This window comes from Equus quagga, chromosome 10 (genome assembly GCF_021613505.1).
Source record: "Equus quagga isolate Etosha38 chromosome 10, UCLA_HA_Equagga_1.0, whole genome shotgun sequence".
In the NCBI taxonomy this organism is placed as follows: Eukaryota; Metazoa; Chordata; class Mammalia; order Perissodactyla; family Equidae; genus Equus; species Equus quagga.
The window spans coordinates 89239682-89300787 of record NC_060276.1 but is presented as its reverse complement, the minus strand read 5'-3'; the positions used below and the strand labels follow the sequence as shown (position 1 = coordinate 89300787).

The window sequence follows — 61106 nt, the reverse complement described above, 5'->3', positions numbered from 1 at the left end:
AAAAAAAAAAAAAGAATGATTAATAATCGAAATCAGCCTCATTCATGGAGTCACAGGGAAGAAGACCAGCAGCCACCTCTCTAGGTGAGAAGTCCCCTGAAGATTTTGCAGTGGTCATCGATTCAGCTTCCTGCTCAAAGGAATAGCAGAGAGGGCTCTATAACCCCCTAGGGAGGGGGCGAGGCAGGGTGGGGGCGGGGTGTGATGGGCACACCCTGATCAAGCCAGGAACTTGTCAGCTGCTGAAAAGGAAGGCAGGGTGGAGACACTCAGCTAGCTGGAAGAACAAAGTTCAGTCCAGGCCTCACGCCCCTTCTGGCCAGCTGCCAAGCCCTAACCCTCCACATTTGAAACTTGAATATTTTGTAAATTGGCCCCAAATTGAAGAGAGAAGGTCACTTCCATTGGAGGGTGGAAAATGGCATTCCCTGAGCCGGGCTGGGGTTAGGGACAGTAGAAGGAGCAGCTCATCTCTGTCCTACCTGGTAGTAGGAAGGCGACAGGGACGGCCTCACTGAGGGGCTCCTTGCTACCTCTCTGCAGGCTTTGGGTACAGTGTGGACAAACCAGCTCTTTCCTGGTTGACATTTGACTTTAGCCATGATGGAACCTCCTACAAAAGTGCTGCCGCTTCCTGACGTTTGTAGAACAGCAGGAAAGCTCATCACACTTTTGCCAAAGTTCTGGATGATTTCTTGCTTCTTGAATTCTTTGTGATCTGATCAGGTTCCCACAGCGAGTACCATCTTTAGATCTGGGCAAGAGGGGCCCCTGCCCTGTGGCCCGCACTTCCGAGCGTCCCCACAAAGTCACAAGAACACATTTCTTAACAAACACATGGGCACCTCTTGGCTTAGGATCAGCTAGTCGGCCTTGGCACAGCCTGGTCCTTGACCTTGAACATCCACTCCCAACACTGCCCGGTGTTCAGGCATCCTGCGTCCTTCAAACGAGAGGGGACGATGGCTACACGCTGTGGAGATCTGCGGGCTGTGCTGCTGCAGATGCCAGAGGTGGAGAGCGTTTCAGGGTGTGAGGAGGAGGGTCTGAGGGAATGAAGTCATCATCACCGAATTCCTCAACTCCTTCCTCTCAGGAACACACAAATGTAAACGGTTCCCCTAGTGGTTGCGAGTGTCCATTTTCTTGCTTCCCTTAGAATCCTAATTCATGGTTGTAGAGGTACTCATAAATTAAAGTTATTTTTCATAACATGGCAGCTGAGGAACATGGGCAAAATAGTGCATAATATTTAAAAACATATAAGCAATATTTAAAGACATATTACAATATACAACATTTATATTACTCTTTCTTTTTCTTTTGAGGAAGATTAGCCCTGAGCTAACATCTGACGCCAATCCTCCTCTTTTTGCTGAGGAAGACTGGCCCTGAGCTAACATCCGTGCCCATCTTCCTCTACTTTATATGTGGGATGCCTACCACAGCATGGCGTGCCACGCGGTGCCATGCTCGCACCCAGGATCCGAACCGGTGAACCTTGGGCCGCTGAAGTGGAACGTGAGAACTTAACCGGAACGCCTCCGGTCCGGCCCTATATTACTCTTAATTTGGTATATATGTGGGTCTCTACCTCATGTGTGAAATGTGATACCAGATTTTTTATATTATTTTACTGTTACAAAATATTTAATAAGAATTAATTAAATTTTCAAAAATAAATGTAAAATGTCATCTTTAAATAATTTAGATAAAAATTGGTATCTGTTGATTGTATTTGCCATGTAATTAAAAAATGTTCTTATTGTGGTAAAATACGCATAACATAAATTTGCCATCTTAACTATTTTCGAGTGTACAGTTCCACTGTGTTCAGTACATTTATATTGTTGTGCAACCATCGCCTTGTTCCCTCTCCAGACTCTTTTCATCTTGCAAAACTGAAACTCTGTGTTCATTAAGTCCTAACTCCCTTTCCCCCTCCCTCTGCCCTTGGCAACCACTGCCATTTAATTTTAATACATGATTTTGAATATTTTAGAAGAAAAATATTTTTGAAACATATGAACATGTTTAAATATGTTTGTTTTTGGTACCTGCTTGAATTTAAAAATTTGACATAAATATATTAAAAATGTGTGCAATTTTAATGCAATTACATCTTGTGAGATAACAGAAAATATGCAGGTTGGTCTCTGCCCTCGGTTCCTGGCATAGAGCTCCCCAAACCCTTGTAATTTCCTAAGTGGTAAGAACACGGGAGCATCTTTTGTTCTAATATTTGGTCTGTGACCCTGGGTCCTGACACAGAGCTCCTAAATCCCTTGGAATTTCCTGGGTGACAGCAGTGTCTAATGAGGTGACTCCTGGATGGGGGCTGGTCACCAGAAAGATCAAGCCATGATTAGAAGCGTGGAATTTTCAACTCCACCCCCATTCTCCAGAGAGGGGAGAGGGGCTGGAAATGGAGTTAATGATGACTCATGCCTTCATTATGAAGCCGCCATAAAAATCCCTAAACTACAGGGTTTGGAGAGCTTCTGGGTTGGTGAACACGTGGAGGTGCTGGGAGAGCGGCGCCCGGAGAGGGCGTGGAAGCTCCACGTCCCTTCCCACGTACTTTGCCCTGTGCCTCTCTTCCACCTGGCTGTTCATCTGTACCTTTATCTTATCCTTTTATAGTAAACTGGTCAACAGTAAGTAAACTGTTTTGCTGAGTTCTGTGATCCACTCTAGCAAATTAACTGAACCCAAGGAGGGGGTCATAGGAACCTCCAGTTTATAGCCGGTTGGTCAGAAGCACAGGTGACAACCTGGACTTGTGATTGGCATCTGAAGTCGGGTAAGAAGGGACGGTCTTTTGGGATGGAGTCCCTAACCTGTGGGATCTGGCACCATCTCCTAGTGTCAGAATTGAGTTGAACTGTAGGACACCCAGCTGGTGTGGCAGAGAATTGCTGCGTGGGGAAAAGCCCCACACGTCGCATGTCAGAAACGTTGTGAGTGTGGTAGTGGTGTGAGAGCACGGGCGCTACATAGGAAGAGGACTGAGTTTTTCTAACACACATCTTATGTTCAAATCCTTTAGATAATTGCTATCAATAGAACATAAATTGGGTGAAATTTTTCATTATGGTAGCATAATTTGTGATTTTGTAAAACAAAGGCGATAAAATAAAATGTATGCAATATATATGCTAATCCATGAATGATGTCTGTCTTTATTACTCATCCAGACTCACAGAGTATACAAACACACCCAAACACAGCTGATTTCAGTAGTCTTTAACATTTTATTGACTCTCAGTCATATAAAAAATCATAGCTTTATGTATAGATTTATCAATTTTGTCATTGTGAGGGTGTGTTTGTCAAGATAGGAGAGTAGAACATATTTTATTGAACAGTTTGCTAATTTGGTGTCTAACTTCAAGTCTTGAGATATATGGTGTTGGGCCCTCCTTTTGTACTCGTCCCGGACAGTTTAGGGTGGCCAGATTTAGCAAATAAAAATAAAAAAGCCAAGTTAAATTTGAATTTCAAATAAACAATGAATAATTTTTTAGGAAAAGCATGTTCTATGAAATATTTGAAATATACTAACAAACTATGCATTGTTTATGGGAAATTTAAATTTACCTGGCAGTTGTCCTTTACTTTTAGCTGGCAGCCCTCCCTGAATTCCTCAAATGCAGGGCGGAGACTTGCCTACAACTCACTAATCTGCTATGAATTTTTACAGCAATGCAACTTTGTGTAACCTGCTGGGGATTTTACAAAAAACCTTCTCCACTGTCAAGTAAAAAACAGAAAAGTGCCTGAAACTTACACGTGTGATTTAACAAATGTTTAGAAAGCAAACACCCACGTCAACAACACCCAGATCCCAAAGTAGGACATCGCCCTCACCCTTGAAGTCCCCAGGTGTCCCTTCCCATCATAATTCTCTTCTGTCCTCAAGAAATAATCCCTCTCCTGACTTTTATAGTAATTATTTCCTTGCTTTCCCTTATATTTTGGCCACTCCTGTGTGCATTCTAAAACAGTATGGTTTAGCTTTGCGTGTGTTTGAACCTGGGAGAAATCAGTTATACTGTATGTATTTTGCGGGAGAGCTAGACACTCTATGTTGTAGCACCTACTCTGGTTTGTTCCCTCTCACTGCTGTGTAGTATTCCACGGTGTGCATATTACATGCATGATTTACTCGTTCTTTCTGCTGTTGACGGACAGTTGGTGTGTTTCCAGTTAGGAGCTCTCACAAGCAATGCTGCCGCGGCTATTTTCGCACGTGTATCCATACACGTACACGGGGATTTTGCTAGGAATACTCCGGGTTTTAGATTACCTAAATCCGGAGATTAAATAAACATCCAAATAAGATTCATTGTACATATTGTCTCTTCATTCTGTGCTGAAGAGACACAGGAATGAAAACAGAAGAATCCTAAGTTTCATCTTACCTAATTCAAGGAGCAAACTATTGTTAAAGTTTATACCAGAAAACTGTGTCATCTCTATGTATATGTGAGAATATACAGTTCCGCCCCCTCCTGCTTCTTTTACTTAAATTTAGATAACATAGGCTTTTAGTTTGTGCATTTCTGAAGTTCTCAGTCCTTGGAAAAGGGGAATAAAAGTAGCCATCCTCAATTTTCTTCATCTTTTCCTTTTATCTTGCCAGTTTTGTGGCATTTATTTGGTTGTTCCATCAGCTCAGCTGAGTCCACCTCTAATTATGGTGTCTGTACGCTGGAAACAAGACTTGGAAAGGAGGCAGAAACAGCTCCTGCTGACCCAGATTAATTTTTTCCAAGTGAAATGCCTGTAATTAGGCCAGGAATGATATTTTCCTGGAGAAAGAATTGATGAATTTAGGAAACAAGTTTCAAAGCCCAACATGCACATGTCTGGGGTGGAGGAGTTGAAACGCGAGATAATATAAGAGTTTGGCTCAGTCTCTATCCACTCGCTTTCTGTAAAGAACATGTTTTTAGTAACCCCAGCCCTATCCTTTGAAGAGAGAGCTCCTCCAGGAGTAAAGGAAATGGGCAATCAAAAAAAACTTATTTTGGTTGGAAAAAGCCTTTTAAAACAGATCTCCAACCCAGAATCCACAAAGCCAAAAACTGGTAGTTTTGATAATATAAAATTAAGAATGTCTATGTGAATAAAAATACCATAACTAGAGACAAAAGGTAAATAGGGACCAAAAAAAATGTTTGAGATACAAATGGCAGACTATAGGTTAATTTCCTGAGTATTCAAAGAGCTCTGACTGATTGATGAGAAAAAAGAACAGAAACCCAACAGAAAATGGGCAAAGGTCAAGAACAGGTAGTTTACAGAGAAAGAAGTGGCTAAGAAGCATGCGATAAGTGGCTCAACGTAATTCCTAAATAAAGAAAAGAAAATTAAAACAACAGTATTCGCCTATCTGATGGTCAAAGATTTAAAAGTTAGATATAAGCAGTATATAATAGAAACAGAAATTCTCATTCTCTCTTGGTATGTGTGCAAACTGGCAACTCCTTCAGGAGACAATTTAACAAAACCTAGCAAGTTGGCAACATTTAGCATGGTTTAAACTCTTCAAAGGGCACAAACTCTTTGACTTAGGAATTCTACTTCCCGGGATTTATCCTACAGATATACTGAAACAAGTAGGTAAAGATAAATGTAAAAGAACATTCATTGTCGCATAGCTTGTATCATCCAAAGCTAGACATTGGTTAAGTAACACGCAGTGCGTCGTTACTGTGGTAGAATGAGAGAGCCCTATGGCTGCTGGTGTGGAAAGATCTCCGTGGTAGTCATTAAAGATGTTCCCAAACGTTCTGCCTCTCTTCTCTCTCCCCACACAGGGTAGGATTTCGCTTTCCCACCCTCTTTGAAGATAGATGTGGCCACGTGGCTTGTGGCCAATGATATCTGAGCAGAAGTGACATATGTCCTTTCTGGGTGAACACCCTAAGTGCTGGTGTGTGACATCCCCTTCTCCCTGCCCCAGTGATTGTGGACCAAATGTGGAGATGGGGCCTGGTCTCAGTGATTGCCACGAGCATGTCCCTCTTATCTACCCAGGTTAGACATCTCGTAGGAGTGGCAAATAAACATTTAAACCACTGAGATTGTGAACGCTTTTCATTACCTCAGCATATTCTAGCCTATCGTGACTAATACACTCTCCAAGACAATTATTAAATGGAAAAAAAAAGTAAGTGCAAAAAAGAGTGATCTCATTGGTATGCATGTGTGTTTATATGCTTAAGAAATTTCTGGAAGGATTTATGAGAAACTAAATAGGGCTTACAACAAAGGTGTTGAAAGGAGGCAGAGATGGGGAAGGCAATTTCTGCTTTTCACATTATAACCCGTACTGTTGGATTCAAAAAACAACAACAAACCGTGACCATGGTAAGTTTAAATTTAAAACTAGCTAATGTTTCCACAAAAAGATTTCTGCAAGAATGTTCATGGCAGCCTTATTCATAGTAGCCTCAAACTGGAAACAGCCCAGATGTCCGTGGAGGATGGATAAACAAAATGTGGTATAGCTATAGAATGGGATACTTACTATCCCGCAATGAGAATGAATGAACTTCACTAAATGTAGCAACATGGATACTCACACAGATGTGACACTGAGCAAAAGAAGCCACACACAAAGGAATATGTACGCTTTATTCCGTTTATGTAAAGTACAGAAACTGGCAAACTGATTTATGGTGTTAGAAGTCAGGATAGTGGTCATCTAATGGGGGGATGGGTTTCGACTAGGAATGGGCTAACATGGGCGGGCTTCTGGGGCCACACGGATGTACTCAGTTTGTGGAAAGCCATGGAGCTGTGTCTTATCATATGTGCACTTCTCCATATGCAGGTTACACTTCAATAAAAAGTTCAGAACCAAATCTGGTTGATATAGAGAATCAACAAATAGAAAGAAGGCGGCACTTGGCTGGGGGGTGCTGGCTGTGCCGGGCAGAGCCGGGGTCGGCTGTTCTGGTCGGAGGGGCCCTGTTGGCAGCGGCTTCTCCAGCATGCGCAGGCCGGGGCATATTCATGCACTGAAGCCCGGGGAGCCCAATGCCCTGGTGTGAGCCCCGGAATAAAACCCCAGCAGGCTACACTCCCCTCCCATGCATGACCTCAGTGTCAGCCTCTTCACATCGCGTTAAAAAACCCTGCACTGACATCCACTGGCGCCCTGAGCCTTTCCAATGGGGCCAGGGTGCCCTTAGCAACCAGGGCAGGAGCTTCAGTCTATTATGGGAGAGATGCAGAAACACAAGCTCCAACAGGAGCTGCTGGCTTCCCGGCAGCAACGCCTAATTAGCTTCCTGCAGGAGACTTCGTTTTGTCTTTAACATAAAAAAAATTATCTACTTTAAGCAATCTTATTGAACAAAGGCTCCAATGAAAATCAATCTTATTGTTGAATCCATATATAGCGTAGTTCAGGAGTCCCACGAGGTTAAAACGACTTTCACAGTAATAGTAAGACAGTGTTGAGTTTTGTACTGTCATTCTCACGGAGTGTACAGTGGAGTTTTTCAAGGCTTATATATGTTTGCTAACACAAAAGATGGAAGAGAGAAGCATCTGGAGAATCCAGCTGTCTTCTAGTAAGCCGTACATGAGAGATTTGCAAAAATGTAAAACAATGCCACTCTTCTGGTTAATTTTTTCTTGTTTTAGAAAATATAGTTATTTTTCACAAAAGTATATGATTTATGTTAATATGTAATGGGTTTCTTATTTTATTTTTATTTTTTACTTTTTTTTGGTGAGGAAGATTGGCCCTCAGCTAGCATCTGTGCCAATCTTCCTCTATTTTGTACATGGGACACTGCCTCAGCATGGCTTGATGAGTGGTGTGCAGGTCTGTACCCAGGATCTGAACCTGTGAACCCCAGGCTGCTGAAGTGGATTGTGCGAACTTAACCACTACACCACCGCGCCAGCCCCAGTTTCTTATTTTAAATGATTAATGAATACATCTTTTTTTATTTCTCAGTTTTCATTTTGAACACAGTAAATATTGATAGATGTAACCCACATAAACAAAAGCTTTTTGGAGTCCTCAGTAATTTTTAAGAATGTGAAGGGGTCCTGAGACCAAAACATTTACGAACCGCTGCTAGCTCTATAGTTTTTTCCAAAAAATCCTCTTTCTTTTGGAGTAACTTTAGATTTACAGAAAAGTTATAAAGCTCGTACAGAGTTCCCATGCCCCCCTCACTGAGATTCCCGTAATGTTACTGTAGGGGAGGAAGACTTTTCCTCTGCCTAATGTGGGTTCGTCTGGCCGGGGAACGAATTAAATTCACATGAGACAGAATAGCAAGAGAAAATTAAACAAAGCTTTATGAGGAACCATGGCCCGGGGCCTCTCTTCCCGAAGGAAGAAAGGGCACTGAAGAAGTGGGGTGCACAGAGTGGTTATACACCCCCAGAGAGGGTGTTTCACATGTGATTGAAATGTCCCTCCCACAATAGTCACAAGATTGCCCTGTCAGCACAGCACTTGATGGACACAGCAGGTAGTGGTCTGCGGTCTCGGAGGGCGTAGCAGGAGGCTAGTCGATTGTCTGGAGCTGGGTGGTCACAGGTGAGTGCAGCAATCAGTTCCTAGCCTAAGGAAAGATGCTTGCTCCTTAAAGAAATGCCCACGTTGGGAGGGGGAGGGAAGTCAGTTACAGGAGGTTACCAGACAAGCACAATAAACAAATGCAGATTGAAGTCCTTGCCTTCCCCGTTGATTAAGAGTTTCTAGAGATATCTTTATAGATGGAAAGTTCCTTTACAATGTAAATGTCTCTTACAAAGGGTAAGTTCTACTTGTCAGTTTCTTTCCTGTCTGCAAAGAAACCAGCCTCAAATAGTCCTCATGCCAAATAGACATATCTTGGGATGGCCATTCCAGTCCCCACATTAGCATCTTGCACAACGTACATGGTACATTAGCCAGAATGAAGGCCTCGATATGGGCACATTACTATTAATTAAACTACAGACTTTGTTCACATTTCCCTGGTTTTTCCACTAATGTCATTTTTTGTTCTGGATCCAATCTAACACAGTAAATTTAGTGCATATAGTTTTTTTCTAATTTTTCAAATTTCAGCAATTGTCTTTTTATGCTTTTTAAATTTATGGAAAACACGACCGGAAGTCCCCTCACGCCCTATTTCAGATGCTACCTCCCCAAAGGTGACCATCAGCCTGACTTCCGACAGCACAGAAGACTCTTGCCTGGTCTCGTACTTTACGTAAATGAAATCATACAATGTATGCTCTTTTGTGTCCGGCTTTTTTTGCTCAACAATCTGTGCGATTCATTCGTTTGCTACGTGTACTTTAGTTCATCCATTCTCATTGCTATACAGCACGGGTCAGCAAACTTTTTCTGCACAGGGCCAGAGAGGAAATATTTGAGGCTTGTGAGCTGTATGGTTTCTGTCGCAACTACGCAACTGTGCGGTTGCAGCGTGAAAGCGGTAATAGGCAATAGTAAGCAGACGGGCGTGGCTGTGTCCTGATAAAACTTTATTTACAAAAACAGGCAGCAGGCTGGATTTGGGCCCCAGGCTATCCCAGGCTATAGATTGCAGATCCCTCCATATAGAATTCCATTGTGTGAATATCCATAATTGATCGATCTATTCTACTGCTGATGTGTATTCCAGAAGCTTTCAGTTTGGGGCTGTTGGGAATGGTGCTGCTCTGAACATTCGAGTACATGAATTTCTCTTGGGTGTATACCCAGGAGTGGAATAGATACTGCCAAACAGTTTTCTAATACTATTGTACCAATCTACACTCCCAGCAACAGTGTATGAGAGTTCCAGTTATTCTATATGCTCACCAACACTTGGTATTGTCTTTTCTTTCGAGCCATTCTGGTGGGTGTGAAGTGGTAACACATTATGGTTTTAGTTTGTAATTCCCTGCTAATTAATGAACTTGAGCAACTTTACATGGGCTTTTGTGCAGTGTGTATTCAAGTCTTTCATTCCTATACACTTATCATCCATGCATGCCTATTTGTCTTGCTTTTTTCACTTTATATTATCTTATATGAACATTTTCATGTTTTTACATGATCCACATATATCATTAAAATTTTTGCTTAGTTGTCACCCATATTGCTGTATAGCATGTTTTCGTAATTCACCATTATCAATAGCCTGACTGCTTTTTTTCAACATAGAGTTTTTTGTGTGTGGGGGTTATACTTCCCAGAATAAAATCACTGTGCCAAAGAGTATGAATACTTTTATAGTTCTTGTTATATATGATAATTATATATATATATATTTTTTTTTTTTTTTGAGGAAGATTAGCCTTGAGCTAACATCTGCCGCCGATCCTCCTCTTTTTGCCGAGGAAGAATGGCCCTGAGCTAACGTCTGTGCCCATCTTCCTCTACTTTATATGTAGAGGGCCTACCACAAGCATGGCTTGCCAATTGGTGCCATGTCCACACCCGGGATCTGAACCGGTGAACCCCGGGCTGCTAAAGCAGAACGTGCGAACTTAACCACTGCACCACCGGGCCAGCCCAATAATTATATATTATATATTTTGTATTATGTTTTCATTGGTTAAAAAATATTCTCTTAGGGGCTGGCCCCATGGCTGAGTGGTTAAGTTGCACGCTCCACTGCGGCGGCCCAGGGTTTTGCTGGTTCGGATCCCGGGCGCAGACATGGCACCGCTCATCAGGCCACGCTGAGGCGGCATCCCACATGCCACAACTAGTTGGACCCACAACTGAAAATATACAACTAGGTACTGGGGGGCTTTCAGGAGAAAAAGGAAAAATAAAATCTTTAAAAAAATATATTGTCTTACAAAGTCGCACTAGTTGACTATTTTGATTACAGGGTACAGAAATCGAACGCAAACAATTTAAGCCTCAAAGGGAATTTCTCGGGGGGAGGGGCAGGGGAGTTGCTGTTTAATGGACAGAGTTCAGTTTGGGATGACGGCCAAGTTCTGGAGAAGGATGGTGGCACAACAATGTGAGTGTACTTAATACCGCCGAACTGTACTCTTAAAAGGGGATAAAATAGTAAATTTATGTTCTATATGTTTTACCTAATTTAAAAAAAAGAGGGGGAGAATTTCTTGGCTCTAGCAACTTTGGGTGTGGCTGGTTCCAGGGGTCCGAGCAACATCGTTAGGATGCTGGCCTTCTCACTCCCATATCTTAGGTCTTTTCTTTGTGTGGGTTTCAATCTCAGGCAGACTCTCTCCACATGACAATTGAGATGGTCACTAGCATCACCACGTTTACGCTCTCCTTAGCCCTCAGAATCCTGGAGAATTTACCATGACTCTCTCTCCCCCACTGTCCATGTCAGTCTTTGAAAAGGGCTCTGATTGGCCTGCTTGGACCCCATGCCCATTCTAGGACAATCATTGTCTTCAGGAGAACAAGTCACTCTGGCCGTCTGAGTCACCTCCTTATCACAGAACCAGGGGATTGACAGTTCCACCAAAGTCAAACAGAGTGGGGGAGGGGAAGTTCTCCAAAGAAAGATGACCTCTCTTACCAGAAGGGAGAAGAAATAGGATGGGGCAAAAACAACAGATGTCCACCAAATATGTTTTGGATTCCCTGTGTAACCCAAGAACTTCCAAAGAGAGCATTTAAACGCATCAAAACATTCTTATGCGATTGACATTTTGTTTTGTTATTCTAAAAAATTTTAATGTTGGGCCAGCCCGTGGCTGAGTGGTTAAGTTCGCATGCTCTGCTTCTGCGGCCCAGGGTTTCGCAGGTTCAGATCCTGGGTGCGGACATGGCGCCGTTCATCAAGCCGTGCTGAGGCAGCAGCCCACATGCCACAGCTAGAAGGACCCACGACTAAAACATACAACTATGTACTGGGGGGATTTGGGAAGAAGAAGGAAAAAAAAATTTCAATGCCTTGTGGTTTGACCGTTTGGTGGGTGATATTTCTGTCTTTCTGTGAATACCAAACCTAATAAATTGAATAAACTCATTAATCTGTGCTAAATTAAGAGTGACTCTTTGTGGTCCAATATAGGATCATAGTTTTTTGTGTTTGTTTGTGGATGATATGATCGATGTACACTTGAAAAGAGACTATATGAACTTTCCCATCTTTAGTTTCTCCACATGTCTCTTAAACTTACATTGTTTATGGAATTATCTTTTAGCATGTAGCACAGGCCCTGGAACCTAGTGAGCCGTCCAAAATTTTTATTGAATGAGCTATTCAATCATAGAGCATTTTCCAATTTATTCTTTGTCTATTTCCCAAAATGAATTGTTGAGGGTTCCAAACAAGACAGCATTCGTTTTTGTCTTCTTGCCTTTCTGTCCGTTCTTTTCTGGACTTGTTGAAGTGGTTTTGTAACACATACATTCAGCATTTTTCCATTTTCATAATTTAATTTTCATAATTTGGCCTTTATGGAATGACCTTATGTATTTATTGTACTGCCTTTTGCTCTTGCATCTGCTTTATCTGCTACCAAAATAGTAATCCCAGCTTTTCTTCTCTTCACATGGGAATATCCTCTTACGCTGCTGCTCTGTTGATTTTTTTGGTTTGTGTGTCTCTTGTAAGCCACAAATTGTTAGATTTTGTTCTTTCGACAGTGAGCTGCCTTCTTTTTATAGGAGAGTTCAGCCTGTTTACATTTAACCCTTTAATTGACGAAATTTTACCATATCCTATTTTCTTTTAAATTTATTTTAATTCTTTTTTGTTCTCTCTTTCCACTTATTGACTTTATGTAGGATACTTCAAACTTTTTGTTTTCTTTTGAATGATATCAACAGACAGCCTCAACTCATCTATTCTCCCAATGTTTTCAATTGATTAGGCTTTTACACAATTGTTTAGTTCTAGGATTTATTTCTCCTATTAACTGGGAGACTTTGAATTCTCACGTAGGATGTTAAAAGTCGAGTTCTAAAAACTTTATTCTCTGTTCTCTGCCAACTCATCCTCAATCATCTATGGTTGCCAGACAATTATTTCTCAAAATATTTACTGATTTATTTTACTTTTTCTCATCCAGTTGGTCCCTTGGTGATGTTAGAATGTACTAATCTCTCATTTGCATCTTGCTGTTTGCAGATTTCTGTCGTCTCCAAATGGTACTTTTGGGCGTTTGCGGCATCACCTTACGGCATTACGCCCTCTGCCTGTGTCGAAGACTATAAGAAGCCCTATGCAACTCTTCACTGTGTTTGTTGTAGAGACGGTTTTGAAAGCATTTTTGTTTTTTTAGATGTTGCAATGCCTGTACGTACGTATGTATGCGTGTGGCTTGAGGGAGTGTCATTCTCACTCATTTCTTTGTTTGTTTTGGAAAACGGCTATTTTTCATAAAAATGTACTATTTATGTTAACATGTAATGGGCTTATTATTGTTTAAATGAATTAATAAGTACAGATTTTTACAATTTCTCAGCTTTAATTTTTAATACCATAACTATTGATAGCTATAACTCACATAAACAAAGGCTTTTGGGGATCCTTAATGATTTTTAAGGGCATAAAGGAGCCCTGAAATCAAAAAAGTTTGAGAGCTGCTGATATAAGGCATCACTACATGGATTTTTCTGTTAATTGCTGCAAAAATTGTTAATTTCTGAAAAGCATTCCTGAGTGATACAGAACAGAATTCTTCCTGGAGAACTGTCTTTGTGTAGAAAAGCGAATTGATGCGCCATTGTGATTGCAGAAAGAGCAGGGCTGGGGCCACCTGGGAATGAGACAAAGAGCGAGCCAGACTGCTCAGCATAAGAAAAGAATGGGTACTTGGGGTGAGTGTGCTAGGGAGAGGAACAAAGGACCGGGAGATGGCTGCAAAGTGGCTGGAGGTGGAGCTGAATGGGAGAGACGGCCAGGGGAAGGGTCCCGGGTGGGAAAGGAGGGTGGGGTGAGAGAAAGAAGTATGGCTGAGCGCTCTCGACTATTCTCTTTTCGCTCTCCTTTCTGCTCCTCTGTGAGGCAGCCCCCCATTGCTGCTTCCAATTCCTCAGCAAAAGTGTGCTACACATTCACAGCAGCCTGGGCGAGTGGTGTTTCAGAGAGATCGAGAAAGGGGCTTTACTACATGGCGTGGAGAGAAAACAAGAGGTGAAATGGGGACGACAGAGAATTCTGTCCGGAAATCAGAACCGGAAGTCACTAGGCAAAATGTACCGTTCTGCTGCTCCACCCCGCTCTCCGGCGACTCCCTGTAGACACTGGAAAAAGGACAGAGGGTTTCCCACCGCAAGGGGATTTGAGCGCATCGTATTAGAATTTCAAAGAGCTGCGTTACCGTAGCCGGTGTCTGCTTATCAGTTCGCTGCTCAGCTGTTTCCCAGAGGGTTTGGCATTTGATGGCTGCAAGTTGCCTGTCATCCCTTTCCAGGTGGCAGGAGACAGCAATCTTGCAGCTCCTCGCCTCCTGGGGAGGACTTAAAAGGCGGGTACAGGACTCTGGGGGTCTTTTTGAAGCAGTCAAGTTGATTTTCCAAACATGCAATCTCCGTATTTTATTACTGCTGCTCTCTGGGTTTTTGGCCAGTTTACCTAAAAGATGGCCACTTTTACTGTTCATTTACTCTGTTTACAAAGAAAAGGGTTTTTCTTTTGAGGATTCTTTCATTCAGGTAGGGGGAGTCTGTACTTATTTAATATGTTTTAAAAATCTAATGAGGAGTTAGCATTTGGAATCTTTGCACCTTTCAGGATGAAAGCAGCAACGATCTGTGGTTATGACGTCATCGCCGTTAATTACCCCTTTGCAAAACTCTGCCTGAATGGAGAAGAGGTGGGTGTGCCTATGTGGGTATTTAACGTGATGATTAAAATATATTAATGATGGTTTTCACTTCTCAAGCGCGGTACATCTTAGAATCTTCTTTAAAAGTGTTTCCGCAGGCTTTAATTAGCCCTTGTAACTACCAGGAAGAAGCAAACCAGCCCCATTTTACAAAAGAGGAAAGTGAAACACAAGAAGAAGCATCCTGTTTGGGAGAAAGATTTTGGTAGAATAAAGCTGCCTTCTCACAGCTCAACAATGAGCTTAACCTTTCTCCTTTTCTTCCACCAAGAATTGACATTCACAGGCTTTAAATGAGGAGCACAAATTTGTTTATTCCTTGACAAGCTGGACACCTGAGCCCAAACAGCACATTTTGGGGTCTGTAAGAAATTAGTGTTTATTATAAGCCACCTCCTGAGGTTATCTAAACGAACAAAAACCAAACAAATAAGCAAACCAGGACAATAAATCAAATGGGCCATAAACCCCCAAAGTTCTGATTCTCGGTTTCCTCTTTAGTTTAACCATTTTGCATTCTGGATTATGTATAGAATTGTTCTAGATTTAAAAAAGGAACAGACGATTGCTAATTATTTCACTTTTTATAGGTTATTTTCATTCTCAAAGGAAGGAATTATAGGAAAGTTGATAGGACTGCACGGAAGGAAATGCAGAGAAAAACAGAAAATTGTCTTTACACCGAATATATTTAGCTATATATCTGAAAGGGGCCGAATGAGGGACACACTTTTTAAAAGCTATTGTGAAAAGTTTTCAATCACACACAAAAGTCGAGACTCCATGTATTCATCACCCAGTTCCCACAGTTATCAACTTTCTGCTATTTTCGTTTCAATTATCCCCTGCCATTTGTTTTGTGGGAGTATTTGAAAGCAAATCCATGGCATCACAGAAGGTGAAGGATCAGTTCCAGGAAAACACATTCCAAGGACTTTAAGAATTTGAAGTTAAAAGTGAGCAAAGCAAGCCAGCCAGGAGTAAAACCTAGAATCTTCTGATCCATAGTCAGACGCGTTGTCCATTGCACCACTGGCCCACCCCTGCAATGTGACTGTCAATATTAGTATTTTTATTACTATATGCAGTTTATACCAGACGAAGAAATGGTTGATTTTTTATTTAGACAGGGATGAGAACCAAAATCTGTACTGATTCTGGGAAAGCATGATTTATTTCATAATTGGTTTGCATCATATACATTTACATAAAATATTTTCATTAAAAAAAACACAAATCCCAGACATCATATCATTTGACCATAAATATTTCTATATTTTTTCCTAATGAATAAGAACCTTAAAAATAGAACCATAAGGGGCTGGCCCGGTGGCATAGTGGTTAAGTTCACACGCTCTGCTTCAGCAGCCTGGGGTTCTCGGGTTCAGATCCCAGGTGTGGACCTAGCGCTGCTCATCAAGCCACGCTGTGGCAGTGTCCCACATGAAACAGAGGAAGATTGGCACAGATGTTAGCTCAGTGACAATCTTCCTCACACACACACACACACACACAAAACAAAAAATAGAACCATAATATCATTATCACACCCAATAGAAAACCAATTCTATATATTGTCTAATAATCAATCTGTATTTCATTTCTACTGAATGTTTCAAAATTGTCCAAAAATTGTGTTTCTTGATAACCCTTAAGTCTTTTACTTAACAGATCTCCCTTCTTCCTCCTCCTCCTCCATTCCATTAATTTGTTGGGGAAACTGGATCATTTGCCCTGCAGAACTTTCAACAGTCTATATTTAGCTGATTGTATCTTTTAACATATTTCTCCATCCTTCATATTTCTTTAAATAGTAGCTAGATCTGGAAGCTTGATTAGCTTCAGGTTCTTTTTCTTTTTTGGCCCGGAATACTTCAGGGGCAGTGCTGTCTACTTTCTATTATGTCACATCAGGAGGCACCTAATGTCTGGTTGTGCCATTTTGGGGGCATGTTAAGAATGATCAGTAGGATCCATGATTTCATTGCAACATAGTGATTTTTCTCATTCTATCACTTCCGCATTTATCAGCTGTGATTTTTTTTCAAAGATTTTATTTTATTTTGCCTTTTTCTCCCCAAAGACCCCCGGTACATAGTTGTGTATTTGTAGTTGTGGGTCCTTCTAGTTGTGGTACGTGGGACGCCTACCTCAGCGTCGCTGGATGAGCGGTGCCATGTCCGCCCCTAGGATCCGAACCACCGAAACCCAGGGACCCGGAAACGGAGTGTGCAAACTTAACTACTCGGTCACGGGGCCAGCCCCCTCTGTCATTCTTTTATAAAGAAAAACTTTCCCTCATCAACGACTGTATTTGGTTACCCAGAAATACAGTCCATAAAGGAAAGGCAAGATAAATGCTGGTTTCTTTCCCTTTAGTTATCACCTGTCAGAATAATGCCCTAGTAACCTGCAAAGAGGACTCATGACTCTTAAATATCATTACAAATTCATGGATTTAACTAATATATTTATTTTATTTGATTCGTTTCAATTCATTACGGTCACTATTCTTACTGATGCTTTTCCCCCCTTTGGTTAGTGGAACCATTCAACTTCCCCTCGACCCAACTTTCTCTGATGGCTTGTCTTCTGAAATAAGATGATGTGCCAGGATCATGTTGTACTTTGCCTGCCCCAGACCTGGAAGCAGCCTTTTCTTCAAGGAGCTCTGGTTCCTTTGACTGGGAAATGAAGAGAGATCTACTTCTGATGCAATGTAAAGAGAGATGATTTCAAAAGAGGCTCCAAGGAGGTGTATCTTTGGGCAGCAGGCAGGGTTTGTTGAGTGAAATGACAGGAAGGAACCAACAAACAGGGCATCAGCCACTATCAGAGCTACCTAGCCTGGTCAGGAGGACACAGCACTGGGAGACCGTCCCCAGGGTGGGACCTTTGGCAAGGCAAGCCCTCGCCCTGGCATCCCTTCGAGCCGGACTTTCTGCACCTCCAGGTACGTGACTAACGTTTCCGGCACAGCCACGCCCTGGGACTTTCCCTGGCTCGCCCCGCCCTGCCCTGCCCCGCCCCGCCCGGCCGAGCTGGTGAGAGCGGCGCGCGGGGGCGGGGAGCAGGCGCGGGCCGGGGCCTGGGAGCCGGGGCCTGGGAGCCACCCCGCCCGCGCTCCGGAGCCTCGGCGCCCCCTGGCGGCCACGCCGGGGCGGGGCGGGGGCGGGGCTCAGCGCCCGCTGGCCCGCCTCTTCGCCCCGGCGGTGGGGGCTGGGCCGGTGGGTCCCGGCGGAAGCCGCAGAGGTGTGGCAAGGATGTGACCTTAAGTGGAAAGCCGCTGTGTCACGCGTGGTTGCCAGCCGGGGCTGGCGAGCTGAACTAGTTCTCCGGCGCCCGGGGCCGGAGAGGGGGATGGCGGGAGGGAGGGGCTGCGCCGAAACATCCAGACCTGTGACTCGCCGCCTCCTGCCCCTGCATTAGCGAGGCGGGGCGCCCTGCGCCCCGGGGGACGGAAGGGGGCGCGAGCCCGCATCCCGACTAGGTCCCAGCTTGCACTTGGGGCGACGTCACTCAACCGGGCGGGGGTCAGAGGAAGGAAGTTACTGTTTTCTCTGCCCCTCCCCTCCTAATTCCAATAAGGAGGCCCCTGAGCCCAAGCTGATGGAACCAGCCCCCACGGAGCTGAGTTTCGACTGGAAGGCAGGAAGTGGGACGACAGGGGAAGGAGGAGGGTTCGCTAGCAGAGAACAAAGGAGCTAGGGGCTTTAGCCACAGAATGGGTTCAGCCAAGGTAGTTGAGGGGTGTCTGGCCAGAAGTGGAGCGGCTCCCTCCCCGTCCCCCTTCTCACGTGGGCAGGGGGAATGGCCACAGGGATGGGGATCCTTTGTCTCCTTGTCTTGCTGGGGTCCCAGAAAAACCCCAGGGCTGGGAGGCAGGAGGACTGGGTCCTAGCTCCGCCTCCACCTGTCATACTGGGGAGCAGGTCACTCAAACTTTCTGGGCCTCCGTTTCCTCCCTTGAAGAAGGATGGGTGGGACTAGATTATGGAGTGTGTTTCAAGTACTGTAAGGCATGGGAATTGAGCTTACCTGTCCTGAGACCACCCAGTAAGTCAGAGAGAAAAAGGTGAGTCCAGGGGCCAAGGTTGTCACTCACCCCAGTTCTCTTTCTATAGCCCTCCCCCATTCTCACATGGGCTCTGTTGGGGCCTGGGGCTGGCCACCCCGAAATATCCCACAATAGCATATGCATTATTTTGAATTAAAGTTACTTGTGTTGACAAAAATAATCCATAACCAATCTATAAAAGAAAATTTGGGTGAGTTTATTCTGAGCTAAAATGGGAGGACCATGACCCGGGGCCTTTCTTCCCAAAGCAAGAAAGGGCACCAAAGAAGTGGGGTGTACAGAGTGGTTATATACCCCCAAAGAGGATGTTTCACACATGACTGAAATGCCCTTTTTACAATAGTCGGGAGACTGCTCTGTCAGCACAGCGATCGATGGACAGAGCAGGTAGGTCTGCTGGCTCGGTGGACACAGCAGGGTGGCAGGTCTGTTGTCTCGAGCTGGGTGGTCACAGGTGAGCACGGCAATCAGTTCCTAGACTAAGGAAAGATGCTTATCCTTAAGGAAATGCCAATGTGGGGGGAAGTTGCACCTTTATCTTAAGGGCCTTTGTTCTTGCCATAGGAGATGTTTAAAGCAGATACACAAGGCATGGTCAATGGCTATGTCATGCCCTTTTGGAAAAAACAAAGTCAGGCCGAATTAGGTTTACACCAAATGGCTTCCCTATATATTCCAATATGTCCTATTGCTTGCCATTTCTATTTGTCACTTGAGAAGCAAAAAGGGGATTCTGGCCCTGCTGTCGCTGTTCCCCTGGCAGCAGGAGATAGATCTCCCGTGAAAGGTGCTTTCCCTGCATCCTTGTCACCAGAGCTGGGGATTCAGGGCTGAGAAGCGTAGACTACCTGGCTCGTTTACTACCTCAAGTCCAAACTCTGCTTAAATTCCTCACTAATTACATACCCCAAACCTAAGCTGCTTTGTCCTGTCATTCCTCACAAATTGATTGTTTCTTTGTGTAAAAGATATATATACTGCCTGCGTTTACATTCTCTGAGCATCATTTCTGTATGATTTCCAATATGTATGTATTAAACTGGGTTTTTCTCCTGTTAATCTGGTCTTGTGTCAATTTTCTTATTAGTCCAGCCATAAGAATGCAAGAAGGGCAGAAAGGGCTCCCCCCTGCCCCGACAGCTTCAATTCTCTTTAGCAAACATTTGTGCACCTCTGCCTGTGTGCCAAACACAGCCTCCCCTAACATTTGTGGGACCTGGGGCAAGAGTCCACATGCAGACCACATACCATATGCCTAAATATTTAAAAGTTATAAATCAAACTAACACACTGTTAAATAAAACATGTTCTATCCTCTATCTATGACAGATAGACCACCATAGCAATCTGGAAGGCCGAGTTCAAGTTTGGAATTCTTGTATTCCTCAACATTCTGAGCTGGACCGTGGTGGCACAGAGAGTGGCTCCAGCTCAATGCCCATGGCGTTGGCTTTCCTCTCTTCCCAGCCCGGGTCCCTCCCACACCACAAGGGCCCTTTGCCACACACGTCCTCACGGTCAAAGAGCTGCCCCTTAAGGGGCCACTTCTCAAGTGTGCATGGTGGTGGCACAAGCTTCCCTCAGGAGGATGGACTAAAAAAAGCGGGTTCAGAATCCGTTGGGCAGGGAGTTTTGAGGTCAGGGTACCCAGAATGTGGGTCTGGGGGTGATACAGGCCAGGCATTGTGAGGGGTACAGACTTGGAGCAAGCACAGTCCTGGACCGTCGCGACACTATGAGAGGCAAGGCTGATGCATCCGCCTGTGGGTGAGGAGGGCGGGTGCCAGGAAGGGGCTCATTTCTTAGAGAAGGTAGCCCTTGCGCTAAGCCTGTCCGGAAGGTTGGAGTTTCAGCAGGTGAAGAAGTGGGGAAAGAAAGGAGCCTGGGGACCGGCCATCCAGGCTCGGAGTGTCTGTGAATTGTGGGCACGGTGCAGAAAGGCTGGAGCGAATCTGTGTCCTCTGAATAACGAGCCACGCCTCCAGTCTTGCTGCACCACGGAGGGGGGCCACCAGCTGTGGAGCCCCTGAGGGGCAGCCTCACCCATCAAAGCGGAAAGAGACCGCGTCCCAGGGCAGCTCTGCATTGGGCAAGAGTCCCCACCCCCTCCCAGCGCCATGCCGCCTGGGTAACGGGCGCTTCCTTACCAAATGCGGGAGGCTTGGCTCCTCCCGGCCTTCATAAGGAGTTCTGCCCCCTGGTTTGCTGCAGAGTTGACCCTGGAAAGAAGTTTTCTTTAGGAATGTAGCCGTTGGCCCGAGGTTCCCCATCTATAAATAAAGGCCTTGAATGAAGCGGTCGCCAGCCTCCTTCCCGAGCTCTGCTGCATCGGCATCGTATCAAATGAAACCGGGCCCCTTGCTTTGTTTCACTTGGTGTCAGGCTCAACGTGCCCGCGCCTCAACCCCCGCGGAATGGCCCTGTCTCCTTGTGGTGTGTGTACGTGTGAGCAAGCACAAGGAATCGGGAGCAGAGAAACAGGAGGAATCTGGTTTAGCGTCCAAGCCCCCTCTGCGGGTGCCCACAGGAGGCGGCTGACGTCTGAACTGGGAACCCGAAGGAGGAATTTTGTCTTTTCCTTTCATTAGAGGCCCCTTGCTGAGTCCCCGCTGGCTGCCCCCAAACCAGTGCAGCAGGAATTACAAAGAAAACAGTAGGGCCTTGCCCACCCCCGCCCCATGGCCACCTGCATAGGCGAAGTGTTGCCTCCCGGGCCCCCTCTACTTCACGTGCTCACTTAGCATACCCCTCCTCCTTTTTCCTGCCCCTTCTTAGCAGCCACCAGCTGCAACAGGACGGAGAGCCAGCGTGACGCCCCGGGGGTCCCTGAAAGGCTGGGGCCCGAGCTGTCTTGGTCTTTGGATAACAGGGTCCAGTCTGAAGTATCTCCTTGGGGGCGTGCCAGTCAATCGCACTTCCTGTGGCAACCCCTCCCCCTTTACTTTTTTTCCCTTGGGAGCAAGGTTTCGATTACTCGGCTGCTTGTCCCCCTGTTGGAGTCAGTGGTACTAGCTGGCCCGGTGGATGGGCCCCTTCCTCTCCCTGCTGAGAATCTCTGCTTGCTCCTTACTTTCCACTCGGCAGAAATGTCTGATTTCACAGGCAGGGAAGGTCTTGCTCAGGGGGATCCTCGGCCCAGAGCAACAGACCCACTAGCCTGGAGACGACCGAAGAAGGTTTGCTATCGACCCAGTAAGCCGCGGACAAGGGTTGGAGGTGCAGACAGGCTCCTCTCCCAGCCACGTCTTAGCCTCTGGCCTGCTGCTGGGGGAGCGGAGGCTTCACCGGGCCAAGGTTCCGAGTGAAGGCTGCAGGGACGCCTCCAACACTGATGGTCACAAGGGGAGTGCTGCCCACCACACCGTCTGGGCAGGGTGAGCCCATTCCTGGGGACAGGGACTAATGGGGAGCTTCCTCCACTCACATCTCTACCCCCTCCCCAGTATGGTTTCCTTCCCAGCAGAGGTTATGACAAGTTCAGCCATATTTTGGCTTTCAAGGCCCAAATGGAAGAAAACAAAGATTCCCCAGGACACAGTACACTCAGATGCTTAGATTCACACCCAGAGCCCTTGTTGTGAGAAGGGAACTCCAGGCTTCTGGCACCAAGAACAGCACAGCAGGACGGCAGGGACGTGGCAGGCTGCCATGGATACCTGGGAGTTGAGATCCCAGCAGAACAGAAGCCAAACCCTACAGCCAGGCCAGGTGGATCTGCTGGGGCCAGGAGAATGTGGGGGCACCTTAACTGCTGCCACCACCTTGAGCAGACCCCCTCCACCACTTCCCTAAACCAGGGCTTTACCAGGCATAGGAATCTTGTTAAAATGCAGATGCTGATTCCAGAGGTCTGGGGTGGGGATGCTGAGATGCCACATTCCTAACCAGTTCCCCCATGCTATGAGCTGCTGCTGGTCGTGGGCTACACTCTGAGCAGGGAGCCCTAACTGAGTCCTGATGGATTTGAGAAACCTCAGCCAGGTTCTGAAAATGGCCCACGGACCTGCTGCCCTCTGCAGTGGCTAGCACAGCCTCAGCCCCAAAGCAGGGACTCCGGCCTTGCTGCTGGGAAAGGACCCTCTCCACAGTCTGTTTTCAGATCATCGCCATCACCCACTCCAAAGAAGGAACGCCAGCAGCCTGCATTTCGGGAAAGCATCATTATTTTAAGCTGTCCTGTCCCTTCCTCACCTCCCCAAGTTATATAACGTGTCCTTGTTGAAAATGCTGATAATGCTATTTGGATGGCAGGAAGCCAACTTCTGGCCGCTTATTGCTTGGGGCTGGGGCTGGGGCTGGGGTCAGGGCAGGAGGTGGGTTCTGGGGAGGGTTTAAGGAGAGAAAGGGGCCAGGCAGATGGAGAGGCCAAGGCCTGGGAATAAAGCTGATTGGTGTGTCAGCAAAATCTGTCCGTGGCTCTGATGATTCGAAAGGCAGACACATTCTTTCATCTCTGTTAATCCTCATCTGATACAGGATTTTCCTGCCATTAAATCTGGAGAAAGAAAAACAAGCGCTCCAACCTGGACAAGCAACTATTCCTTCTCACCCCGGCTCACCATCCCTCTACTTCTCTGTCGGACCATTTTTAGCGTCGGTGGCTCCCTGACTTGGGAGATGGGTGGGCTAGGAGAGCCGAGGGCCACCTCAGAAGAGCAGGAGGACCCGGCAGAGCCCCGGGACGGTAAGCGACATTTGGGGACTATTCACTAATGCCCTTCCGCAGAGGTTTCTTCTCTGTCCATTTTCTTCCTGGGTTGTCAGTGATTTCATCTGAGTTGTTTTCAGAGTTTTAGCCTGATGAAGGGTTTCCAAATAGATCCAAGCTGTCAATTTGGTGGGAGCTTCTGATTGGCTGTTGTTACTGGTTTCACTTAACCCATCACCAAGGTCTTTGGGGAGAAATGAGTGTGAAGAAGGAGAAAAGGCAGGGTGTTCAGGAGGAAGTGTGGAGGAGTGGGGAGGGGCCTGAGTGTCTGGCTTCTCAAGGGACCCCTCCTGGGCGCCCAGTGACCTGTGTTCTCTCCCCTCAGGTAGGGATCCCACAGCTGGGCGGTTCTAAGCCGCCAGGCACGTGAAAGGCCGCGGGATGCTGGTCCTGCTGCTGCACGGTGAGTTCCGAGGCTGGCTCCTTTCCAGCCCCTGCCAGTGAGTGCAGGGGTTGGGAAGCCCGTAGAAGATGACAGAAGAGGCATGGAAACCACAGGGCTTCTGCAAGTGGCTTCCATGAAAGTTGTACCTGGACACCAGTTCTGATTAGGTTTCCCTGAACCTGTGATCATGGGGGAGGGGATGGAGAAGGAGAGAAAACAGCAGGTGGTGGGTTTTTTTTTCACCTAAAAACAAAACTCCTGAGCCAAATATATGAACTATTCCTCTTGGTGACTTTCTTATTCTAATTTCACTTAGGAATTCATTGGTGCCATTGCCGAAAACTACAGTGGTTTTCTAATCACATTAAGCTCATTTAGTTAAAAAAGAAAATCCCTTAGCGAAGCCCATCTTCCTAAAGGAAGAAAAAAAAAAAAAAAGAAAACTATCATGTGGGAATTGTGTGATTATGGGTGTTTAAAAATTTTGTCTCAAGTTTTTTGTCCTATTGTTAAATGGGTTTTGATATAACAAGAAGACATCACAGAATTTTTCCCACACCTCCACAGCTCCAGCGGCTCAAATCTGAGATAGCCCAAGGAAAATTTCCTTGTTAAGTTCTTCAGGAAATTATTCTACACAAAGAGTCTGTTTTTCTGACCCTCAGGTGAATGTAATTATTTGAAGTTATAACTACCCAGGTAATAAACCTCTATGTCGTGCTGGTCTATAGCACTCTACGTAGTGCCGGTCAAGAACATTTTACCAGATAATTCTAAAACGGTAGTAATAGAATTTTCTTACTCTTTCTTCCACCTTTTCAAACAGTAGAGCTTGCTCTATTCAGTGAATCAACAGGTACACACTGTACCTTCAATACACTCAAGGGACATCCTGCGGGTTATAATTGCATAGGCTTTGTCCTTGAGAAAGTTACATTCTTTTATGAGAGACCCAATAAATAAATGAGAAAAAAAATTGGAACAAGGCGCAGGGAACACTCTGATAAATAGGACATGACTTCCTACCTCGAGGAGCCTCCAAAGGACAGAGGTTGACATTTATATAATTACAAACAGCCAGCTCCATGCCGTTTCTCCTACCTGGAAAGGATATGACATTTGATTGACTCATTGGGACAGAATGTTTGCTTCTAAGAGCCAATAGTAATTTAAATGTGCCCCCAAAGCCCTCCTGTTCCCCACAGAATGCAGACAGTATTCATAGTCTGCGCACTGCAAAACAGACACCATCCCTGCTGCAGAAACCCGAAAGACATCCAGACTTCTTGTGACAAGTTGGAGAGCTTAGCGGTGACATCATTTGCTAACAATAGATGCACTTAAAATTAATGACCGTCTCCACATCCCCTGGCGCTTTAATTTAAAACACACTCAGTAGCACAGGCAATATTACTCTGACTACAAGTCATAGGGATTATAGACGACATGTTCCCGAGAAGCAGGCAGGGCCAGGGCTCTGCCTCCTGAGCTAGAAAAAAATGACTAAATGAGCCTGACAAAACAAGGCCACGGTGGGATCAGAAGTGGCGCACAGCAGGGTGAATCTGGGGCAAGACCAGAACAGAAATTCTCCTCCAGACACAAGGGTCTCCGGAAGTGCCTCTCCTCTCGCCCCTACCCCCATGCCAACCCCTTCAGGGTCTTCCTGCTGTCCACAGCATCATATCCCAATTCCTCAACTTACTTTACAGGCTCCTTCACCATCAGCTTGTGTTAAACCATGAGTCCAGGTTTAAAGAGGGCCAGGGTGTGTAGGGGACGAGGAACTATTCCTGTACCCTCTAGGTCCTTCTGGCTGGCTTAAGAATTAAATTGACATGAGACAGAGTAACAGGAGAAAGTCAAACAAAGTTTAATAACATGTATACATGGGAGAAACCCAGGAAAACTGAGTAACTCGCCCGAATGGCCAAAGCCACCACCTTAAATACCATCTTCAGCTAAAGACAGCTAAAGATGTTGGGGGCAGTGGTTTGGGACTTCAAAGAGGAGGAAGGCAATTCACATGGAGATGGAAAAGCAAATGTTTGGTAAACAAATGTTTGCTGGGCCACCTACAGACAGTGTGACCAGAGAGAGAACTTTGATAAAATGGGCTTAGCAAGGATCTTTCCAGTCTACCGTACCCAGAGTTATCCATGGTGATGGCCTGTCCTAGGACATGCCTTTTATCTTAAGTTCTTTTAGGCAGTCAGGGGGAAGGTCAAAGTTTCTTTCAGAGTCTTTTGTCCATAAAAATAATCAAGCCATGGGGCCTGCCGGGTGGTGTAGCAGTTAAGTTCCTGCACTTGGCGAACCCGGGGTTCACAGGTTCAGATCCTGGGCGAGGACCTACACACCGCTTATCAAGCCGTGCTGTGGCAGGTGTCTCACATATAAAATAGAGGAAGATTGGCGTGGATGTTAGCTTAGGGCCAATCTTCCTCAAAATAATAATAATAATCAAGCCAAAGAGACACATTTTGCCATGGCAAATTCTGATCCCCCACAGTTTGCATCTTATTCACCTCACTGTCTCTAGAGTATAAGGCATAGTAGGTGCTTAATAAGGGTTTGTTTGTTGAATGGGTGAACTCGTCCAGATTAGAACTGTTACAATATCTGATAAAGGTCTCGCATCCAAAAGATATATCTATATATACATATATATTTATACAAAACTCTTCAAACTCAATACTGTAATAAGAAGACAACTGAATTTAAAAACTGGGCAAAAAATTTGAATAGCTATTTCATCAAAGAAGATACACAAATGGCTAAGAAGCACATGAAAAGATGCTCAACATCATTAGTCATTAGGGAAATGCAAACCAAAACCACAATGAGATGTTACTTCACACCCACCAGGATTGCTAGAATCAAATCAATCAGCAGCAAGTGTCAGCAAGGATGTGGAGAACTGAAACTCTCATGCACTGCTGGCGGGATTGCAAAAGGGCGTGGCCACGTGGGGAACTGTTTGGCAGTTTCTTCTATAGTTCAGCAGATACTTACCATACGACCCAGCAATCCCACTCCTGGAGAAATGAGAAATTAAAACACACATCCACAAAAAGACTTGCACACAGGTCCTTACATCAGCTTTAGTCACAATAAGTGAAAACTGGAAGCAACGCAAATGTCCATCACCGGGTGACTGAATACACAAGTGAGGTACATCCATACAGTGGAATACTGCTCAGCAATGTACGCGAATGATCACTGGTACACGGAACAGCATAGATGAATCTCACAAACACGATGTTGACTGAAGGAACCATTTTATCCCATTTATATGAAGTTCTAGAAGAGGCAAAACTAAACAGTAGTTCAGAAAGCAGATCAGTGGGGGTCAGCCCGGTGGCTGAGTGGTTAAGTTCTTGTGCTCTGCTTCAGTGGCCTGGGGTTTCTCTGGTTCAGACCCCAGGTGCGGACATGGCACTGCTTGTCAGACCATGCTGAGGTGGCGTCCCACATAGCACAACCAGAAGGACCTACAACTAGAATATACAACTATGTACTGGGGGGCTCTGGGGAGAAGAAGAAAAAGAAAAAAGAGAGGATTGGCAACAGATGTTAGCTCAGGTGCCAATCTTAAAAAAAAAAAAACAAAACGCAGATCAGTGGTTGCCTGGAGCCAAGGATGGCGAGGGGACTGCTGTCAAAGGTGCCTGAGGAAAATTTCTGGGTAGTAGAAATGTTCTAAATCGTGATGGAGTGGTGGTTACATGGGTATATATGTATGCTATACTGACTGAACTGTACACTTAAAATGGGTACATTTTATTGTAAGTAAATTATACCTCAACCAACTTGAGTTAGGAGAAAAGAGCAAGGCTGTAGGGAGACAGCAGCTGCGCTCCAAGGAGAACAAACCCCTCGTTATTGAGGGTCAGGCGCTGTGGCGTGTCGGGCAGTATGTGTGTGAGATGTGTCAATGTTAGTGCATAGATAAGTAGCTCCTTCCTTTTGACTGCCGAGTGGTGTTCCCTCGTTTGTTGTACTGGTTTGTTTATCCATTCCCCTATTGTTGAGCATCTAAGTTGTTTCCAGTTTGGGGTGATTATCAATATTTAGGTCCGGAGGCCTTTCTGGGGCTTTGTGTTCTATTCCTCAGACAGGACAGCTGTCCACTTTGAAATCTACGGGGACTGCGAGGCCATCAGCAGACCACCCTCCAGGGACAGACTAATTTCTCCTTCCCCATGGCTCGAATTAGCCAGCAAAGCTGCAGTGTGAATCCATGATCCTTTCTTTCTTGTCACAAAAACTACCTATGTGGTGTGAGAAGTTCTGGGGTCACCATGAGGTCAGAGGCCATAGGATGGTCCGTCCCACTGCATTTCTGTTTCCCCCAGCCCATTTTGTTTTGGAAATTCAGCACTGGGTATTGGCCTGAGGAGCAACTGGGAGAGCGTTTGCCAGGAGTGGGAAGGGAATGATTTCTATAGCGAAAGTGGCGGAATAGATTTTGCCGAAACCAGAAAATTGACCATATTTTCCCTTGCTATTTTGGTTTCATGAGGCACAAGTTCTTTGAAAACAGTGAGAATGAAGAAACGCTTCAAATTCAGTCTGTGGTTGGAAACTCCATGAGTAACTGTTCTCCTGGCAAACCTCAAAGGGGAAAGGCACATATTCAAGAAGCTGAGGCCTCACGAAGGCGAAATTCCTCAGCTGGTCTGCATTAAGACGACATTCTGCGGTGCATCTGAGCCTGACCTGCGCTGCCTCCCTGCAGCTCGGGGGCTGGCCGCCGCACTAGACCAGAACACAAAAGCAGGGACCCAATTCTGGCAGTTGCCCAGATTCAGGGACATCTTGTAACTTTTTTTATTGAAGTAAAAGTCATATAACATAAATTAACCATTAACCATTTTAAAGTGTATAATTTGGCAGCATTTAGTATATTCACAATCTTGCATAACCATCACTCTGTCTAGTTCCAAGACATTTTCATCACCCCGAAAGGAAACCCTGTACACATGAAGCAGTGACTCCCGACTCTTCCCTCCGCTTCGCCCCAGCAACCACTGATCTACTTTCTTTCTCTATGGGCTTGCCTATTCTGGACATTTCATATAAATGGAATCGTACACTATGTGACCTTGTGCGTCTGGCTGCTTTCACCCAGCATGATGTTTCTGAGGTTCATCCACATCATAGCACGTGTCAGTACTTCCTTCTTTTTGATGGCAGAATAATATTCTACTGTGTGGATATACCATGTTTTGTTTATTTATTCATCTGTCGGTGGACATTTGTTGTTTCCATCTTTGGGCAATTGTGACTAGCGCTGCTAAGAACGTTTGTGTACAAGTATTTGTTAGAACACCTGCTTTCAGCTCCTTTGGGTCTATACCTAGGAGTGGAATTGCTGGGGCAGATGGCATCTCTATGTTACACCGTGTAACATACCACACAGATGAATCGCATTTTCATAAAGTTAGTCCACCTAGACCCTTGGTTTTTGACGTGGGCTATATATTGGAATCACCTGGTGAGCTTTCACAGCACCAATGCCTGGTTCCTCCCCCGAAGATTCTGATGTAATTGGTCTGGGGTACAGCCTGGGCATTGTGAGTTGTGAGTGGGTCAAAAGCTCCTCACTGATTTTAATGTGCAGCCCAGGTAGAGAACCATTCTAGACTCTTCCTTACAGTCTACTTGTAGTGATAACTTCAATATTCTGACACTTGGTGTCTTGCTTTCCACTCATGGTCCTTGAAGTACTGATGTCCTCATGAGATTGAATCCTGTGCAACAGTGGGTCAGGGGGCCTGCTATGAGCTTTGTCCAATGCTTTCACAGCTGTTTCAAGCATTACAACTCATCTGGGTCCTCATAATTGTCCACCTGCTACAGATGAAGAACCTGAGATGCAGAAAGGTCGTCTGAGGTTAAAAACCAAAACCAAAAGTAAAATAAGCAGTATGAGGGAGCAGGGGTGAAAGGCAGTGTCATCAAAATGTCTGAAAGAACTAGAGTGCGAGGCCACGCCCTCAGGCTGAGTGTTTGCAGACTGACTGCTCTGGAAAGCTCCACATGTGAATCCTGAAGCTACAGAGGCTGGCTGAGCAGGGGCCAGTCCTGCCGAATTTCTCATCGTCCCCTCCCTCCCTCAGACTGGAAGTGAAAGCACTGAAGCCTTTTCAGATTTCCACATGGATCCTTCCCAAAAATACTGATGTGAGAAGAGACATTGCTAAGCAACTGCCAATGAGTTTGACCTTCTCTTCTCACACTGCGATCTTTATTTTAATTTGGTAAATGTTTTTCTGGCCAAGGTATTCCCCTGGAATTCAGCTCTGCACAGCCAAGGAAATTTGTTTTTGCAATGATCACTGGTGATTCCAGAAGAGGCCACTTTTCATTTGCATTTGGAAAAATCAGGGATGGCCTAAACAGTTTTTGATTCAATTTTCCATGTTTCTTGGCAGTGAATAGCAAGGAGCTTCCTTTTGGTTGAGGGGCACTGCCTGGTCCCGAATTTGAGTCATTTTCTCTTTTAGGGTGAAGAGTTCACGAGGTTCTTCGGGGAAAGGGGTGGGGGTGGGGGCCGAAGGAGGAGATGGTACTCTAGAGATTAAGGGAAGCTGTCTTAGTCAGAACCCTCGTTGCACACCCACTCTAGGTCGTTGAAGCTGAGAAGGGGTTCATTCGGGGATGTTAGGTGTTCCGAGCCTTCCTGGTTGGAGGTCCAAGTAGTGGGGCAGCTCCAGGAAAGGCCCCATCGCCCCCACCACTGGTGGGCACACCTGGCAGCTCACGGGAATCACGCTGGGTGCTGGGTGCCAGAAATTCCACCATGGGAGCCTGAAAACCAGATGCTTCTGTTACCATCCTAGCCAGAAAATGCCTCCTGCCTGGTTCCTAGTTCTGAATCCAAGTCTCGCGGGGTGTGTCTGATGGATAAAACTAGGTCATGTGCCTGGGTCCCAAGTGCAAGGGAAGTTGAGAAAGGGAGTTTCTGGCTTCTATCTTGAGGAGGCAGAACTTGTAATGTAGGAAATTCCCTAAATGTAGCAAGAGTGCTTCAAAGGTGCTGGGTAGCCAGAAAGGGTGTCAAATGGCCACTCCTATCAGAGATGGCTTGGTTGCAAGGAACAGAAATCGACTCGTCCACGCAGATGGTTTGAGTGGGTTTCTGAAAAGGAAAGGGAAATGTCACAGAAACAGCTATGGCAGGGCCTTATGGGAACTAGAGAGCTGGTGAGCAGCTTCCCACTCTCCCTGATCTCCATCCCTGTGATTCTCACGTTGGCTCTAGTCCTCTCTCTGCACACCAGCTTCCTCACCTTGCCCTTGGCTCCTGCTGCCCCAGAACTTTGACCTGCACTGGGCTTTGGTACGAACCCCAGCCCCGATGCTATACAGGCTGGTGCTCACATGATCTTGCTGCCTGTTCCAGGTTCACAAGGAAGGAATGAATCTGATTGGCTCTGCTTAGGTCAAATGTTCACCCCCGGTCCAAATGGCTGTGGCTGAGAGGAGGCAGCAGAGACCTGTAGGCTCTGAGTGGGGTATTTTTTCTTAGAGGCAGTGGTTGGCACCAGCTGCTGTCCAACCACGGGAAATGAGACCAGAAGGGCCCCCAGAGGTCAGGAAGTGCAGGCCCTTCAGTTTACAGTTACAGAAACGGAAGCTCAGAAAGGCTGACTGTGTGGAGCGGGGGATAGTACAACACACAGAGTGGAAAGACAAAACGAAGGTTGGTGTCGATTAAACCACCTTGAACCTCAGTCTCCTCTTTTGTGAGAAGAAGAGAATAATACTTACCTTGCAGGGTTGTCGTATGAAATGAAATAATGTATGTAGCAAGCTTAGCCCTGAGCAAACACCAATTAAAAGTTGGTTGTTATAAGAGCAAAAGAAACCCATAAGATTTGATTAGTTATTTGCTGTCTTTTGGGACAGAGTCCACCTGCAGGCCTTGTTCTGTTGGCCTCCCAGAGCCACTGCCAGCGGCTCTGTTCTACAAGTGATACGCATGTCATCGTATAGAATGTACTCTTTTATGTCACTGTTTCTTTTGTTCAACACGTTTTCGTTCTTTGTATCAGTGGCTTGTTCCTTTATAGTGGGGAGTACTACTCTGCTATATGAATATATTGTAATTTATTTCTCCACTCTCTGGTTGGGTAATTTCCAGTTTTTATCTCTTATGAATAAGCCGCTATGAACCTTCTTGTACGGTCTTTAATGTGGACATTTTTTGTTTTCATTTCTCTGGGGTAAATAGCTAGGAGTGGAATTGTGGAGTCATAGGGCGGGCATATGCTTAGCTTAATAGATACTGCCACAGTTTTCCAAAGTTAGTGAACAATTTCCCACTCCCACCACCAATGGAAGAGAATCCGGTGGTTTGACATCCTCCCCAACATTTGGGGTTATCAGTCTTTTGAATTTTAGCCGTTCTAGTGGGTGTGTAGGGAAATCTCACTGTAGTTTTAATTTGTGTTTCCCTAATGGCTAATGATGTTGAACACCTTCCTAAGTGCTTAATGGCTACTTAATATATTCTTTTGTAAAGTATTCAAGTCTTTTACCCATTTTTATTTAGTTGTCTTTTCATTATTCATTTGTAGGAGTTGTTTTTATAGTCTGTATACAAGTCTGCATATATATATACTGTGAGTATTCCTTTCCTTAATGGTATCTTTTTTAAAAACAAAACAACAGCTTTATTGAGGTATAATTGACACATAACAACATATTTAAAGTGTACCCTCGTGAAACCATCAGCACAATCAAGAAAATGAACATATCCACCACCCCCGAGATTCACGGCCTTTTATATTCCCTCCCTGCCTCCCCACCCATCTCCAGGCAACCACTGATCTTTCTGTTACTAGAGACTAATCTGCAGTCTCTAGAATTTTACTTAAGTGGAATCATACAGTATGTACTCTTTTTTTGTCTGGCTTTTTTAACTCAGCAGAATCATCTTGAGATTCACCCATGTTGCATTTATCAACAGTCCATTCTTTTTTATCACTGAATAGTATTCCATTGTATGGATATATCATAGTTTTTTCTTTTTTTTTTTTGAGGAAGATTAGCCCTGAGCTAACTACTGCCAGTCCTCCTCTTTTTGCTGAGGAAGCCTGGCCCTGAGCTAACCTCGGGCCCATCTTCCTCTACTTTAAATGTGGGACACCTACCACAGCATGGCATGCCAAGCGGTGCCATGTCCGCACCCGGGATCCTGAACCGGCAAACCCCAGGCTGCCAAGAAGCGGAACATGCGAACTTAACTGCTGTGCCACCAGGCCGACCCCCCATCATAGTTTGTTTACCCCCTCAACTCTTGATGGGTGTTTGTGTTATTTCCACTCTTGGGTTATTATGAATAAAGCTGCTGTGAACATTTATGCCCAAGTCTTCTGTATGGCCATATGCTTTTATTTCCCTATGAGTAGAATGCATGGATCAAAAGGCAAGTGTATGTTTAACTGTTAAAGAAACTGCAACATTGTTTCCAATGTGGTTGTACTCTTTTACATTCTCACCAGCAGTATACAGAGTCCCAGTTGTTCCACATGCTCTCCAACACTTGGTATGGTCAGTCTTTCTAATTTTAGTCATTCCAATAGGTGGCTATTTTCATTTGCATTTCCCTAACAACTAATGATGTTGACCATCTTTTGACGTGTTTATTTGCCTTTTGTATATCTTTTTTGGTACAGTATTTCTTCACACATTTTGCCCATTTATTAATTGGGTTGTCTGTTTTCTTATTATTGAGTTTTCAGAGTTCTTTATATATTTTGGATACACGTCCTTTATGAGAGTCCTTTTTCTATGTATATATCCCACATATATATCTCATATATACAGAGAAAATATACAGATATTTTCTCCCAGTCTGTGGCCTGTCTTTTCATTCTCTTAACAGTGTCGTTGTCTCTCAAAGAGCAGAAGTTTTAAATTTTGAAGTTCAATTTATTACTTTTTCTTTTATGGTTAGTGGTTTTTTTTTTTTTTTTGGTCCTAAGAAATCTTTATCTACCACTAGGTCACAAAGATATTGTCCTATGTTATCTTCAAAAAAGCTATTTTATAGTTTTAGTTTTTACATTTAAGTCTATGGTCCATCTAAAATGAGTTTTTGTGTATAGTGTGAGGTAGGGGTTGAGGTTCTTTCTTATTTTCTTGGGATTGCAATATGCATCTTTAATTTATCTTGGTCTCCCTTGACTTAATCTTTTATTATTTATTTTTTTTATTGAGTTATTGATAGGTTACAATCTTGTGAAATTTCAATTGTACATTAACGTTTGTCAGTCATGTTGTAGGTGCACCACTTCACCCTTTGTGCCCACCCCCCACCCCACCTTTCCCCTGGTATCCACTAAACTGTTCTTGGTCCATAGTTTTAAATTCCTCATATGAGTGGAGTCATACACAGATTATCTTTCTCTCGCTGGCTTATTTCACTTAACATAATTCTCTCAAGGTCCATCCATGTTATTGCAAATGGAATGATTTTGTTCTGTTTTGCAGCTGAGTAGTATTCCATTGTATATATATACCACATCTTCTTTATCCATTCGTCTGTTGCTGGACACTTAGGTTGCTTCCACGTCTTGGCTATTGTAAACAGTGCTGCAATAAACATTGGGGTGCATAGGACTTTTGGGATTGCTGACTTCAAGCTCTTTGGATAAATACCCAGTAGTGGGATGGCTGGATCATATGGTAGTTCTATTTTTAATTTTTTGAGGAATCTCCATACTGTTTTCCATAGTGGCTGCGCCAGTTTGCATTCCCACCAGCAGTGTATGAGGGTTCCTTTTTCTCCGTAACCTCTCCAACATTTGTTGCTATTAGTTTTAGATATTTTTGTCATTCTAACGGGTGTAAGGTGATATCTTAGTGTAGTTTTGATTTGCATTTCCATGATGATCAGCAATGATGAGCATCTTTTCATGTGCCTATTGGCCATCAGTATATCTTCTTTGGAGAAATGTCTGTTCATGTCTCCAGCCCATTTTTTGATTGGGTTGTTTGATGTTTTGTTGTTGAGTTGCGAGCTTGACTTAATCTTATACTGCTTCATGTATAATGTAAGATCCTTATCAAAGAGTACAGTTCAGTTTCCTCCCTTCTCGTCCTTGTGCTGCTGTTGCCATGTTTTTCATTTACATTAGAGACTGCACGGTACATTGCTATTTCTGCTTTAAACAGTCGCTTGTCTGGTAAGCATTTAAGGTGAGAAAAGAATAGTCTGTGCTATTTAGTGACACATCTGTCACTTCCACTGCTCTTCATTCCTTCCTGTAGATTTGATTTTCATCTAGTATCATTTTCCTTCAGGCTAAAGAATGTCTTCATTTCTTGTCGTGCAGAAGATCTGCTCGAGATGAATTTCCTCAAATTTTGTTAGCCTGAAAGTATCTCTACTTTACTTCATTGCTGGAGATATTTTCATTGGATATAGAATGTGAAGTTACCAGATTTTGCTTTTCTTTCAGCACTTTTAAAAGACATAATTCTATTGTCTTATGGCCTCTATTATTTCTGATAAGAAGTCAGTCATCATGTTTCATTGTTGTTTACTCTATGTAACGTGTCTTTTTTCTTTGGGTGCTTTAAATAATTTTCTGTCTTTGCTGGTCAGCAGTTTGACTATGACGTGCCTAAGGGGTGTATGTGTGATGTTAGTTGGGGTTGGCTGAGCTTCTTGTTTTTGATCAAATTTTGGAAATTGTCTTCAATTGTTTTTCTGACATATTCTCTCTCTTCTTTCCTCTGGGACTCCAAATACATACATATTAGTCTAATTTCTTGATATTGTCCCACAGGTCATTGAAGCTCTCATCATATTTTTTCCAATATTTTTTCTCTCTGTGCTTCATTTTGGGTAATTTCTATTGACCTCTCTCCAGATTCATGAATCTTTTCCTCTGCTGTATCTAATCTGCTTTTCTTATTCAATGATTATTTAAAAATTTTCAGATGCTGTACTGTCTCAATACTAAGATTTCCATTGGGTTCATTTTTAGTTTCCATGCCTCTTCTAAAATTAAATTCCCCATGTCTTCACCCATTGTATCCATTTTTTCCCCATAAATTCCTTAACATATTTTTAATAAATCCTTGTTTGGTAATTCCAACATCTGGGCTGTCTCTGAGTCTGCTTCTGTTTTTTTCTTTTGATAAGTGTCATGTTTTTCTGCTTCTTCACATATCTAGGGTTATTTCACTGTATACCAGATATTGTAGATGGTAGCTGTGGAGACTCTAGATTTTCTTATCTTCCTTTGAAGAGTGTTGAATTTTGTTCTGGCATTCAGTTAAATTACCGGCACATCACCTTGATCCTGGGGAGGCTTGGTTTTAGGCTCTGTTAGAGGAGGCCTAGTTCAGTTTAGCTCTTGTTCTGGGAAATGGTCTTTACCCCTAAGGTGTGGCCCTCTGGAGTTATGAAAAGCTCAACATATTTCACACGCCCTTCTAACTTGCTGGGCCTTGAGCTCTTTTTTTTTTTTTTTTTGAGGTAACACTGGTTTTATAACAGTATATAGATTTCAGGTGTACATCATTATAATTTGAGTTCTGTATACACTACATCGTCTTCACTACCAAAAGTCTCTCAATCTGTCTCCCATTACTGGGAAATTGCTAAAATCTCTGTTTAGCTCTTCGGGCCTTCAATTCTTGGCTCCTTGGCATCACTCCACACACATGCACTTTAGGACTCAAAACAAGCATCCAAGGGGAGTCTGTAGGCCAGCATGGTGGCTCCTCTTTTGTGGCTCCCTCTTTACATGTTTTCCCTCCTCAATTTCTAGCCACTGTGGCAGCAATACACTCTGACCTCTAACTTGTCAGCCTAATAAACCTCTTGCTTTCTCCTCGAGCTCTACTCCCTGTGCTCAGTGTGGACTTGAAAACGCCCTGAGAGGAAAAGCCAGTTACACGTGGCTCTCACCTAGTTTGCTTTTCTTCTTTTGAAGGTTATTTCCACAGTGATTGCCTGTTTAGGTTGCTCTCCAGTGCCATCAAACAATTTTTAAAAAATATTTTTTCCAGAATTTACGCTAGCTATCAGCAGGAATGTTAGTCTGATACAAGCTGCTCTGCCATTATTGTAAGCAGAACTCACCCAAATATGGTATTTTTTCAAATTTTGTTTTGGTGCCCTGCATTTCTGAATCACTAGGCATATATACTTGGTCTTCATATTGGGTAAACCAATGCTGGCGTTCGGTTGTCTGTTCTGAGGATTTACTTCATTTAATTTAAATTTCACTAAATAATCCAGTAAATTAGTTATTCTTAATGGTTATCCAAGTTTCAGAGGCTGAAAATAGGTCTCTAATAGTGACAACATCTTGAGTGTTGTTAAAATTTAAAATAAACTTTCATCTATTTCCTGAAATAGATAATACCTTCACATGGTTCAAAATTTAAAAGGTAAAAACGATACACAATAAAAAGTTTCACTCCCACCCCTCCTGCAAGTGTTTTTTAAAAATTGGCAGCTACATTTTTGATCTCATGCGTTATACAAGCAAATTGGTTGTATCCTGTCTGTCATAATCCCATGAATTCCTTGACAAAGAGTTTTTTTTTAAAAAATAAATGACATCCTCCAGCAGAAATCATTACAAAAGAAGGCATCAATTCCATTTAATTCTGGAAACATTTACTGAGCCGTACAGTGTGCCTAGAACAATGTTAGCTATTGTGGAGGAGAAACATGAGTCATATGGTTGAAAGTACACTTCTCTTAATTAGAAAGGAGAAGAGAGTAGAATGAAGGACTATTTGTAAGGAAATCTGATGCCTTCTACTTGACCCAGTTGGAGAGTTGATAGAAAAAGGTTCCGCCTCTGTCGAGCTGACACCTGGAGTTAAGGTTATATTCTTGGCCCTGTCTCTCTCATAGGGTCTCTCTCCAGCCCAGCAGCCGCCCTGCTTACAGCCAAGCTCAGCACAAGGTCTAAGAACCTTGCTGGAAGCTTTGTGTCTAGTTTATGGTTCTTAGGGAGAAGGAAAAGCTAAGTCAAGCCTCTGCAACGTCAGGATGTTGAACTAGCTACAGTTTACAAGTAAAGCACTGCTCAAAGGGCTGCGTGTTCTCCGGCCAAGTCCGAAACGGCTGAATCCCCTTCCCAGCAGCTGACAAAACATGGAGCGTCCACAACAGCCATAATGAAAAGACTGGAAGCTGAGCAAACTTACAGAGGCGGCAGCAAGCGTATGCTACACGCTCCCCTTGTGGCCACACCTTCAGGTTCCCACAAGGTCTTAGACAAGCAAGGCGGGGTAAGGTGTACTCTGTGGGAGGGACTGAATAGCAGGCCAGGGGGGTTTGCTAGGAATTTGGGAATACGAGGAGCGGCAGACATTATATCAGTGGTCAGGTCTACATCCGGGTACCTTTGTTCCTCTGCAGGGATTTCAGATCGAGCACACTCCGCCTGCGAGCTGCTCCTAGCCAGAAAATAAAACTTGTACCTTTTCCCATCGGAACTCAAGATGGGTTTGGGGACCTCTGGCTACCACAGGGAAGCAGGCCGTGCCATCTTGCCTTGCTGCAGGTGGCAAGCCTACTGGAGGACCGTTGAAGTCTTTATCTGATCCTCCATTCAGATGCTCAGAATAAAGTTAACTTATAGGCATCATTCTTTCCCGTGATGATGTAAAAAAGTCTCTAGAGAGCAAGGGCTGGTGAACAGAAATTAACCGCACAGTGTCTACAATGATTCTTTTGAGATGTGTAAGAAGGTCATTGATAGTTTATTTAGTATGCTGTCTTTATGGCTTAATTTTAGTGACTGTTAAGGAAGAAAATTGACAGGCTTTTCTTTCATCCCCAATCTCCTGTCCCTTAATTCTCCTCCTTCATGAGGCGTAATTTACTCAATGGGGGTCTTCAGGAATTGAATTCTTATGGTGGGAGGGACTCGAGCAGCATCGATAGAAATACAATGTCAGCCACATATGTTTAGATTCTCTAAGTAGCCCCATTAAAAAAGGTAAAAAGAAACAAGTGACATTAACTTTAATATTTTAGTTAACCCAATATATATAAAACATCATTTCAACGTGTAGTCAATATGAAAAGTATTGATGAGACAATTTACCCTTTTTTTGGTACTAAGTCTTTGAGCTCTGGTGTGTATTTTACACTTACAGCACATCTCAATTCAGGCTAGCCACATTTCAAACGCTCAGTAGCTGCATGTGGCCAGTGGCTACGGTACTGAACAGGGCAGGATCAGCGCACAGGCCACAGGGATGCCCTCCAGGTCCCCCCACACATGCAGGCGGTGCACCCTCTAGGCTGCATGCTAGGACAGCGGAAGTGATGATCCAGGCAGGAGCAACGGGTTTAGAATGGGGTCAGATGCCCGGATTCCAGATGGGTTTTGCCGATGAAGAGAACTGGAAAGCAGAGGGGAGGGCGCCGTGGGTGGGAAAGCTGGGTAAGGTCTGGGAGGCAGGAAGAGGCCATCTGGAGGACGAGGCTATGCAGGACGTCTGAGAACTTGGTGGAGGGCCGCATCCTGCCACACGGACAGGTGGGATTCTACCCAGGACAACCCTTTGGCTGACAGTGGCTCCTTTTTTTTCTTTCCTGCCCCCCCCGCGCCCCCCCCCCCCCCCCCCCCCCCCCACCAGCGGTGGTCCTCGGCCTGCGCAGCGCCTGGGCGGAGGAGGCCTGCACGGGCACCTGCCCCACCGCCTGCGCCTGCAGCAGCGCCGAGCGCGGCTGCTCGGTGCGCTGCGACCGCGCGGGCCTCCTGCGGGTGCCGGCCGAGTTCCCGTGCGAGGCGGCCTCCATCGACCTGGACCGCAACGGCCTGCGCTTCCTGGGCGAGCGGGCCTTCGGCACGCTGCCGTCGCTGCGCCGCCTGTCGCTGCGCCACAACAACCTGTCCTTCATCACGCCCGGCGCCTTCAAGGGCCTGCCGCGCCTGGCCGAGCTGCGCCTGGCGCACAACGGCGACCTGCGCTACCTGCATGCGCGCACCTTCGTGGCGCTCGGCCGCCTGCGCCGCCTCGACCTGGCCGCCTGCCGCCTCTTCAGCGTGCCGGAGCGCCTCCTGGCCGAGCTGCCCGGCCTGCGCGAGCTCGCCGCCTTCGACAACCTCTTCCGCCGCGTCCCCGGCGCGCTGCGCGGCCTGGCCAACCTGACGCATGCGCACCTGGAGCGCGGCCGCATCGAGGCCGTGGCCTCCAGCTCCCTGCAGGGCCTGCGGCGCCTGCGCTCGCTCAGCCTGCAGGCCAACCGCGTGCGCGCCGTGCACGGCGGCGCCTTCCGCGACTGCGGCGCCCTGGAGCACCTGCTGCTCAACGACAACCGGCTGGCCGCGCTGCCGGCTGACGCCTTCCGCGGCCTGCGGCGCCTGCGCGTTCTCAACCTGGGCGGCAACGCGCTGGGCCAGGTGGCGCGCGCCTGGTTCGCCGACCTCGCGGAGCTCGAGCTGCTCTACTTGGACCGCAACAGCATCGCCTTCGTGGAGGAGGGCGCCTTCCAGAACCTCTCGGGCCTCCTCGCCCTGCACCTCAACGGCAACCGCCTCAGCGCGCTCGCCTGGGCCGCCTTCCAGCCCGGCTTCTTCCTGGGCCGTCTCTTTCTCTTCCGCAACCCGTGGCGCTGTGACTGCCACCTACAGTGGCTGCGCGACTGGATGGAGAGCTCCGGGCACGTGGCCGACGTGCCGTGCGCCGCCCCGGGCTCCGTGGCTGGCCTGGACCTCAGCCAGGTGGCCTTTGGGCGCTCCTCCGATGGCCTCTGTGTGGACCCCGAGGAGCTGAACCTCACCACGTCCAGCCTAGGCCCGTCCCCAGAGCCAGCGGCCACCACCGTGAGCAGGTTCAGCAGCCTCCTCTCCAAGCTGCTGGCCCCGAGGGCCCCGGGGGCCGAGGCGGCCAACGCCACTCAGGGGCCAGGCAACGCCTCGCTGGCCGGCAGCCTTCCCTCCCGCGCGCTGGGAGGCTGGGCCTGCCAGACCCGGCTTCTCCTCGGCTCCAGTCTCCTCCTCAGCGTGGCCCGGCACGCGCTGTTTGCCCTCCAGGTGGACTGACCCTGCCCCAGTGAGGTGGCCCAAACGCCTTGGCCAGCGGGGCAGAGTTAACTGGGCTCGAGGGTGTTTGTGGTCGAGGAGAGGGGAACAGGATGGGGGCAGGTGGTGAAAATTCCAGCGGAGGGTGGAAGGGACAGTCTGCCTCCAGAGGTGGCCCTAGGAAGAGAAGAACCCTGGGTAATGCCACGAGAGGGAGGGGGAGATTATGGATTTCTGCTCATGTCACAGGGACGTCAGTTGGGGAAAAGAAGCAAGAAGGAACAGGGGCCCTCTGGTGAGAAGGCTAGGCATCGGAAGCTTCTAGGACTACGGGGCTCTACCCCTCACCCCCCAAGTCTTCCAGGAAACAGGGCCTGCAGTGCCTGAATGAGAGTCCATCGGTTGGCTAAGTCCTAAGAACTGTACCCGTTCTCCTGGGGGGCAACCCATGAATCCCAATCCCTTTGTTTTCTACCACAATCCTCCTCCCCCTCCCCCGGGGGTCTGGGGACCCTTGGGTCCAGAAAAGATGGACAGGAAAGAAGGGGTATGGGAGAAGGACTTAGACCCAAGGGGGTGGCTGTGGTTCCTAGGGTCAGGGGAGATGTGTTAGAAGGCATTTAAAACAAAGATCCATTTCATTTATTACACACTTATTCCCAGGGGTCGCCTTAGCTGCAAAGGACCTTTAGGGCAGGGTAGGGAAAAAAGGGGGGGAGGGGGTGTCTGTGGACAAGTAAATTTGTAAAATCTTAAGATTATGAACAAAAAAAGAGGTTAAACAGCTTTCTCTACTGAGTCTTTCATATGCAAACAGGCATTGTGAGTCTTCCGGGGAGGCCACAAAATCCTCTTTTCTTAGCGTTTTGTGGGAAGAGTGTCCAGAAGACAGAGATGCCTGTGTTAGCAGGGCAGGGAGCCTCCAGCTTGGATGATCCCATTAGGTGGGGAAGTTATTATGGGCTGCACACTTTGGGGCTAACAGCCAAGAGGAAATGAGGCAGCCAGTAGCTGGTAGGGGGGCTGAGAGATTTCCCAGGGTGGGAGCTGGCCGACTGTAGGCCCCCAGGCCTGAGTGCCAGAGCGATGGCTGTATGTCTGCTGAATTACTTGCTCGAGCTGTTTTCCACACATACGTAATGATGATTGCGTTTGTTAGCTTTCTGGAAATCCCTAATCTTAATGTCCTGAGTTCCTATCTCTGTATTTGAAGAGGTGGATTTTCAAAGCCCACGCAGATTCAGGGTGCACCGAGCTCTCAGTTCTTCATGGTGACAGTGCTGCTTCTGTGTCTCTAGGTGATACTAAGTATTAGAAATGTTGCAGAAATCGCCACCAAGGGCAGGAGTGTTCACATGGGTTTTGACCATTAGTGGTCACCAACTCAATTTAACAAGTCATGCCTGGCATTTTAGAAAACAAGATAGAACAGAAAAGTCACAGAGCATCACGTGTAATATTATAAGACTAAGTGTTGTTTTGTGAAACTTTAAAAAAAATTTGTATGCATTGTTCAGATTGTATATGTATGTGTGTACCGGGTTGCTGTGTACAATTTATATTTTATTGTGGGTTATGTGAAAAAAGTTTGAAAACCAATAATCTGGAGCATGGATGATTTTTTTTCTAACTTTTTATTTTGAAAAATCTCAAAGCTCCAGAAAAGTTTCAAGAATAGTAGAGTGAACACTTTGGCCGTTCCCCTAGGTTTCCCAGTTGTTAACATTTTACTATATTTGCTTTCTCTCTCTCTCCGTATTATTATTTCTTACTAACAGTTTGAGTTAGTTGCAAACATCATGACCCTTAACCCTGAAATACCTTAGCGTGTAGTTCGTAACAAGGACATTCTCTGACATTCTTACAGTACCATTATCAAAATCAGCAACTTTTGATAGAATACTATTATTTAAAATATACTCTATATGGAAATTTCAACTGTTGTCAAAATGATTTCTTAAGCAGTCATTCTGTTTTCTATGGGTGGAAAATGAGGTTCTTAGGTCGTGACTTGTGTTCATTTGATGACGATACTCGAAATCTCTCGATTGATTTTAATGTTTCAAAGTGAATTTGTTCTCCAAATGTCTCACTTTTCAAATGTGAGAACCAGATGAGGTCAGAAATGTTTGTTCAAACGTGTGTTGTGGCCATGGTAACTGGGCGAGGATCACGAGAATCCTGGAGACCAGATCTCCGCGTTTGGGTAACCATGGAAGTCCACGGCAGACACGCAGCCTGCGTTACTGAGGAACAAGATGCCGCCTTGGGAGGAATGTCCTTCCTTTCATTTGGAGCAGGTTCCTGAGAGTCAGCCTCAAAACGCTGCTCCAGTTCTGCCTGGGTGGTTAGATGGCCAGCTTTTTAATGAACGTTTGTTTGGCTGAATGTTTTTGAACAAGTATCAACACTGAAATAGCCTCCGGGGAGGCAGATTTTTATAGAGCTCCCCAGCCCAGTAGAATTCTGGGAACGTGGGGAGTTACTGCCAAACAGATCCAGAATCGCCTGGAACGAGTTCCCAGTGAATTGTGGCCATTATGAGCTCTCATGAGAGAACAGGGTGTGGAGAGTTCCCAAGTTCTGAGTTCATTAAGTTTCTCACCCCCTCACTGGCTAATTAGTACCTTGGGAATCATTAAGGTGCTATGGATTCTGCTAAGTTCAAAACTATATGTTCCCGTCAGGATGGGCCATGTTATGCTGTGGTAACAAACAACCCCCAAACTTCAGTGGCTTACTGAGGGTTATTTTTTGCTTATGCTACCCGTCCAACGTGGGCTTATTAGGGAGGCTCTGCTCCTTGTTGCGGCTCAGGGACCCAGGCTGATGAAGGATCTGCCATTTTAGGACATTGTTATTCAAACACAGGTTGTAGGGTTTGCCCCAACAGAGAAGGAAAGCTTGGGAGAATCATGTATCACTCTTAAATGCTTCCACCCAGATGTGACAGATGTTGCTCCTTACACTTCATTGGCCAGAAATATCACGCGGCCATACTTGACTTCAACAAGGCAGAGAAGTATGGTCCTCCCACGTGTCCAGAAGGAGAGGAGAACTGGGACCCTTGAACACTAGCAATGCTTAAAGCACTAGGGGCTGCAGGCAGCTCACCTGAGAGAATGAAGCCTGGACCTCTCAGAATGTTGGAAGAAACAGACGCTTGAGGGGGTGATCCGGTGAGCGAGCCACAGACCTTCTTTCCTCCCAGCTCGCCAACGAGGCTTTGAGCATGGTATTTGCTCTGGCCGTTAAGAATGCTGCGGCCTCATTGTTTTTGTTCTTTCAAGAAAGGGGAGAGAAAATGTAGAGACAAAAGTTTCATACTTTCTCCTTTAAAAAAATATTTTCCACACAAAGACTCCATGTGCAGTATTCAAATGCCTGAAACTTGATCTTTGGAAAATTCCCTCTCAGAAAGCTCCCTGGCTGTTTCTAAGAGGTCCTTCTGTGGTAGTTTCACAAGGATGGTCAACAGCCCTCTGGTCTACCTACCTGTTTGTCAGGCCACCACAATGCTGCCCTCAAGGGGATGCTGTCTGCTGGGTGCAGCTGTCCTTGAGTGTTGGTTCGCTCTGCCATATTCACCTCGACTTCAAGTGGGGACCTTACTCTCCCGCTTGATCTTCTGGCCCAAGGATGGCTTAGCCTCCCCGCCCTCCCCACCCTCTGAATCCCTCCCAGCACAGGAGAGCATGCCAGCCGAGAAGTGGAGACTTTTCTGGGGGGTTGGGTATAATGGAAGAGAAGTAAGTAGCCCATCTGACTATTGCTGGCTGTGGCTGTTGGCAAAACCCCCAGACCCCAACCCCCACCAAGGGCCCCTGCGGCTGGGCTGGCTTAACTCCCTCCCCCACCCACATGCGCCGGGAATGCCCAGGCCCCCCTGTGTTTCTGAGACCAAACTCCCAGGGAGGACTTTTTTCTTGCCCCCCAGTCTAAGGCCCACCTCCCCAGCCCCACACCAGAAACTCTACTCTCCCGACAGTGGCCAGTCTTGCCCTCTGCAGCACTCCCCAGGAGATGTCACGCACAGTCTCACAGTGGGGTCCATCAGAGCCGAAGAGGCCAGTCAAGTCCAGATCCTCAGCCCAGCCGCCTGCCTGCCTGCCAGTCGCTTCCTTCACCCCCACTCCATGTTGCCTGAAAACTGCTGCTCAGACCCTTGAAAGAACAAACAATAGTTCTGGGGACACCAGTTAACCTAAAGTTGCACAGAGTAGAGTAACATTTCTCTCCATAAAGCTCCAACATCTGGGAGACTGGGAAACGGGGCTCTGATAAAAAGATGGAGCAATCTCCTTCTTTTTAAGTGTTGCATGTATGACCAATGTTTGTCTTGAAAGATAGTCCCTTTTTCAGTTATCCAACAGGACTCTCCACTTCGCCCTCTGAGACTGTGTTCAGGTTTCCCCACAAGAGTGAGAGGTAGGCCCTGCCTTTCTGTTCGTACCAGCCCGATGGCTTCACAGAGCAGAGGACAGTCTTTCCCAGAGGCCCACCCAGGCCTCCATCCTGGGGGCAGAAACTGTTTGTGACGTTAAATGAGTTTCTCGGGTTCCAGAAGTCTGAGAGTTCCGTCTCTGACCTGTTCACTCTGTTGGCCAGGGAATGTCTCTGCACCTACTGGCTCTCCTGAGTGACATGTGTGGGGCCTTGCACGGCCTTGCAGCCAGTGTGGTCAGGAAGGGCCGAGGGGGACAGCAGTCATACCAGGGGAGGTGGTATTTTTGTGTCAAGCAGTAGTAACTACTGGATCTCTGCTCCCTGCTTCCTACACACACACATGCTCACACACTCACGGGGGCTGGACGGATGGAGAAAGAGTCGGGGCAGCTCTTAAGCTCAAAGGGCAGTTTGGCATCCGTCTCTCAGTGGCCGAGGCGCTAGGCTGGAGGGAAACATGGCCCCCTCCACTGTATTCCTGGCCAACTTCAGTTGCTGAATGAATGTTCCTTATATACCTTCTATTTGTGTTCCAGGCAGAGAAAATTTGGAAGCACTTACATAAACATTTGCAAATTTCAAGGGAGTTCCCTTGAAACATTGCTGAGTTTTACAACTATGATCCTGAGAGGAGAAGGAGTTTTTGTTCACAGCTAGGCTGAAACACCAACCTGCAGGGAGGCCTGTAGAGGTCTTACCTCTGGTTTCTTTCTTTCTTTCTTTTTTTTTTTTTTTTTTAAAGATTTTATGTTTTTTTCCTTTTTCTCCCCAAAGCCCCCCCGGTACATAGTTGTATATTCTTCGTTGTGGGTCCTTCTAGTTGTGGCATGTGGGACGCTGCCTCAGCGTGGTTTGATGAGCAGTGCCATGTCCACGCCCAGGATTCGAACCAACGAAACCCTGGGCCGCCTGCAGCGGAGCGCGCGAACTTAACCACTCGGCCACGGGGCCAGCCCCCTTACCTCTGGTTTCTAGCAGCCTAGAAGGAGTTCTCTCTGGGCCTACATAACCTCGTACCCGAGGCCCATTCATGGCTCACTCATGATCCATTAGTGGGTCACAGCATTGGTGGTGACGACCAGCATTAAAAAGTAATAGTGACAAAGCAGATAGGGACACTTCAGTAGGCATCACATTTAGTAAGAAAAGTATCATTTCATTAAACTTTGCTTCAGTTATGTGTGTGCGCGTATACCAGTTCACAATATAAAAATCTCTCTTACTGTGGGTCACGATCGTGAATATTTAAAAGCCAGTGTCATAGATCAGTTTGATTCCTTACTTATTTTCAAAAAGCATGGGGTTGAAAGTAAAGGACAGGTCTCGATTTCACTTGTTGGTTATTCGTCTCCCAGTCAACTTATTTTCTTGGATCACCACCAAAAAGTGGCCTAGCCTTATTTATACCCTGTGTAAAGACCTGGTTAGATCAAAAGAAGCAAGACTGGGCATTTCAAAGAGCACCCGAGCAATTAGGAGCTAGAATCGAGGTGCTCTGTGGTCGGCCTGAGGAGGCAGGATGCAGTGGTGTGTGCAGACCAGGCGGTAATGAGTGTGGGGCTCCCATAGTGAGGTTCCCTACAGGCCCACAGAGGGCTAGTGGTTATTTCCCTTAATCAGTTAATGACTAATAATGAGAAGGTCTTTGAATGACCCTCTTGGTTTCTCGCAGTGATATTTATTATTAAACCATTCAATAACATGAAAAAACCACAGCCGCCACCCAAGGGTAAATGATTACAGAGATTGTGATCTTTTAGGATAAACTGTGGTATGTCGCCTCTATGCCTTGTTCCTAATATTAATTATATATAACTGCCTGTTCTGAAATGTTTCTAATTCTACTCCAAAATGCTTGTTGTTCTGGAATTCAGATGGCTACCATTATTGGCTACCTATTTTGTGTCAGATAGTCAAGGCCTAATTATCTAATTCTCTCATGTTGGCATTGTTATCCCCATTTTATAGATGTAGAAACTGAGATTTAGAGAATTAAGTGACTTGCCAAAGATCCAGAGCTAGTAAATGGCCAAACTGGAATTTGAATCCAGGTCTCTAACCTCCAGACCCAGAGTAAATTTCCTGCCTTCAGATAGCGATGTGACACTTTTCACCTCTGGGAACTTTTCTCTTCTGGAGCTAGTAGTTGAAGTTCAGAGGAAATGACTGAAAAAAGATTCCAAAAGAATTATACACCATGACCAAGTGGGATTTATTCCAGGAATGCAAGGCTGGTTCAACTTTTGAAAATCAATGTAATCTACCATATCAACAGACTAAAGGGAAAAATCCATATAATCATGCCAATTGGTGCAGAAAAAGCATTTAACAAAATCCAATACCCATTCATGATAAAAACACTCAGCAAGTTAGAAATAGAGGGGATTGATTTGATAAAGAAGTATTTATAGGAAATCTCTAGCTAATCTCATACTTACTGGTGAAGAACTGAAAACTTTCCCTAAAATCAGGAACAAGGTGAGGATGTCCACTCTCACCACTTTTATTCAACATAGTATTGGAAGTTCTAGTCAGAGCAGTAAGTCAAGAAAAAGAAATAAAAGACAGACATATTTGGGGGCCAGCCCTGTGGCCGAGTAGTTAAGTTCTCGTGCTCCGCTGCAGCGACCCAAGATTTCGCCAGTTCAAATCCTGGGCGTGGACATGGCACTGCTCATCAGGCCATGCTGAGGCAGCGTCCCACATGCCACAACTAGAAGGACCCACAACTAAAAATACACAACTATGTACCAGGGGGGTTTGGGAGAAAAAGGAAAAATAAAATCTTAAAAAAAAAAGACAAGAAATATTGTCTTTGATAATTGGCGAGGAAGTGGAGAAAAGGGAACCGTTGTGTACTGCTGTTGGGAATGTACATTGGTGCAGCCACTATGGAAAATGGTATGGAGGTTCCTCAAAAAATTAAAAATACAACTACCATATGGTCCAGCTATTCCACTTCTGGCTATTTATCTGAAGAAAACAAAAACACCAACTTGAAAATATATCTGCTCCCCCATGTTCATTGCAGCATTATTTACAATAGCCAAGATCTGGAAACAACCTAAGTGTCCATTGACAAATGAATGGATAAAGAAAATGTGGTAGGGGGCTGGGCCAGTGGCATAGTGGTTAAGTTTGCACGCTCCACTTCGGTGGCCTGGGGTTCGCAGATTCAGACACCAGCTACAGACCTAGCACTGCTTGTCAAGCCATGCTGTGCATCGCACAAAAAATAGATGAAGACTGGCACAGATGTTAGCTCAGCGACAATCTTCCTCAAGCAAAAAGAGCAAAATTGGCAACAGTTGTTAGCTCAGGGCCAATCTTCCTCACAAAAGAAAGAAAGGAAAAAAAAAGGAAATGTGGTATAGTAGTCCCCCTTTATCTGTGATTCCTCTTTCCGTGGTTTCAGTTACCTGCAGTCAATTGCAGTCTGAAAATATTAAATGGAAAATTCCAGAAATAAATAATTCATGAGTTTTAAGTTGTATGCCATTCTGAGTAGCATGATGAAATCTTGTGCCATCCCATTTTGTCCCACCCGGGATATGAATCATCCCTTTGTTGGATCCCCAACCATTGATATCACCTGCTCCTCATCTCCAATCGTTAACGTTGTCATGACTCAATGATCCTCCTTCTGATATATCATCAGAAGGTCAGTAGTAGCCTAACGTTACATCTCAATGCCTACATCATTCACCTCACTTTATCTCATCATGTAGGCCTTGTATCATCATAAATACACACACACACACACAAAGAAATATTAATGGAATATTATTTGGCCGTTAAAAAGAAATGAAATCTTGCCATTTGCAACAACATGGATAGAACTTGAGGACATTACGCTAAGTGAAATAAGTCAGACAGAGAAAGACAAATACCGTATGGTCTTACTTTTATGTGGAATCGAAACAAACAAACAAACAAAAATGAGCTCGTAGATGCAGAGAACATATTGGTGGTTGTCAGAAGCTGCGGGTGGGGGAGCTGGGCAAAATGGGTGAAGAGAGTCAAAAGGTACAAAATTCCAGTTGTCAGCTGAAATAAAGAGTCTGAGTAAAGATTAGTGAAGGAGTTTATTCGATAATCAAAGTGAGAAATTCAAGTCCTGGGAAACAGTTCAACAGAGCGCTCTGATGGAACTGCTCCGGGGTCTATAGATCTGAGTGCAGTTTATATGCCCTTTTTTCTTAGCAGTGTATCTGCAGAAAGGCTTATGACTTATGCGTCTAACAATCATATACGTCAAAGAGGATAGGGTACATCTGTTTTTTCTCTAGATTATACATTAAGGGTAACATAAACAAGAATTTCTTGGTTACACATCAGACCAGTTCAGAGATGCTGATGTTATCCGTGTGTGGAGGGAGGCAAGGACCGGGGTCGCTATTTATTCCCTTAATCTCCAAGAAATGCTGCTGGGGGTGTAGAGTGACGTTCCCTTTATCTTTCCTTGTTGCTGATGTCTCCAGTGGCATCTTCAGTCATGAGGTGCGGGGTTGCAAGGTCATTTTGACACAGGCTGAAGATGGCCCGTGCGGCTCCTTCACAGTCCAGCATGGATTTTATTGGACTGGCTTAAAGTCTACGCAGTTTGCTTGCTGGATTCACCTGTTAGACCAGGGAGAGGGGGCCTGAAAGTCTGTTCACACAGTTATAAAATAAATAAGTCACAGGATGCAATGTAGAGCACGGTGACTATAGTTAATAATACTGTGTTGCATATTTGAAAGTTGCTAAGAGTAAAGCTTAAAAACCCTTATCACAAGAAAAAAATTCTGTAACTATGTATGGTGACAGATATTAACTAAACATTGCAGTGATCGTTTCACAATATATACAAATATCAAATCATTATGTTGTATACCTGAAACTAAAATAATTTTGTATGTCAATTATACTCAATAAAAAATGAAAAAAAAAAAAGAACATTGGCAAAAGGCGTAAAGAGACATTTTGCCGAAGAGGCCGATAAGCACATGAAAAGATGTTCAACGTCATTAGCCATTAGAGAAATGCCAATGAAAACCACAAGGAGATAACATCACACACCTATGAGAATGGCTAAAATAAAAAATAGCGACAATACTAAATGCTGACAAGGATGGGGAGAAACTGGATCGCTCATAGACAGCGAGTGGGAATGTAAAATGGTTCAGCCACTCTGGAAAAAGCTTGGCGATTTCTTCCAAAATTAAGCATATAACTCCTTATGACTCAGCAGTTATACTCCTGGTCATTTATGCCAGGAAATGAAACTTATGTTCACACGAAAACCTGTAAATGAATGTTCATAGCAGTTTTAGTTTTTTATTTTAATTTAATTTATTTTTTTTAAAGGTTGGCACCTGAACTAACAGCTGTTGCCAATCTTTTCTTTTTTTTATTCCTCTCCTGAAAGCCCCTCAGTACATAGTTGTAGATTCTAGTTGTGAGTGCCTGGTTGTGCTATGTGGGACACCGCCTCAGCGTGACCGGATGAGTCATGCCATGTCCACACCCAGGATCTGAACTAGTGAAACCCTGGGCTGCTGAAGCAGATCTCATGAACTTAACCACTTGGCCATGGGGCCGGCCCAGCAGTTTTATTAATAGTAGCTAAAAACTGGAACCAGCTCAGATGTCCTTCAATGGGAGACTGGTTAAACAGACTTTGGTCCATCCACGCCATGGAATACTACTCAGCCAGAAAAAGGAATGAACTAGTGATACACACATCAACCTGGATGAATCTCTGGGGAATTATGCTGAGCAAAAAAGCCAATCCCAAAAGTTGGCATACTGTGATTTCATTTATATAAGATTTTTGAAATGACAACATTTTAGAAATGGAGAACAGATTAGTGGTTGTAAGGGGCTGGGGACTGGGTTGGGGGTGGGGGGTGTGGTTATAAAAAGGCAGCAGGAGGGATCCTTGTGATGATGGAACTGTTCAGTATCTTCACTCTGGTGGTGGATGCATGAGCTTACACAGCTGATAAAATTGTATAGAACTAAGTACACACACATACACACAAATGAGTACTAGTAAAACTGGGGACATCAGAGTAAGCTCGGTGGGGTCAACTGTATCACTGTCAATATCCTAGTTGTGATATTGTACTCCAGTTTTGCAAAATGGGGGAAATTATGAAAAGCATATGGGGATCGCTTAGTATTATTTCTTACACTACATGTGAATCTACAATAATCTCACTAAAAATTTCAATTAAAAAAAGATTCCAGGGGCCAGCCCAGTGGCACAGCAGTTAAGTTTGCACATTCTACTTTGGCAGCCCAAGCTTTACTGGTTCGGATCCTGGACACTGCTTGTCAAGCCGTGCTGTGGCAGGCATCCCACATATAAAAAGTAGAAGAAGATGGGCATAGATGTTAGCTCAGGGCCAGTCTTCCTCAGCAAAAAAAGAGGAGGATTGGTCGCAGATGTTAGCTCAGGGCTAATCTTCCTCAAAAAAAAAAAAAAGAAGAAGAAGTTTCCAACATTTGGATCCTTGATTTCCAAGGTAGAAGGGTGTTTCAAGACCTCTTTGCGTTCCCGGCATAGGGCAGGAAGAACTATTCCTCTACCCTCTAAGTCCTTCCGGCTCGTCTAAGAATTAAATTGACATGAGACAGAATAAAGGAGAAAATCCAGGTTTAATAACATATACACATGGGAGAAACCCAGGAAAATTGAGTAACTTGCCAAAATGGCTGAAGCCACCACCTTAAATACCATCTTTAGTTAAAGAGAAAGGAGGATGTTGGGGGCAGTGGTTTGGGATTTCAAAGGGGAGGAAGGCAATTTACATGGAGATGGAAGAGCAAATGTTTGGTAAACAAATGTGTACCATGCCATGCAGAGACAATGGGACATGGGGAGAACTTTGATTAAAAGGTCTGTGTTAGGTTCTTCCCTGTCTATCGCACCTAGTTCGTATGATCCTATAGTTATCTTATGGTATTAGCTCCTTCCGGGAACAGGCCTTCTATCTTAACTTGTTTTAGGCAGTTAGGGGGAAGGTCAAAGTTTCTTTCAGAGTCTTTTGTTCTTAAAAATAATCAAGCCAAAGAGACACATTTTGGGGCGGCCAATTCTGATCCCCCACAGTGGCATGGTACTGTCCTGGTACTGCTCTTCATCTTTCAAATACATTTTAACTAATAAGGAAAACAACTTTCATTATTAGACATGGTTGCATTTTTTTGGCTTTCCCCTGCTCCCCACTAGCAATTTTCTTTGCTGACGTTTTTTGCTTTTTCTAGCTTTTAAATACATTCCAAGAGAACGCAGTCCATTATGCAGAGCATCATCAAACGCTCCCCTTGGTCTGAAACGTTTCTCTCGCGAGCTGAGAAGTGGCTTTGCGTGTTCCCCTGGCATGTTGTTTGGGCCTTGTAAACTAGCATCCTCTGGTTGGGAGCTGGTCCCCAGATGGACGAACCCACAATCGCACTTCACTAATTTCAGGTTCTGGCCGACCAGGAATGACTTGTGCTTTCTGGTTTCCCTGGCATACGGCTGACATCACAGGGCTTACTCATTCTGATTAATACAGTGATGGCAGGAACATCCTTCTGGAAAGACAAAACCAGCATTACTTGTCTCGCCTCCCCGCTGAGTGCTGAAGCTTCCATTTCCTCATCGAGAAAAAGCTTTTTACCTCAAAGAGCTCTTGTGAGGAATGAAGGGTAGAAATAGCTGTGAAGCCCTGTGCACCAGCCAAGGACATGTGAGTCACCACTGTAGTCTCAAGTAGGATTGGGCTCAGCTGTGAGTAAATAACCTCCAAATGCCAGTGGCTTCAACAAGATAGAAGTTTATTTCTCTCTGATGGTAAAGTCCTGGGAAAGTAGTGGAGGAAGGAAAAAGAATTTTCCTTCCACCCTTCTGAGTTGTTAGCAGAGACCCCCGTAATGAAAGACGATTAACAAGAGAAGAACGAAGTCCTAGTTTATTAATATTGGATGCCTCCTGTATGCATGGGAGATACCCAGGGAAACGGAGTGACTCCCTGAGGTGGCCCAACCAGTTTAAATACCATCTTCAGCTAAAGACAAGAAAGGTGTGTGTGTGTGGGGCTGGCGATGCCAGTTACGGGAGGCGCCCAGGAAAAGCTCCGCAAACAAGGGTCAGGCTGTTATGTAGATTTCAGTCGGTGCCTTCTCCATTGATAAGATTCTCTTGTGATTTATTCATCCTTCTCTTCCTGGTACGGAGAGGGAGATACTCTTACAAATGGAGATTACCTTATAAATGTGAATGTCCCTTATAACAGGGTAGCTTCTGTTTTCAGAGCTTCTCATGTGTTTCCTGTTTCTCAAAATAATCTGCTCAAAATAATCCTTATGGCAAAGAGGCGTATTTTTCTACCCTTCATTTTCTGCATTTGATCATGGCATTGTGGTTATGTCAGAGAATGTCCTTGTGCTTAGGACACACACGCTGAAGTATTCAGGGGTGAAGGGTCATGGTGTGTGCAGCTTATTGCCATTTGAGTCAGCAAAAGCAAATCAGAATGAGCATAATAGTGCATATATCATATATGGAAAATATGGTACAAAGTTAATAGGAAGTGAATCTAGGAGACAAGTTCATACAAAGCTCGTTGTAATCTTCTTCCAACTTTTCTGTGAGTTTTTAATTTTTTCAAAATAAAGTTAAATTAGGGGCCGGCCCGGTGGCGCAGCGGTTAAGTGCGCACGTTCCGCTTCGGTGGCCCGTGGTTTGCCGGTTCGGATCCCAGGTGCGGGCATGGCACTGCTTGGCACGCCATGCTGGGGTAGGCGTCCCACATATAAGATAGAGGAAGATGGGCATGGATGTTAGCTCAGGGCCAGTCTTCTTCAGCAAAAAGAGGAGGATTGGCAGTAGTTAGCTCAGGGCTAATCTTCCTCAAAAAAAAGTTTAAATTAAAAAAAATAAACTAAACAAAAAAAAATTTTTAAGGCCTGCCTTCCCCTGGGGTAGTTCATGTGTGTGAGCACTTTCCAGTAGGTGGCTTGTGATGTCTCAGCATTTCGAGCTGATCTAAAGCATCAGTTTATGTTCAGGCAACTGGCACCCAGCTGGCCTGGGCTGAGGTGTGGAGGGGCAGAGAATGCATGTGATAAATAAATGAAAAGCAGTAGGATATATTGGAGTATATGAGGAAGTCATTTGGTTTAAAACTAATCCGGCCTGGCCTTGTTTTTCCAGAAAGGCTTCACGTGGCCTGTTGAGCATGCATTGTACATTTGTCTTAAAACATTTAAACGTTTACAATGTCCCAAAGACAAGAATGATGCCCTTAAAGATAGGGATGTGGCTTCCCCCCATATCAGCATTTCTTCAAGGATGAGCATCTCTTCCTGGGAACTAAGGATTAATTACTGACCTGCTGTGCTCACCTTGTGATCACTGACCTGCTGACCACCGACCTGCTGTGCCAGCTAAGCATCTCGTGACAGTAGTAAAAGAGACATTCCTGTCATATGTGATGGATGCTCTTTGTTCCAAGATGGCATATAACCACTCTGTACACCCCACTTCTTTGGTGCCCTTCCTTCCTTGGGGAAGGAAGGCCCTGGGCTACAGTCCTCTGAACTAGCCCATAATAAACTCACCCCAATTTTGATTTATAGATTGATTATGGATTATTGGCATCGACACATGTGGCAGCAGTAGGCAAGGGGCTGCGGAAGGGAGGGCAAACTTGGCCTAGGATCCCCCCAAGAAGGGCAGGAGAGCCTGCAGCTGGGGCCAGAGGCGATCAGAGAGATTTGGAGGAGCAGGAGGCCTGGGCCTCAGGGCCTCAGTTCAGCCCTGTTCCCGACAACCACTCAAACTTTTCCATATTCCAGTTCACAAATGAAACTTTTTTATGTTTCAATTCAGAAATCGGCTGCCCACCTTTCGATTCTTTGCAAGGGAAAGGTGAAGCTCAAAGCCAGGGACAAATCCAGGGCCGTGGAGGGAAGGCAATGGCTCCTGTCAACGTCAGATACCTTTGTTTATTCTTCAACCGGTCCACACTTATGAAGCGCTTGCTCTGTACTGGCCACTGAGCTAGGTTGCTGAGGGTGAAAAATAAGACCCAGAGGCCCAGTACGGGAAGCGGACATGTACACAAGCATTGCAATTCAGGGAGACGAATGCGCGAATTCAGCAGAGGGTGGACATCAGAGAAGGCTGTACAAAGGAAATGGTTCTTGAGCTGGGTTCTGAAGGGGGCAGGGGTCCCCAGCTGGAAGAGGAGAAAAGGTGTTCCCAGCTGAGGGAATAGCATGAGCAGAGCCACGGAAGCCTGGAAGAACACGGCCCAGTGCAGGCAGCAGAAGGATGGCTGGGACGACTGGTGCGTGCTGGAAATGATGGGAAATGAGACTGGAGAGGAGGCAGAAGAAGATTGGAAACATTTAGTGAGCACTTACTACGCCCCTGGTACTGTGCTAAGTACTTTATGGACATTGGTTGAATTTTCACAACCATGTTATGAGGTAGATATTATTATCCCCATTTTATAGATGAATAAACTGAGACCCAGAAGGTTAGGCATATTGGCAAAGACTATACAACAAGGACTTAGTAGGGCTGGAACTTGAACTAAGTCTGTTCGACCCCAGGGCCTATTTTCTCAAACACTAAGACTTTTTCCTGGTGGTGTAGAGGGCCCTCAGAAGCTTGCTGTTTATTTATTTATATGTGTATGTATGTATTTATTTATGGCTTTATTGAGATATAATTCATATACCATGCAATTCCTCCATTAAAAGCATTCAGTGGTTTTCTAGTATATTCACAGGGTTGTGCAACCATCACCACGATCAATTTAGAACATATTTATCACCCCCCAAAAGAAACCTTGCACCCATTAGCAGTTACTCCCCATTCCCCTGGCCCTTGGGAATCACTCTTCTATTTTCTGTGTCTGTAGATTTGCCTATTTTGGATGTGGCCTTTTGTGCCTGGCTTCTTTCACTTGGCGTAAGGTTTCAAGGTTCATCCACATTGTAGCATGTGTCAGTATTTGGTTCCTTTTTATGGCTGAATCATATTCCATTGTATGGATCGACCACATTTTATTTGTCCATTCATCGATTGATGGGCCTTGCAAGCTTTTAAGTAGAGGAGAAACGGGATGAGTTATGATTTAGAAATATTGCTTTGGTGAGTTGGGAAGTCAGATGGGGTGAGGCTGGAGACAGGGAAATAGGTCAGTGTGCCATCTCCAAGGCCTCCGTATGAAAGGATGGAGGTTTCCCAAGCGGGAGGCAGGGCTCTGCCTCTCTGCCCATCTTGTAATGCCTGCCCCGCCCTCCGCCGCTCCACACATAGGAAGGGGAATAAAACAATGTTAAATGACCACTGTCAAGCACTAAAAAGACACACTGTCCTCCCATTCAAAGGAAACCCCCAAAGGTCAGAGGATCGACAGGCGCTGGAGGTGAGGAGACACATTGGAGAGAGGTTTAGGAGGTGAAAGTATGACAAACTTCCACTACTGAAGGACTTGAAGCTTCATATAAAGTATTTCTACTAGATATCCACAGCGAACATCATGCTAATTACTGAAACATTAGAATATTTTCCAGTAAAGTTAGGGAAAGACAAGAATGCCTGCTATCGTTTGTGATAAATATTGGGCTGGTGGTCCTTTGCCAACACAATAAGACAAGAAAAATAAATGAGACATTAAATATTGGAAAGAATGAGGCAAATTTGTCATTATTTGAAGATGATATGAGCATCTACATAGAAAAATTTAAGCAAATAAGCTGATCTGAAATTAATAGGCTTATGGAAACTAATAAGAAAGTTCATCAAAGTGGGCAGATAGAAAAATCAACTTATAGAAATTAGGAGCATTATTATTTACCATTGTTTTCGTTATCTATTGCTTCATGATAAACCACCCCAAAACTCAGAGGCTTAAATGACAGTCATCTTGTTATTGCTCACAATTCTGTAGGTTGACTGGATTCATGTGGAAACCTCTTCCACTCCATGTGATGTTGGCTTGGGGCTACAGACATCAGAGGTTTAAAATTGTTTTTCAAGTATAATATACACATAGAGAAGTCACAGATCATAAGTGTACAGCTCAATGAAATTTTACAAAGTGAACGCGTCTGTGTATTTAGTACCCAGATCAAGAAACAGAACAGGGCCAGCACCCCAGAAGTCCCCCTAAGCCCGCTTCTAGCTACTATCCCCAACAAGGGTAACGACTATCTTGACTTCTAACACTATAGATTGATTTCTCTTGCTCTGTGCATTATATAAATTGAATTATAAAATGAGTTGTCAGGTTTTTGTCTCCTACATTTTAATTCTCTGGAGTTACCTTCATAATACTTGTTAGTACTTTTTAAGTATTTGGAGTAATAGCACAGGCACAACTCTGTGCTGGTGGCTGGGACAGATGCTGGTGCTTGTCCCCTTATTTCTAGCCTGACTTCACTACTGAGGCCACTTGCAAAATACTTGTGCACACTCTCTTGAGGCTAGGAGTGGGCCTGTGATTCAGATCTGGGCCATGAGACATAAGGGGAAGTCTGTTGGTAGCCTTTCTTTCCTGATTAAAAAGAAAACCCTGGGAGGAGAAAGCCTTTTGTATCTGCCCCTCTTTTCCTGCTTGGGATGCTGCTGTGAGGACATGATGTCTGGCACCATGGCAGCCATCTTGAGACCAGGGGGCAACAGGTCAGTGTGCCCAGTGTGCCAAGGGAGGTGGCAAGGAAGGATAGAACAACTGAATTGATACCAAACACCAGCTATCTCTCACCTTCTTGGTATCTAAGAAAAAGAAACTCCTGCTTGTCCTAACTACTGTTGGTTGAATTTTCTATTACGGCCAAAGTTTTCCTAGGTGACAGAATAGTGTGGCAGGGAATTAGGGCAGAAGGCTGTATGCCTTCTCCTAACACCTCATTTATAAGTGCATCATCACATCAAGGAGGACATTTGTCCTGGAGATGTTGTCAGGGACCAACCAGCTGAGAGACAATAACTTAATAACTGGCACAGTACCCAAAGGTCCCAATAGGTCTCTTCCTATTGCAAAACGCACAGAAAAGATGTACAGCTCAATAACTTATCACGAAATGAATACTCATGCAACCACCACCCAGATCTAGAAACCTCATCTCCTCAGAGCTCCTCCCATCTCTCCCCTGCCTCCTCTCCCCTTCAGAGGTAAGCACTCTCCTGGTTTTTATGGCAACTACCTTTTAGTTTTTCTTTATAGCACACATCTTTGAACACTATGGTTTGCTCATTTTCAAAGTTTATATGAATGGAATCATACTGTACATATTCCTTTGTGTCTGGCTTCTTTTATTCAGCATATTTGTGAGATTATCCGTGTTGTTCTGTGTGGCTATAGTTGGCCCATCTTCCTTGCTATATAGTGTTCCATTGTATGAATATATTACAACTTATTTATTTATTCATTCATTTATTCTACTGCTAATGGACATTTGGATTATTTCGACGTTGGGGTTCTTAGGAATAATGCTGCTATTAATATTCTCGTACATATCTCTTGGTGTACAAGTGTGTGCATTTCAGTTGGATATATACCTAGGAGAGGAATGACCAGGTCATGGGGTGTTTGTATCTTCGACGTTAGTTGATAATGCTGAACTGTTTGCCAATTTACATTCCCTTCCTTGGTGTATGAAGTCCCCATTGCTCCACGTCTTTGTCAGCACTTTCTATTGTCTGATACCACCAGTGTGTTGAGTGTATAGTGGTATCTTGACATTTGATGTACATTTCCCTGATTACTAATGAGGTTGAGAATATTTTCATGTGTTTACTGGCTAGTTGGATATCCACTTTTGTGAAGTACCTGTTCAAGTCTTGTACATTTTTCCATTGGGTTGTCTGTGTTATTGATTTGTAGGAAACCACCCTTTGACATGTATTTTGCAATATTTCCTCCCATTTTGTGGCTTGCCTTTTCAGCTTCTTGATCATGTCTTTTGATAAATAGTCTAAATTCATTCTCAAGATCCTAAATTTAATAGTCTAATTTATTAATCTCTTTCTTTATGGTTTGTGCCTTTTTTTTTGGTGGGGAAGATTGGCCCTAAGCTAACATCTATTGCCAATCTTCCTCTTTTTGCTTGAGGAAGATGGTCACTGAGCTAACACCTGTGCCCATCTTCCTCTATTTTGTATGTGGGACGCCACCACAGCATGGCTTGATGAGCAGTGTGTAGGTCCACGCCTGGGATCCAAACCTGTGAACCCCAGAGCACCAAAGCAGAGCACATGAATTTAACCACTATGCCACTGGGCCAGCCCCACTTTGTGCTTTTTGTGTTCTGTTTAAAATCATCTTTCCTACCTACGTCATGAGGATATTCTGGAATACTATTTTGCAGAAGCTTTATTGTTTTGCTTTTCACATTTAGATCTATATTCTGCCCAGGGTTGATTTACGCATATGATGTAAAGTAAGGATCAAGATTTATTTTTTTCCACACGGTTATCCAATTGTCCTTACATTATTTATTGAAAAGATTGTCCTTTGCCCACTGCCCACCACTCTGCCAGTGTCCAAATATGCTGGGGCTGTTTCTGGACTCTCTCTTTTATTCCATTGGTCTATATGTCTATCCTGGTGCCAATACTACACTAGTTTACTTACTGTGACTTTACAATGTCTTTTTTTTTTTTTTAAGGATTTAAAAATTTTTCCTTTTTATTCCCAAAGCCCCTGGTACATAGTTGTATATTTTTAATTGTGGGTCCTTCTAGTTGTGGCATGTGGGACGCTGCTTCAGCATGGCTTGATGAGCAGTACCATGTCCACGCCCAGGATCTGAATCCGCGAAACCCTGGGCCTCTGAAGCAGAGTGTGCGAAATTAACCACTCGGCCACGGGCCCAGCCCCTTACAAGAAGTCTTAAAAGCTGTCAGAGGAAGTTGTCACACCTTGTTCTTCTCCCTCAAGATTGCCTTGAGGGGCTGGCCCCGTGGCCGAGTGGTTAAGTTCGCACGCTCCGCTGCAGGCGGCCCAGTGTTTCGTTGGTTCGAATCCTGGGCGCGGACATGGCACTGCTCATCAAACCACGCTGAGGCAGCGTCCCACATGCCGTAACTAGAAGGACCCACAACGAAGAATATACAACTATGTACTGGGGGGCTTTGGGGAGAAAAAGGAAAAAATAAAATCTTAAAAAAAAAAAATTAAAAAAAAAAAAAGATTGCCTTGACTATTCTAGGTTCTTGAAATCTCCATGCAAATTTTATAATCAGTTTGTCAAGTTCCACAAACAAAACAAAACAAACAAAGCATGTTGGAATTTTGAATTAGATTGTATTGAATCTATAGACCAGTTTGGGGAGAATTGACATCTTTACAGTATTGCATCTTCCCATCCATGACTATTGTATATTTCTCCATCTGTTTAGATCTTCTTTCAAGGTTTTCAATAATGTTTATAAACTATAAACTACATAGGACTCTTGTGCGTCTTTTGTTAGACTTATTCCTATGTGTTTGATGGTGTTCAAATCTTGCAAATCCCCAGCAGTTTTTTGTCTGCTCGTCTATCATTATGAGAGAGAGATGTTAAAATACCCTCTATTAAATTGATTTGTCTATTACTCCCTGAAGTTCTGTTAATTTTTTCTTTCCTTTGAGGCTAGATTATTAGGTGATTACCAATATAGAATTGTTATATCTTCCTGGTGAA

At 44.9% G+C, this 61106-nt stretch overlaps 1 protein-coding gene across 1 annotated transcript; it reads left to right on the top strand.

Moving 5' to 3' along the window:
• Window positions 1-962: 962 nt before the first annotated feature.
• On the top strand, window positions 963-41018 carry NYX (nyctalopin). Its single transcript, XM_046672881.1, has 6 exons — window positions 963-1030; window positions 17741-18039; window positions 21641-21747; window positions 23342-23549; window positions 35046-35093; window positions 39595-41018. The coding sequence occupies exons 1-6, from the start codon at window positions 963-965 to the stop codon at window positions 41001-41003; spliced, it is 2139 nt and encodes a 712-aa protein (XP_046528837.1). The 3' UTR covers window positions 41004-41018.
• The last annotated feature ends 20088 nt before the right edge of the window (window positions 41019-61106 follow it).

What these genes read in the sequence shown, in the direction of transcription:
- NYX (XM_046672881.1), top strand. Translation starts at nt 963, where the DNA reads ATGGCTACACGCTGTGGAGATCTGCGGGCTGTGCTGCTGCAGATGCCA. An exon ending in GAGGTGGAGAGCGTTTCAGG is followed by an intron (nt 1,031 to 17,740) that starts GTGTGAGGAGGA and finishes CTGCACCTCCAG; the next exon opens with GTACGTGACTAACGTTTCCG. An exon ending in TCCCGGCGGAAGCCGCAGAG is followed by an intron (nt 18,040 to 21,640) that starts GTGTGGCAAGGA and finishes GCCCCTTCTTAG; the next exon opens with CAGCCACCAGCTGCAACAGG.